Raw genomic sequence first — 72,089 nt, 5'->3', positions numbered from 1 at the left:
ATATAGATTTGCTGCTGAACAGTGAGCGACACACTCAAACTGTTTTTTTTTTAGATACCAAAGGCCCAAAACTGGATAGTACAGAGATTTGACCCGTGGAACTGCAAAACCACACTGGGATTTGTCGAGCCTACACCAGACTATTTTCAACAGATATATTTTTGTGTCACAACAGTCAGGAGACACTACTGTTTTTCTTTACGGAAAACATACCAAAACCTGAATAATAGAGATTTTTTACCGTGGGATGGCAAAACCACGGTTATTGTTTACTGGGGTATACCAGCCTTTTTTAAATATATAGATTTGTGGCTGAACAGTGAGCGACACGCTCAAACTGTTTTTTTTTTTATTCAAATGGCCCAAAAGTGGATAATACAGAGGTTTGAACCGTGGAAGTGCTAAACAACACTTCTGTTTCTCTAGCCTACACCTGACTATTTTCAACAGATATATTTTTGTGTCACAACAGTCAGGAGACACTACTGTTTTTCTTTACTCAAAATATACCAAAACCTGAATAATAGAGATTTTTAACCATGGGATGGCAAAACCGCAGTTATTGTTTACTGGGGTATACCACTCTTTTTTAAATATATAGATTTGTGGCTGAACAGTGAGCGACACACTCAAACTGTTTTTTTTTAGATACAAATGGCCCAAAAGTGGATAATACAGAGGTTTGAACCGTGGAAGTGCAAAACAACACTTCTGTTTCTCTAGCCTACACCTGACTATTTTCAACAGATATATTTTTGTGTCACAACAGTCAGGAGACACTAATGTTTTTCTTTACTCAAAATATATCAAAACCTGAATAATAGAGATTTTAACCATGGGATGGCAAAACCGCAGTTATTGTTTACTGGGGTATACCAGACTTTTTTAAATATATAGATTTGCGGCTGAACAGTGAGCGACACACTCAAACTGTTTTTTTTTTAGATACCAAAGGCCCAAAACTGGATAGTACAGAGATTTGACCCGTGGAACTGCAAAACCAAACTGGTATTTGTCGAGCCTACGCCAGACTATTTTCAACAGATATATTTTTGTGTCACAACAGTCAGGAGACACTACTGTTTTTCTTTACGGAAAATATTCCAAAACCAGAATAATAGAGATTTTTTACCGTGGCATGGCAATACCACAGTTATTGTTTACTGGGGTATACCAGACTTTTTAAAATATATAGATTTGCGGCTGAACAGTGAGCGACACACTCAAACAGTTTTTTTTTTTAGATACCAAAGTCCCAAAACTGGAAAGTACAGAGATTTGAACCGTGGAACTGCAAAACCACATTGGGATTTGTCAAGCCTACACAAGACTATTTTCAACAGATATATTTTTGTGTCACAACAGTCAGGAGACACTACTGTTTTTCTTCACGGAAAATATACCAAAAACTGAATAATAGAGATTTTTTACCGTGGGATGGCAAAACCACAGTTATTGTTTACTGGGGTATACCAGACTTTTTTAAAAATATAGATTTGCGGCTGAACAGTGAGCGACACACTCAAACTGTTTTTTTTTTAGATACAAATGGCCCAAAAGTAGATAATACAGAGGTTTGAACCGTGAAAGTGCACAACAACACTTCTATTTCCCTAGCCTACACCTGACTATTTTCAACAGATATATTTTTGTGTCACAACTGTCAGGAGACACTACTGTTTTTCTTTACGGAAAATATACCAAAACCTGAATAATAGAGATTTTTTACCATGGGATGGCAAAACCACAGTTATTGTTTACTGGGGTATACCAGACTTTTTTAAATATATAGATTTGCTGCTGAACAGTGAGCGACACACTCAAACTGTTTTTTTTTTAGATACCAAAGGCCCAAAACTGGATAGTACAGAGATTTGACCCGTGGAACTGCAAAACCACACTGGGATTTGTCGAGCCTACACCAGACTATTTTCAACAGATATATTTTTGTGTCACAACAGTCAGGAGACACTACTGTTTTTCTTTACGGAAAACATACCAAAACCTGAATAATAGAGATTTTTTACCGTGGGATGGCAAAACCACGGTTATTGTTTACTGGGGTATACCAGCCTTTTTTAAATATATAGATTTGTGGCTGAACAGTGAGCGACACGCTCAAACTGTTTTTTTTTTTATTCAAATGGCCCAAAAGTGGATAATACAGAGGTTTGAACCGTGGAAGTGCTAAACAACACTTCTGTTTCTCTAGCCTACACCTGACTATTTTCAACAGATATATTTTTGTGTCACAACAGTCAGGAGACACTACTGTTTTTCTTTACTCAAAATATACCAAAACCTGAATAATAGAGATTTTTAACCATGGGATGGCAAAACCGCAGTTATTGTTTACTGGGGTATACCACTCTTTTTTAAATATATAGATTTGTGGCTGAACAGTGAGCGACACACTCAAACTGTTTTTTTTTAGATACAAATGGCCCAAAAGTGGATAATACAGAGGTTTGAACCGTGGAAGTGCAAAACAACACTTCTGTTTCTCTAGCCTACACCTGACTATTTTCAACAGATATATTTTTGTGTCACAACAGTCAGGAGACACTAATGTTTTTCTTTACTCAAAATATATCAAAACCTGAATAATAGAGATTTTAACCATGGGATGGCAAAACCGCAGTTATTGTTTACTGGGGTATACCAGACTTTTTTAAATATATAGATTTGCGGCTGAACAGTGAGCGACACACTCAAACTGTTTTTTTTTTAGATACCAAAGGCCCAAAACTGGATAGTACAGAGATTTGACCCGTGGAACTGCAAAACCAAACTGGTATTTGTCGAGCCTACGCCAGACTATTTTCAACAGATATATTTTTGTGTCACAACAGTCAGGAGACACTACTGTTTTTCTTTACGGAAAATATTCCAAAACCAGAATAATAGAGATTTTTTACCGTGGCATGGCAATACCACAGTTATTGTTTACTGGGGTATACCAGACTTTTTAAAATATATAGATTTGCGGCTGAACAGTGAGCGACACACTCAAACAGTTTTTTTTTTTAGATACCAAAGTCCCAAAACTGGAAAGTACAGAGATTTGAACCGTGGAACTGCAAAACCACATTGGGATTTGTCAAGCCTACACAAGACTATTTTCAACAGATATATTTTTGTGTCACAACAGTCAGGAGACACTACTGTTTTTCTTCACGGAAAATATACCAAAAACTGAATAATAGAGATTTTTTACCGTGGGATGGCAAAACCACAGTTATTGTTTACTGGGGTATACCAGACTTTTTTAAAAATATAGATTTGCGGCTGAACAGTGAGCGACACACTCAAACTGTTTTTTTTTTAGATACAAATGGCCCAAAAGTAGATAATACAGAGGTTTGAACCGTGAAAGTGCACAACAACACTTCTATTTCCCTAGCCTACACCTGACTATTTTCAACAGATATATTTTTGTGTCACAACTGTCAGGAGACACTACTGTTTTTCTTTACGGAAAATATACCAAAACCTGAATAATAGAGATTTTTTACCATGGGATGGCAAAACCACAGTTATTGTTTACTGGGGTATACCAGACTTTTTTAAATATATAGATTTGCTGCTGAACAGTGAGCGACACACTCAAACTGATTTTTTTTTAGATTCCAAAGGCCCAAAACTGGATAGTACAGAGATTTCACCTGTGGAACTGCAAAACCACACTGGGATTTGTCGAGCCTACACCAGACTATTTTCAACAGATATATTTTTGTGTCACAACAGTCAGGAGACACTACTGTTTTTCTTTACGGAAAATATACCAAAACCTGAATAATAGAGATTTTTTACCGTGGGATGGCAAAACCACGGTTATTGTTTACTGGGGTATACCAGCCTTTTTTAAATATATAGATTTGTGGCTGAACAGTGAGCGACACGCTCAAACTGTTTTTTTTTAGATACAAATGGCCCAAAAGTGGATAATACAGAGGTTTGAACCGTGGAAGTGCTAAACAACACTTCTGTTTCTCTAGCCTACACCTGACTATTTTCAACAGATATATTTTTGTGTCACAAAAGTCAGGAGACACTACTGTTTTTCTTTACTCAAAATATACCAAAACCTGAATAATAGAGATTTTTAACCATGGGATGGCAAAACCGCAGTTATTGTTTACTGGGGTATACCACTCTTTTTTAAATATATAGATTTGTGGCTGAACAGTGAGCGACACACTCAAACTGTTTTTTTTTAGATACAAATGGCCCAAAAGTGGATAATACAGAGGTTTGAACCGTGGAAGTGCAAAACAACACTTCTGTTTCTCTAGCCTACACCTGACTATTTTCAACAGATATATTTTTGTGTCACAACAGTCAGGAGACACTAATGTTTTTCTTTACTCAAAATATATCAAAACCTGAATAATAGAGATTTTAACCATGGGATGGCAAAACCACAGTTATTGTTTACTGGGGTATACCAGACTTTTTAAATATATAGATTTGCGGCTGAACAGTGAGCGACACACTCAAACTGTTTTTTTTTTAGATACCAAAGGCCCAAAACTGGATAGTACAGAGATTTGACCCGTGGAACTGCAAAACCAAACTGGTATTTGTCGAGCCTACGCCAGACTATTTTCAACAGATATATTTTTGTGTCACAACAGTCAGGAGACACTACTGTTTTTCTTTACGGAAAATATTCCAAAACCAGAATAATAGAGATTTTTATCCGTGGCATGGCAATACCACAGTTATTGTTTACTGGGGTATACCAGACTTTTTAAAATATATAGATTTGCGGCTGAACAGTGAGCGACACACTCAAACAGTTTTTTTTTTTAGATACCAAAGTCCCAAAACTGGAAAGTACAGAGATTTGAACCGTGGAACTGCAAAACCACATTGGGATTTGTCAAGCCTACACAAGACTATTTTCAACAGATATATTTTTGTGTCACAACAGTCAGGAGACACTACTGTTTTTCTTCACGGAAAATATACCAAAAACTGAATAATAGAGATTTTTTACCGTGGGATGGCAAAACCACAGTTATTGTTTACTGGGGTATACCAGACTTTTTTAAATATAAAGATTTGCTGCTGAACAGTGAGCGACACACTCAAACTGTTTTTTTTTTAGATACAAATGGCCCAAAAGTGGATAATACAGAGGTTTGAACCGTGCAAGTGCAAAACAACACTTCTGTTTCTCTAGCCTACACCTGACTATTTTCAACAGATATATTTTTGTGTCACAACAGTCAGGAGACACTACAGTTTTTCTTTACGGAAAATATACCAAAACCAGAATAATAGAGATTTTTTAACGTGGCATGGCAATACCACAGCTTTTGTTTACTGGGGTATACCAGACTTTTTAAAATATATAGATTTGCGGCTGAACAGTGAGCGACACACTCAAACTGTTTTTTTTTTAGAAACCAAAGGCCCAAAACTGGATAGGACAGAGATTTGACCCGTGGAACTGCAAAACCACACTGGGATTTGTCAAGCCTACACAAGACTATTTTCAACAACTATATTTTTGTGTCACAACAGTCAGGAGACACTACTGTTTTTCTTTACGGAAAATATACCAAAACCTGAATAACGGAGATTTTTTACCATGGGATGGCAAAACCACAGTTATTGTTTACTCGGGTATACCAGACTTTTTTAAATATATAGATTTGCGGCTGAACAGTTAGCGACACACTCAAACTGTTTTTTTTTTAGATACCAAAGGCCCAAAACTGGATAGTACAGAGATTTGACCCGTGGAACTGCAAAACCACACTGGGATTTGTCAAGCCTACACCAAACTATTTTCAACAGATATATTTTTGTGTCACAACATTCAGGAGACTCTAATGTTTTTCTTTACGGAAAATATACCAAAACCTGAATGATTGAGATTTTTTACCGTGGGATGGCAAAACCACAGTTATTGTTTACTGGGGTATACCAGACTTTTTAAAATATATAGATTTGCGGCTGAACAGTAAGCGACACACTCAAACTTTTTTTTTTAGATAACAAAAGGCCCAAAACTAGATAGTACAGAGATTTGACCCGTGGAACTGCAAAACCACACTGGGATTTGTCGAGCCTACACCAGACTATTTTCAACAGATATATTTTTGTGTCAAAACAAACAGGAGACACTACTGTTTTTCTTTACGTAAAATATACCAAAACCTGAATAATAGAGGTTTTTTTACCGTGGGATGGCAAAACCACGGTTATTGTTTACTGGGGTATACCAGCCTTTTTTAAATATATAGATTTGTGGCTGAACAGTGAGCGACACGCTCAAACTGTTTTTTTTTAGATACAAATGGCCCAAAAGTGGATAATACAGAGGTTTGAACCGTGGAAGTGCTAAACAACACTTCTGTTTCTCTAGCCTACACTTGACTATTTTCAACAGATATATTATTTTGTCTCAACAGTCAGGAGACACTACTGTTTTTCTTTACTCAAAATATACCAAAACCTGAATAATAGAGATTTTTAACCATGGGATGGCAAAACCGCAGTTATTGTTTACTGGGGTATACCAGCCTTTTTTAAATATATAGATTTGTGGCTGAACAGTGAGCGACACACTGAAACTGTTTTTTTTTAGATACAAATGGCCCAAAAGTGGATAATACAGAGGTTTGAACCATGGAAGTGCAAAACAACACTTCTGTTTCTCTAGCCTACACCTGACTATTTTCAACAGATATATTTTTGTGTCACAACAGTCTGGAGACACTACTGTTTTTCTTTACTCAAAATATACCAAAACCTGAATAATAGAGATTTTAACCATGGGATGGCAAAACCGCAGTTATTGTTTACTGGGGTATACCAGACTTTTTTAAATATATAGATTTGCGGCTGAACAGTGAGCGACACACTCAAACTGTTTTTTTTTTAGATACCAAAGGCCCAAAACTGGACAGTACAGAGATTTGACCCGTGGAACTGCAAAACCAAACTGGGATTTGTCGAGCCTACGCCAGACTATTTTCAACAGATAGATTTTTGTGTCACAACAGTCAGGAGACACTACAGTTTTTCTTTACGGAAAATATACCAAAACCAGAATAATAGAGATTTTTTACCGTGGCATGGCAATACCACAGCTTTTGTTTACTGGGGTATACCAGACTTTTTAAAATATATAGATTTGCGGCTGAACAGTGAGCGACACACTCAAACTGTTTTTTTTTTTAGATACCAAAGGCCCAAAACTGGATACTACAGAGATTTGACCCGTGGAACTGCAAAACTACATTAGGATTTGTCAAGCCTACACAAGACTATTTTCAACAGATATATTTTTGTGTCACAACAGTCAGGAGACACTACTGTTTTTCTTTACGGAAAATATACCAAAACCTGAATAATAGAGATTTTTTACCATGGGATGGCAAAACCACAGTTATTGTTTACTCGGGTATACCAGACTTTTTTAAATATATAGATTTGCGGCTGAACAGTTAGCGACACACTCAAACTGTTTTTTTTTTAGATACCAAAGGCCCAAAACTGGATAGTACAGAGATTTGACCCGTGGAACTGCAAAACTACATTGGGATTTGTCAAGCCTACACAAGACTATTTTCAACAGATATATTTTTGTGTCACAACAGTCTGGAGATACTACTGTTTTTCTTTACGGAAAATATACCAAAACCTGAATAATAGAGATGTTTTACCGTGGGATGGCAAAACCACAGTTATTGTTTACTGGGGAATACCAGACTTTTTTAAATATATAGATTTGCGGCTGAACAGTGAGCGACACACTCAAACTGTATTTTTTTAGATACCAAATGGCCAAAAAGTGGATAATACAGAGGTTTGAACCGTGGAAGTGCAAAACAACACTTCTGTTTCTCTTGCCTACACCTGACTATTTTCAACAGATATATTTTTGTGTCACAACAGTCAGGAGACACTACTGTTTTTCTTAACTCAAAATATACCAAAACCTGAATAATAGAGATTTTTTACCATGGGATGGCAAAACCACAGTTATTGTTTGCTGGGGTATACGAGACTTTTTAAAATATATAGATTTGCGGATGAACAGTGAGCGACACACTCAAACTTTTTTTTTTAGATAACAAAGGCCTAAAACTGGATAGTACAGAGATTTGACCCGTGGAATTGCAAAACCACACTGGGATTTGTCGAGCCTACACCAGACTATTTTCAACAGATATATTTTTGTGTCAAAACAAACAGGAGACACTACTGTTTTTCTTTACGTAAAATATACCAAAACCTGAATAATAGAGATTTTTTAACCTTGGGATGGCAAAACCACAGTTATTGTTTACTGGGGTATGCCAGCCTTTTTTAAATATATAGATTTGCTGCTGAACAGTGAGCGACACACTCAAACTGTTTTTTTTTTAGATACCAAAGGCCCAAAACTGGATAGTACAGAGATTTGACCCGTGGAACTGCAAAACCAAACTGGGATTTGTCGAGCCTACGCCAGACTATTTTCAACAGATAGATTTTTGTGTCACAACAGTCAGGAGACACTACTGTTTTTCTTTACGGAAAATATACCAAAACCAGAATAATAGAGATTTTTTACCGTGGCATGGCAATACCACAGTTATTGTTTACTGGGGTATACCAGACTTTTTAAAATATATAGATTTGCGGCTGAACAGTGAGCGACACTCTCAAACAGTTTTTTTTTTTAGATACCAAAGTCCCAAAACTGGAAAGTACAGAGATTTGAACCGTGGAACTGCAAAACCACATTGGGATTTGTCAAGCCTACACAAGACTATTTTCAACAGATATATTTTTGTGTCACAACAGACAGGAGACACTACTGTTTTTCTTCACGGAAAATATACCAAAAACTGAATAATAGAGATTTTTTACCGTGGGATGGCAAAACCACAGTTATTGTTTACTGGGGTATACCAGACTTTTTTAAAAATATAGATTTGCGGCTGAACAGTGAGCGACACACTCAAACTGTTTTTTTTTTAGATACAAATGGCCCAAAAGTAGATAATACAGAGGTTTGAACCGTGGAAGTGCAAAACAACACTTCTATTTCTGTAGCCTACACCTGACTATTTTCAACAGATATATTTTTGTGTCACAACAGTCAGGAGACACTACTGTTTTTCTTTACGGAAAATATACCAAAACCTGAATAATAGAGATTTTTTACCATGGGATGGCAAAACCACAGTTATTGTTTACTGGGGTATACCAGACTTTTTTAAATATATAGATTTGCTGCTGAACAGTGAGCGACACACTCAAACTGATTTTTTTTTAGATTCCAAAGGCCCAAAACTGGATAGTACAGAGATTTCACCTGTGGAACTGCAAAACCACACTGGGATTTGTCGAGCCTACACCAGACTATTTTCAACAGATATATTTTTGTGTCACAACAGTCAGGAGACACTACTGTTTTTCTTTACGGAAAATATACCAAAACCTGAATAATAGAGATTTTTTACCGTGGGATGGCAAAACCACGGTTATTGTTTTCTTGGGTATACCAGACTTTTTTAAATATATAGATTTGCGGCTGAACAGTGAGCGACACACTCAAACTGTTTTTTTTTTAGATACAAATGGCCCAAAAGTGGATAATACAGAGGTTTGAACCGTGCAAGTGCAAAACAACACTTCTGTTTCTCTAGCCTACACCTGACTATTTTCAACAGATATATTTTTGTGTCACAACAGTCAGGAGACACTACAGTTTTTCTTTACGGAAAATATACCAAAACCAGAATAATAGAGATTTTTTAACGTGGCATGGCAATACCACAGCTTTTGTTTACTGGGGTATACCAGACTTTTTAAAATATATAGATTTGCGGCTGAACAGTGAGCGACACACTCAAACTGTTTTTTTTTTAGAAACCAAAGGCCCAAAACTGGATAGGACAGAGATTTGACCCGTGGAACTGCAAAACCACACTGGGATTTGTCAAGCCTACACAAGACTATTTTCAACAACTATATTTTTGTGTCACAACAGTCAGGAGACACTACTGTTTTTCTTTACGGAAAATATACCAAAACCTGAATAATAGAGATTTTTTACCATGGGATGGCAAAACCACAGTTATTGTTTACTCGGGTATACCAGACTTTTTTAAATATATAGATTTGCGGCTGAACAGTTAGCGACACACTCAAACTTTTTTTTTTAGATACCAAAGGCCCAAAACTGGATAGTACAGAGATTTGACCCGTGGAACTGCAAAACCACACTGGGATTTGTCAAGCCTACACCAAACTATTTTCAACAGATATATATTTGTGTCACAACATTCAGGAGACTCTAATGTTTTTCTTTACGGAAAATATACCAAAACCTGAATGATAGAGATTTTTTACCGTGGGATGGCAAAACCACAGTTATTGTTTACTGGGGTATACCAGACTTTTTTAAATATATAGATTTGCAGCTGAACAGTGAGCGACACACTCAAACTTTTTTTTTTTTAGATACCAAAGGCCCAAATCTGGATAGTACAGAGATTTGACCCGTGGAACTGCAAAACCACACTGGGATTTGTCGAGAATACATCAGACTATTTTCAACAGATATAGTTTTGTGTCACAACAGTCAGGAGACACTACGGTTTTTCTTTACGGAAAATATACCAAAACCTGAATAATAGAGATTTTTTACCATGGGATGGCAAAACCACAGTTATTGTTTACTGGGGAATACCAGACTTTTTGAAATATATAGATTTGCGGCTGAACAGTGAGCGACACACTCAAACTGTATTTTTTTAGATACCAAATGGCCAAAAACTGGATAATACAGAGGTTTGAACCGTGGAAGTGCAAAACAACACTTCTGTTTCTCTTGCCTACACCTGACTATTTTCAACAGATATATTTTTGTGTCACAACAGTCAGGAGACACTACTGTTTTTCTTAACTCAAAAAATACCAAAACCTGAATAATAGAGATTTTTTACCATGGGATGGCAAAACCACAGTTATTGTTTGCTGGGGTTTACGAGACTTTTTAAAATATATAGATTTGTGGATGAACAGTGAGCGACACACTCAAACTTTTTTTTTTAGATAACAAAGGCCCAAAACTGGATAGTACAGAGATTTGACCCGTGGAACTGCAAAACCACACTGGGATTTGTCGAGCCTACACCAGACTATTTTCAACAGATATATTTTTGTGTCAAAACAAACAGGAGACACTACTGTTTTTCTTTACGTAAAATATACCAAAACCTGAATAATAGAGATTTTTTAACCTTGGGATGGCAAAACCACAGTTATTGTTTACTGGGGTATGCCAGCCTTTTTTAAATATATAGATTTGCTGCTGAACAGTGAGCGACACACTCAAACTGTTTTTTTTTTAGATACCAAAGGCCCAAAACTGGATAGTACAGAGATTTGACCCGTGGAACTGCAAAACCACACTGGGATTTGTCGAGCCTACACCAGACTATTTTCAACAGATATATTTTTGTGTCACAACAGTCAGGAGACACTACTGTTTTTCTTTACGGAAAATATACCAAAACCTGAATAATAGAGATTTTTTACCGTGGGATGGCAAAACCACGGTTATTGTTTACTGGGGTATACCAGCCTTTTTTAAATATATAGATTTGTGGCTGAACAGTGAGCGACACGCTCAAACTGTTTTTTTTTAGATTCAAATGGCCCAAAAGTGGATAATACAGAGGTTTGAACCGTGGAAGTGCTAAACAACACTTCTGTTTCTCTAGCCTACACCTGACTATTTTCAACAGATATATTTTTGTGTCACAACAGTCAGGAGACACTACTGTTTTTCTTTACTCAAAATATACCAAAACCTGAATAATAGAGATTTTTAACCATGGGATTGCAAAACCGCAGTTATTGTTTACTGGGGTATACCACTCTTTTTTAAATATATAGATCTGTGGCTGAACAGTGAGCGACACACTCAAACTGTTTTTTTTTAGATACAAATGGCCCAAAAGTGGATAATACAGAGGTTTGAACCGTGGAAGTGCAAAACAACACTTCTGTTTCTCTAGCCTACACCTGACTATTTTCAACAGATATATTTTTGTGTCACAACAGTCAGGAGACACTAATGTTTTTCTTTACTCAAAATATATCAAAACCTGAATAATAGAGATTTTAACCATGGGATGGCAAAACCGCAGTTATTGTTTACTGGGGTATACCAGACTTTTTTAAATATATAGATTTGCGGCTGAACAGTGAGCGACACACTCAAACTGTTTTATTTTTAGATACCAAAGGTCCAAAACTGGATAGTACAGAGATTTGACCCGTGGAACTGCAAAACCAAACTGGTATTTGTCGAGCCTACGCCAGACTATTTTCAACAGATATATTTTTGTGTCACAACAGTCAGGAGACACTACTGTTTTTCTTTACGGAAAATATTCCAAAACCAGAATAATAGAGATTTTTACCGTGGCATGGCAATACCACAGTTATTGTTTACTGGGGTATACCAGACTTTTTAAAATATATAGATTTGCGGCTGAACAGTGAGCGACACACTCAAACAGTTTTTTTTTTTAGATACCAAAGTCCCAAAACTGGAAAGTACAGAGATTTGAACCGTGGAACTGCAAAACCACACTGGGATTTGTCGAGCCTACACCAGACTATTTTCAATAGATATACTTTTGTGTCACAACAGTCAGGAGACACTACTGTTTTTCTTTACGGAAAATATACCAAAACCTGAATAATAGAGATTTTTTACCGTGGGATGGCAAAACCATGGTTATTGTTTACTGGGGTATACCAGCCTTTTTTAAATATATAGATTTGTGGCTGAACAGTGAGCGACACGCTCAAACTGTTTTTTTTTTAGATACAAATGGCCCAAAAGTGGATAATACAGAGGTTTGAACCGTGGAAGTGCTAAACAACACTTCTGTTTCTCTAGCCTACACCTGACTATTTTCAACAGATATATTTTTGTGTCACAGCAGTCAGGAGACACTATTGTTTTTCTTTACTCAAAATATACCAAAACCTGAATAATAGAGATTTTTAACCATGGGATGGCAAAACCGCAGTTATTGTTTACTGGGGTATACCAGCCTTTTTTAAATATATAGATTTGTGGCTGAACAGTGAGCGACACACTCAAACTGTTTTTTTTTAGATACAAATGGCCCAAAAGTGGATAATACAGAGGTTTGAACCGTGGAAGTGCAAAACAACACTTCTGTTTCTCTAGCCTACACCTGACTATTTTCAACAGATATATTTTTGTGTCACAACAGTCAGGAGACACTACTGTTTTTCTTTACTCAAAATATATCAAAACCGGAATAATAGAGATTTTAACCATGGGATGGCAAAACCGCAGTTATTGTTTACTGGGGTATACCAGACTTTTTTAAATATATAGATTTGCGGCTGAACAGTGAGCGACACACTCAAACTGTTTTTTTTTTAGATACCAAAGGCCCAAAACTGGATAGCACAGAGATTTCACCCATGGAACTGCAAAACCAAACTGGGATTTGTCGAGCCTACGCCAGTCTATTTTCAACAGATATATTTTTGTGTCACAACAGTCAACAGACACTACTGTTTTTCTTCACGGAAAATATACCAAGACCAGAATAATAGAGATTTTTTACCATGGCATGGCAATACCACAGCTTTTGTTTACTGGGGTATACCAGACTTTTTAAAATATATAGATTTGCGGCTGAACAGTGAGCGACACACTCAAACTGTTTTTTTTTTAGATACAAATGGCCCAAAAGTAGATAATACAGAGGTTTGAACCGTGGAAGTGCAAAACAACACTTCTATTTCTGTAGCCTACACCTGACTATTTTCAACAGATATATTTTTGTGTCACAACAGTCAGGAGACACTACTGTTTTTCTTTACGGAAAATATACCAAAACCTGAATAATAGAGATTTTTTACCATGGGATGGCAAAACCACAGTTATTGTTTACTGGGGTATACCAGACTTTTTTAAATATATAGATTTGCTGCTGAACAGTGAGCGACACACTCAAACTGATTTTTTTTTAGATTCCAAAGGCCCAAAACTGGATAGTACAGAGATTTGACCCGTGGAACTGCAAAACCACACTGGGATTTGTCGAGCCTACACCAGACTATTTTCAACAGATATATTTTTGTGTCACAACAGTCAGGAGACACTACTGTTTTTCTTTACGGAAAATATACCAAAACCTGAATAATAGAGATTTTTTACCGTGTGATGGCAAAACCACGGTTATTGTTTTCTTGGGTATAGCAGACTTTTTTAAATATATAGTTTGGGCTGAACAGTGAGCGACACACTCAAACTGTTTTTTTTTTAGATACAAATGGCCCAAAAGTGGATAATAAAGAGGTTTGAACCGTGGAAGTGCAAAACAACACTCCTGTTTCTCTAGCCTACACCTGACTATTTTCAACAGATATATTTTTGTGTCACAACAGTCAGGAGACACTACAGTTTTTCTTTACTCAAAATATACCAAAACCAGAATAATAGAGATTTTTTACCGTGGCATGGCAATACCACAGCTTTTGTTTACTGGGGTAAACCAGACTTTTTAAAATATATAGATTTGCGGCTGAACAGTGAGCGACACACTCAAACTGTTTTTTTTTTAGAAACCAGAGGCCCAAAACTTTATAGTACAGAGATTTGACCCGTGGAACTGCAAAACCACACTGGGATTTGTCAAGCCTACACAAGACTATTTTCAACAACTATATTTTGTGTCACAACAGTCAGGAGACACTACTGTTTTTCTTCATGGAAAATATACCAAAACCTGAATAATAGAGATTTTTTACCGTGGGATGGCAAAACCACAGTTATTGTTTACTGGGGTATACCAGACTTTTTTAAATATATAGATTTGCCTCTGAACAGTAAGCGACACACTCAAACTGTTTTTTTTTTAGATACCAAAGGCCCAAAACTGGATAGTACAGAGATTTGACCCGTGGAACTGCAAAACCACTCTGGGATTTGTCAAGCCTACACCAGACTATTTTCAACAGATATATTTTTGTGTCACAACAGTCAGGAGACACTACTGTTTTTCTTTACAGAAAATATACCAAAACCTGAATAATAGAGATTTTTTACCATGAGATGGCAAAACCACAGTTATTGTTTACTCGGGTGTACCAGACTTTCTTAAATATATAGATTTGCGGCTGAACAGTTAGCGACACACTCAAACTGTTTTTTTTTTAGATACCAATGGCCCAAAACTGGATAGTACAGAGATTTGACCCGTGGAACTGCAAAACCACACTGGGATTTGTCGAGCCTACACCAAACTATTTTCAACAGATATATTTTTGTGTCACAACATTCAGGAGACTCTAATGTTTTTCTTTACGGAAAATATACCAAAACCTGAGTAATAGAGATTTTTTTACCGTGGGATGGCAAAACCACAGTTATTGTTTACTGGAGTATACCAGACCTTTTTAAATATATAGATTTGCAGCTGAACAGTGAGCGACACACTCAAACAGTTTTTTTTTAGATACAAATGACCCAAAAGTGGATAATACAGAGGTTTGAACCATGAAAGTGCAAAACAACACTTCTGTTTCTCTAGCCTACACCAGACTATTTTCAACAGGTATATTTTTGTGACACAACAGTCTTTAGACACTACTGTTTTTCTTTACGGAAAATATACCAAAACCTGAATAATAGAGATGTTTTACCGTGGGATGGCAAAACCACAGTTATTGTTTACTGGGGAATACCAGACTTTTTTAAATATATAGATTTGCGGCTGAACAGTGAGCGACACACTCAAACTGTTTTTTTTTAGATACCAAATGGCCCAAAAGTGGTTAATACCGAGGTTTGAACCGTGGAAGTGCAAAACAACACTTCTGTTTCTCTTGCCTACACCTGACTATTTTCAACAGATATATTTTTGTGTCACAACAGTCAGGAGACACTACTGTTTTTCTTAACTCAAAATATACCAAAACCTGAATAATAGAGATTTTTTACCATGGGATGGCAAAACCACAGTTATTGTTTGCTGGGGTATACGAGACTTTTTAAAATATATAGATTTGCAGATGAACAGTGAGCGACACACTCAAACTTTTTTTTTTAGATAACAAAGGCCCAAAGCTGGATAGTACAGAGATTTGACCCGTGGAACTGCAAAACCACACTGGGATTTGTCGAGCCTACACCAGACTATTTTCAACAGATATATTTTTGTGTCAAAACAAACAGGAGACACTACTGTTCTTCTTTACGTAAAATATACCAAAACCTGAATAATAGAGATTTTTTACCGTGGGATGGCAAAACCACAGTTATTGTTTACTGGGGTATGCCAGCCTATTTTAAATATATACATTTGCTGCTGAACAGTGAGCGACACACTCAAACTGTTTTTTTTTTAGATACCAAAGGCCCAAAACTGGATAGTACAGAGATCTGACCCGTGGAACTGCAAAACCACACTGGGATTTGTCGAGCCTACACCAGACTATTTTCAACAGATATATTTTTGTGTCACAACAGTCAGGAGACACTACTGTTTTTCTTTACGGAAAATATACCAAAACCTGAATAATAGAGATTTTTTACCGTGGGATGGCAAAACCACGGTTATTGTTTACTGGGGTATACCAGCCTTTTTTAAATATATAGATTTGTGGCTGAACAGTGAGCGACACGCTCAAACTGTTTTTTTTTAGATACAAATGGCCCAAAAGTGGATAATACAGAGGTTTGAACCGTGGTAGTGCTAAACAACACTTCTGTTTCTCTAGCCTACACCTGACTATTTTCAACAGATATATTTTTATGTCACAACAGTCAGGAGACACTATTGTTTTTCTTTACTCAAAATATACCAAAACCTGAATAATAGAGATTTTTAACCATGGGATGGCAAAACCGCATTTATTGTTTACTGGGGTATACCAGCCTTTTTTAAATATATAGATTTGTGGCTGAACAGTGAGCGACACACTCAAACTGTTTTTTTTTAGATACAAATGGCCCAAAAGTGGATAATACAGAGGTTTGAACCGTGGAAGTGCAAAACCACACTGGGATTTGTCAAGCCTACACAAGACTATTTTCAACAACTACATTTTTGTGTCACAACAGTCAGGAGACACTACTGTTTTTCTTCATGGAAAATATACCAAAACCTGAATAATAGAGATTTTTTACCGTGGGATGGCAAAACCACAGTTATTGTTTACTGGGGTATACCAGCCTTTTTTAAATATATAGATTTGCAGCTGAACAGTAAGCGACACACTCAAACTGTTTTTTTTTTAGATACCAAAGGCCCAAAACTGGATAATACAGAGATTTGACCCGTGGAACTGCAAAACCACACTGGGATTTGTCAAGCCTACACCAGATTATTTTCAACAGATATATTTTTGTGTCACAACAGTCAGGAGACACTACTGTTTTTCTTTACGGAAAATATACCAAAACCTGAATAATAGAGATTTTTTACCATGGGATGGCAAAACCACAGTTATTGTTTACTCGGGTATACCAGACTTTTTTAAATATATAGATTTGCGGCTGAACAGTTAGCGACACACTCAAACTGTTTTTTTTTTAGATACCAAAGGCCCAAAACTGGATAGTACAGAGATTTGACCCGTGGAACTGCAAAACCACACTGGGATTTGTCGAGCCTACACCAAACTATTTTCAACAGATATATTTTTGTGTCACAACAGTCAGGAGACACTACTGTTTTTCTTTACGGAAAATATACCAAAACCTGAATAATAGAGATTTTTTACCGTGGGATGGCAAAACCACGGTTATTGTTTACTGGGGTATACCAGCCTTTTTTAAATATATAGATTTGTGGCTGAACAGTGAGCGACACGCTCAAACTGTTTTTTTTTAGATACAAATGGCCCAAAAGTGGATAATACAGAGGTTTGAACCGTGGAAGTGCAAAACAACACTTCTGTTTCTCTAGCCTACACCTGACTATTTTCAACAGATATATTTTTGTGTCACAACAGTCAGGAGACACTACTGTTTTTCTTTACGGAAAATATACCAAAACCTGAATAATAGAGATTTTTTACTGTTGGATGGCAAAACCACTGTTATTGTTTTCTTGGGTATACCAGACTTTTTTAAATATATAGATTTGCGGCTGAACAGTGAGCGACACACTCAAACTGTTTTTTTTTTAGATACAAATGGCCCAAAAGTGGATAATACAGAGGTTTGAACCGTGCAAGTGCAAAACAACACTTCTGTTTCTCTAGCCTACACCTGACTATTTTCAACAGATATATTTTTGTGTCACAACAGTCAGGAGACACTACAGTTTTTCTTTACGGAAAATATACCAAAACCAGAATAATAGAGATTTTTTAACGTGGCATGGCAATACCACAGCTTTTGTTTACTGGGGTATACCAGACTTTTTAAAATATATAGATTTGCGGCTGAACAGTGAGCGACACACTCAAACTGTTTTTTTTTTAGAAACCAAAGGCCCAAAACTGGATAGTACAGAGATTTGACCCGTGGAACTGCAAAACCACACTGGGATTTGTCAAGCCTACACAAGACTATTTTCAACAACTATATTTTTGTGTCACAACAGTCAGGAGACACTACTGTTTTTCTTTACGGAAAATATACCAAAACCTGAATAATAGAGATTTTTTACCATGCGATGGCAAAACCACAGTTATTGTTTACTCGGGTATACCAGACTTTTTTAAATATATAGATTTGCGGCTGAACAGTTAGCGACACACTCAAACTTTTTTTTTTAGATACCAAAGGCCCAAAACTGGATAGTACAGAGATTTGACCCGTGGAACTGCAAAACCACACTGGGATTTGTCAAGCCTACACCAAACTATTTTCAACAGATATATATTTGTGTCACAACATTCAGGAGACTCTAATGTTTTTCTTTACGGAAAATATACCAAAACCTGAATGATAGAGATTTTTTACCGTGGGATGGCAAAACCACAGTTATTGTTTACTGGGGTATACCAGACTTTTTTAAATATATAGATTTGCAGCTGAACAGTGAGCGACACACTCAAACTTTTTTTTTTTTAGATACCAAAGGCCCAAAACTGGATAGTACAGAGATTTGACCCGTGGAACTGCAAATCCACACTGGGATTTGTCGAGCCTACATCAGACTATTTTCAACAGATATATTTTTGTGTCACAACAGTCAGGAGACACTACGGTTTTTCTTTACGGAAAATATACCAAAACCTGAGTAATAGAGATTTTTTTACCGTGGGATGACAAAACCACAGTTATTGTTTACTGGGGTATACAAGACCTTTTTAAATATATAGATTTGCGGCTGAACAGTGAGCGACACACTGAAACAGTTTTTTTTTATATACAAATGGCCCAAAAGTGGATAATACAGAGGTTTGAACCATGGAAGTGCAAAACAACACTTCTGTTTCTCTAGCCTACACCTGACTATTTTCAACAGATATATTTTTGTGTCACAACAGTCTGGAGACACTACTGTTTTTCTTTACGGAAAATATACCAAAACCTGAACAATAGAGATGTTTTACCGTGGGATGGTAAAATCACAGTTATTGTTTACTGGGGAATACCAGCCTTTTTTAAATATATAGATTTGCGGCTGAACAGTGAGCGACACACTCAAACAGTTTTTTTTTAGATACAAATGGCTCAAAAGTGGATAATACAGAGGTTTGAACCATGGAAGTGCAAAACAACACTTCTGTTTCTCTAGCCTACACCTGACTATTTTCAACAGGTATATTTTTGTGACACAACAGTCTTTAGACACTACTCTTTTTCTTTACGGAAAATATACCAAAACCTGAATAATAGAGATGTTTTTCCATGGGATGGCAAAACCACAGTTATTGTTTACTGGGGTATACGAGACTTTTTAAAATATATAGATTTGCGGCTGAACAGTGAGCGACAAACTCAAACTTTTTTTTTTAGATAACAAAGGCCCAAAACTGGATAGTACAGAGATTTGACCCGTGGAACTGCAAAACCACACTGGGATTTGTCGAGCATACACCAGACTATTTTCAACAGATATATTTTTGTGTCAAAACAAACAGGAGACACTACTGTTTTTCTTTACGTAAAATATACCAAAACCTGAATAATAGAGATTTTTTACCGTGGGATGGCAAAACCACAGTTATTGTTTACTGGGGTATGCCAGCCTTTTTTAAATATATAGATTTGCTGCTGAACAGTGAGCGACACACTCAAACTGTTTTTTTTTTAGATACCAAAGGCCCAAAACTGGATAGTACAGAGATTTGACCCGTGGAACTGCAAAACCACACTGGGATTTGTCGAGCCTACACCAGACTATTTTCAACAGATATATTTTTGTGTCACAACAGTCAGGAGACACTACTGTTTTTCTTTACGGAAAATATACCAAAACCTGAATAATAGACATTTTTTACCGTGGGATGGCAAAACCACGGTTACTGTTTACTGGGGTATACCAGCCTTTTTTAAATATATAGATTTGTGGCTGAACAGTGAGCGACACGCTCAAACTGTTTTTTTTTTAGATACAAATGGCCCAAAAGTGGATAATACAGAGGTTTGAACCGTGGAAGTGCTAAACAACACTTCTGTTTCTCTAGCCTACACCAGACTATTTTCAACAGATATATTATTGTGTCTCAACAGTCAGGAGACACTACTGATTTTCTTTACTCAAAATATACCAAAACCTGAATAATAGAGATTTTTTACCGTGGCATGGCAATACCACAGCTTTTGTTTACTGGGGTATACCAGACTTTTTAAAATATATAGATTTGCGGCTGAACAGTGAGCGACACACTCAAACTGTTTTTTTTTTTAGATACCAAAGGCCCAAAACTGGATACTACAGAGATTTGACCCGTGGAACTGCAAAACTACATTGGGATTTGTCAAGCCTACACAAGACTATTTTCAACAGATATATTTTTGTGTCACAACAGTCAGGAGACACTACTGTTTTTCTTTACGGAAAATATACCAAAACCTGAATAATAGAGATTTTTTACCATGGGATGGCAAAACCACAGTTATTGTTTACTCGGGTATACCAGACTTTTTTAAATATATAGATTTGCGGCTGAACAGTTTGCGACACACTCAAACTGTTTTTTTTTTAGATACCAAAGGCCCAAAACTGGATAGTACAGAGATTTGACCCGTGGCACTGCAAAACCACACTGGGATTTGTCGAGCCTACACCAAACTATTTTCAACAGATATATTTTTGTGTCACAACATTCAGGAGACACTACGGTTTTTCTTTATGGAAAATATACCAAAACCTGAGTAATAGAGATTTTTTTACCGTGGGATGGCAAAACCACAGTTATTGTTTACTGGGGTATACCAGACCTTTTTAAATATATAGATTTGCGGCTGAACAGTGAGCGACATACTCAAACAGTTTTTTTTAGATACAAATGGCCCAAAAGTGGATAATACAGAGGTTTGAACCATGGAAGTGCAAAACAACACTTCTGTTTCTCTAGCCTACACCTGACTATTTTCAACCGTTATATTTTTGTGTCACAACAGTCTGGAGACACTACTGTTTTTCTTTACGGAAAATATACCAAAACCTGAATAATAGAGATGTTTTACCGTGGGATGGCAAAACCACAGTTATTGTTTACTGGGGAATACCAGACTTTTTTAAATATATAGATTTGCGGCTGAACAGTGAGAGACACACTCAAACTGTATTTTTTTAGATACCAAATGGCCAAAAAGTGGATAATACAGAGGTTTGAACCGTGGAAGTGCAAAACAACACTTCTGTTTCTCTTGCCTACACCTGACTATTTTCAACAGATATATTTTTGTATCACAACAGTCAGGAGACACTACTGTTTTTCTTAACTCAAAATATACCAAAACCTGAATAATAGAGATTTTTTACCATGGGATGGCAAAACCACAGTTATTGTTTGCTGGGGTATTCGAGACTTTTTAAAATATATAGATTTGCAGATGAACAGTGAGCGACACACTCAAACTTTTTTTTTTAGATAACAAAGGCACAAAGCTGGATACTACAGAGATTTGACCCGTGGAACTGCAAAACCACAATGGGATTTGTCGAGCCTACACCAGACTATTTTCAACAGATATATTTTTGTGTCAAAACAAACAGGAGACACTACTGTTTTTCTTTACGGAAAATATACCAAAACCTGAATAATAGAGATTTTTTACCGTGGGATGGCAAAACCACAGTTATTGTTTACTGGGGTATGCCAGCCTATTTTAAATATATAGATTTGCTGCTGAACAGTGAGCGACACACTCAAACTTATTTTTTTTAGATACCAAAGGCCCAAAACTGGATAGTACAGAGATCTGACCCGTGGAACTGCAAAACCACACTGGGATTTGTCGAGCCTACACCAGACTATTTTCAATAGATATACTTTTGTGTCACAACAGTCAGGAGACACTACTATTTTTCTTTACGGAAAATATACCAAAACCTGAATAATAGAGATTTTTTACCGTGGGATGGCAAAACCATGGTTATTGTTTACTGGGGTATACCAGCCTTTTTTAAATATATAGATTTTGTGGCTGAACAGTGAGCGACACGCTCAAACTGTTTTTTTTTTAGATACAAATGGCCCAAAAGTGGATAATACAGAGGTTTGAACCGTGGAAGTGCTAAACAACACTTCTGTTTCTCTAGCCTACACCTGACTATTTTCAACAGATATATTTTTGTGTCACAACAGTCAGGAGACACTATTGTTTTTCTTTACTCAAAATATACCAAAACCTGAATAATAGAGATTTTTAACCATGGGATGGCAAAACCGCAGTTATTGTTTACTGGGGTATACCAGCCTTTTTTAAATATATAGATTTGTGGCTGAACAGTGAGCGACACACTCAAACTGTTTTTTTTTAGATACAAATGGCCCAAAAGTGGATAATACAGAGGTTTGAACCGTGGAAGTGCAAAACAACACTTCTGTTTCTCTAGCCTACACCTGACTATTTTCAACAGATATATTTTTGTGTCACAACAGTCAGGAGACACTACTGTTTTTCTTTACTCAAAATATATCAAAACCGGAATAATAGAGATTTTAACCATGGGATGGCAAAACCGCAGTTATTGTTTACTGGGGTATACCAGACTTTTTTAAATATATAGATTTGCGGCTGAACAGTGAGCGACACACTCAAACTGTTTTTTTTTTAGATACCAAAGGCCCAAAACTGGATAGCACAGAGATTTCACCCATGGAACTGCAAAACCAAACTGGGATTTGTCGAGCCTACGCCAGTCTATTTTCAACAGATATATTTTTGTGTCACAACAGTCAACAGACACTACTGTTTTTCTTCACGGAAAATATACCAAGACCAGAATAATAGAGATTTTTTACCATGGCATGGCAATACCACAGCTTTTGTTTACTGGGGTATACCAGACTTTTTAAAATATATAGATTTGCGGCTGAACAGTGAGCGACACACTCAAACTGTTTTTTTTTTAGATACAAATGGCCCAAAAGTAGATAATACAGAGGTTTGAACCGTGGAAGTGCAAAACAACACTTCTATTTCTGTAGCCTACACCTGACTATTTTCAACAGATATATTTTTGTGTCACAACAGTCAGGAGACACTACTGTTTTTCTTTACGGAAAATATACCAAAACCTGAATAATAGAGATTTTTTACCATGGGATGGCAAAACCACAGTTATTGTTTACTGGGGTATACCAGACTTTTTTAAATATATAGAATTGCTGCTGAACAGTGAGCGACACACTCAAACTGATTTTTTTTTAGATTCCAAAGGCCCAAAACTGGATAGTACAGAGATTTGACCCGTGGAACTGCAAAACCACACTGGGATTTGTCGAGCCTACACCAGACTATTTTCAACAGATATATTTTTGTGTCACAACAGTCAGGAGACACTACTGTTTTTCTTTACGGAAAATATACCAAAACCTGAATAATAGAGATTTTTTACCGTGGGATGGCAAAACCACGGTTATTGTTTTCTTGGGTATAGCAGACTTTTTTAAATATCTAGATTTGCGGCTGAACAGTGAGCGACACACTCAAACTGTTTTTTTTTTAGATACAAATGGCCCAAAAGTGGATAATAAAGAGATTTGAACCGTGGAAGTGCAAAACAACACTCCTGTTTCTCTAGCCTACACCTGACTATTTTCAACAGATATATTTTTGTGTCACAACAGTCAGAAGACACTACAGTTTTTCTTTACGGAAAATATACCAAAACCAGAATAATAGAGATTTTTTACCGTGGCATGGCAATACCACAGCTTTTGTTTACTGGGGTAAACCAGACTTTTTAAAATATATAGATTTGCGGCTGAACAGTGAGCGACACACTCAAACTGTTTTTTTTTTAGAAACCAGAGGCCCAAAACTTTATAGTACAGAGATTTGACCCGTGGAACTGCAAAACCACACTGGGATTTGTCAAGCCTACACAAGACTATTTTCAACAACTATATTTTGTGTCACAACAGTCAGGAGACACTACTGTTTTTCTTCATGGAAAATATACCAAAACCTGAATAATAGAGATTTTTTACCGTGGGATGGCAAAACCACAGTTATTGTTTACTGGGGTATACCAGACTTTTTTAAATATATAGATTTGCCTCTGAACAGTAAGCGACACACTCAAACTGTTTTTTTTTTAGATACCAAAGGCCCAAAACTGGATAGTACAGAGATTTGACCCGTGGAACTGCAAAACCACTCTGGGATTTGTCAAGCCTACACCAGACTATTTTCAACAGATATATTTTTGTGTCACAACAGTCAGGAGACACTACTGTTTTTCTTTACGGAAAATATACCAAAACCTGAATAATAGAGATTTTTTACCATGAGATGGCAAAACCACAGTTATTGTTTACTCGGGTGTACCAGACTTTCTTAAATATATAGATTTGCGGCTGAACAGTTAGCGACACACTCAAACTGTTTTTTTTTTAGATACCAAAGGCCCAAAACTGGATAATACAGAGATTTGACCCGTGGAACTGCAAAACCACACTGGGATTTGTCGAGCCTACACCAAACTATTTTCAACAGATATATTTTTGTGTCACAACATTCAGGAGACTCTAATGTTTTTCTTTACGGAAAATATACCAAAACCTGAGTAATAGAGATTTTTTTACCGTGGGATGGCAAAACCACAGTTATTGTTTACTGGAGTATACCAGACCTTTTTAAATATATAGATTTGCGGCTGAACAGTGAGCGACACACTCAAACAGTTTTTTTTTAGATACAAATGACCCAAAAGTGGATAATACAGAGGTTTGAACCATGGAAGTGCAAAACAACACTTCTGTTTCTCTAGCCTACACCTGACTATTTTCAACAGGTATATTTTTGTGACACAACAGTCTTTAGACACTACTGTTTTTCTTTACGGAAAATATACCAAAACCTGAATAATAGAGATGTTTTACCGTGGGATGGCAAAACCACAGTTATTGTTTACTGGGGAATACCAGACTTTTTTAAATATACAGATTTGCGGCTGAACAGTGAGCGACACACTCAAACTGTTTTTTTTTAGATACCAAATGGCCCAAAAGTGGTTAATACCGAGGTTTGAACCGTGGAAGTGCAAAACAACACTTCTGTTTCTCTTGCCTACACCTGACTATTTTCAACAGATATATTTTTGTGTCACAACAGTCAGGAGACACTACTGTTTTTCTTAACTCAAAATATACCAAAACCTGAATAATAGAGATTTTTTACCATGGGATGGCAAAACCACAGTTATTGTTTGCTGGGGTATACGAGACTTTTTAAAATATATAGATTTGCAGATGAACAGTGAGCGACACACTCAAACTTTTTTTTTTAGATAACAAAGGCCCAAAGCTGGATAGTACAGAGATTTGACCCGTGGAACTGCAAAACCACACTGGGATTTGTCGAGCCTACACCAGACTATTTTCAATAGATATATTTTTGTGTCAAAACAAACAGGAGACACTACTGTTTTTCTTTACGTAAAATATACCAAAACCTGAATAATAGAGATTTTTTACCGTGGGATGGCAAAACCACAGTTATTGTTTACTGGGGTATGCCAGCCTATTTTAAATATATACATTTGCTGCTGAACAGTGAGCGACACACTCAAACTGTTTTTTTTTTAGATACCAAAGGCCCAAAACTGGATAGTACAGAGATCTGACCCGTGGAAATGCAAAACCACACTGGGATTTGTCGAGCCTACACCAGACTATTTTCAACAGATATATTTTTGTGTCACAACAGTCAGGAGACACTACTGTTTTTCTTTACGGAAAATATACCAAAACCTGAATAATAGAGATTTTTTACCGTGGGATGGCAAAACCACGGTTATTGTTTACTGGGGTATACCAGCCTTTTTTAAATATATAGATTTGCAGCTGAACAGTAAGCGACACACTCAAACTGTTTTTTTTTAGATACCAAAGGCCCAAAACTGGATAGTACAGAGATTTGACCCGTGGAACTGCAAAACCACACTGGGATTTGTCAAGCCTACACCAGATTATTTTCAACAGATATATTTTTGTGTCACAACAGTCAGGAGACACTACTGTTTTTCTTTACGGAAAATATACCAAAACCTGAATAATAGAGATTTTTTACCATGGGATGGCAAAACCACAGTTATTGTTTACTCGGGTATACCAGACTTTTTTAAATATATAGATTTGCGGCTGAACAGTTAGCGACACACTCAAACTGTTTTTTTTTTAGATACCAATGGCCCAAAACTGGATAGTACAGAGATTTGACCCGTGGAACTGCAAAACCACACTGGGATTTGTCGAGCCTACACCAAACTATTTTCAACAGATATATTTTTGTGTCACAACAGTCAGGAGACACTACTGTTTTTCTTTACGGAAAATATACCAAAACCTGAATAATAGAGATTTTTTACCGTGGGATGGCAAAACCACGGTTATTGTTTACTGGGGTATACCAGCCTTTTTTAAATATATAGATTTGTGGCTGAACAGTGAGCGACACGCTCAAACTGTTTTTTTTTAGATACAAATGGCCCAAAAGTGGATAATACAGAGGTTTGAACCGTGGAAGTGCAAAACAACACTTCTGTTTCTCTAGCCTACACCTGACTATTTTCAACAGATATATTTTTGTGTCACAACAGTCAGGAGACACTACTGTTTTTCTTTACTCAAAATATATCAAAACCTGAATAATAGAGATTTTAACCATGGGATGGCAAAACCGCAGTTATTGTTTACTGGGGTATACCAGACTTTTTTAAATATATAGATTTGCGGCTGAACAGTGAGCGACACACTCAAACTGTTTTTTTTTTAGATACCAAAGGCCCAAAACTGGATAGTACAGAGATTTGACCCGTGGAACTGCAAAACCAAACTGGGATTTGTCGAGCCTACGCCAGTCTATTTTCAACAGATATATTTTTGTGTCACAACAGTCAGGAGACACTACTGTTTTTCTTTATGGAAAATATACCAAAACCAGAATAATAGAGATTTTTTACCGTGGCATGGCAATACCACAGCTTTTGTTTACTGGGGTATACCAGACTTTTTAAAATATATAGATTTGCGGCTGAACAGTGAGCGACACACTCAAACTGTTTTTTTTTTAGATACAAATGGCCCAAAAGTAGATAATACAGAGGTTTGAACCGTGGAAGTGCAAAACAACACTTCTATTTCTGTAGCCTACACCTGACTATTTTCAACAGATATATTTTTGTGTCACAACAGTCAGGAGACACTACTGTTTTTCTTTACGGAAAATATACCAAAACCTGAATAATAGAGATTTTTTACCATGGGATGGCAAAACCACAGTTATTGTTTACTGGGGTATATCAGACTTTTTTAAATATATAGATTCGCTGCTGAACAATGAGCGACACACTCAAACTGATTTTTTTTTAGATTCCAAAGGCCCAAAACTGGATAGTACAGAGATTTGACCCGTGGAACTGCAAAACCACACTGGGATTTGTCGAGCCTACACCAGACTATTTTCAACAGATATATTTTTGTTTCACAACAGTCAGGAGACACTACTGTTTTTCTTTACGGAAAATATACGAAAACCTGAATAATAGAGAATTTTTACCGTGGGATGGCAAAACCACGGTTATTGTTTTCTTGGGTATACCAGACTTTTTTAAATATATAGATTTGCGGCTGAACAGTGAGCGACACACTCAAACTGTTTTTTTTTTAGATACAAATGGCCCAAAAGTGGATAATAAAGAGATTTGAACCGTGGAAGTGCAAAACAACACTCCTGTTTCTCTAGCCTACACCTGACTATTTTCAACAGATATATTTTTGTGTCACAACAGTCAGAAGACACTACAGTTTTTCTTTACGGAAAATATACCAAAACCAGAATAATAGAGATTTTTTACCGTGGCATGGCAATACCACAGCTTTTGTTTACTGGGGTAAACCAGACTTTTTAAAATATATAGATTTGCGGCTGAACAGTGAGCGACACACTCAAACTGTTTTTTTTTTAGAAACCAGAGGCCCAAAACTTTATAGTACAGAGATTTGACCCGTGGAACTGCAAAACCACACTGGGATTTGTCAAGCCTACACAAGACTATTTTCAACAACTATATTTTGTGTCACAACAGTCAGGAGACACTACTGTTTTTCTTCATGGAAAATATACCAAAACCTGAATAATAGAGATTTTTTACCGTGGGATGGCAAAACCACAGTTATTGTTTACTGGGGTATACCAGAATTTTTTAAATATATAGATTTGCCTCTGAACAGTAAGCGACACACTCAAACTGTTTTTTTTTTAGATACCAAAGGCCCAAAACTGGATAGTACAGAGATTTGACCCGTGGAACTGCAAAACCACTCTGGGATTTGTCAAGCCTACACCAGACTATTTTCAACAGATATATTTTTGTGTCACAACAGTCAGGAGACACTACTGTTTTTCTTTACGGAAAATATACCAAAACCTGAATAATAGAGATTTTTTACCATGAGATGGCAAAACCACAGTTATTGTTTACTCGGGTGTACCAGACTTTCTTAAATATATAGATTTGCGGCTGAACAGTTAGCGACACACTCAAACTGTTTTTTTTTTAGATACCAAAGGCCCAAAACTGGATAATACAGAGATTTGACCCGTGGAACTGCAAAACCACACTGGGATTTGTCGAGCCTACACCAAACTATTTTCAACAGATATATTTTTGTGTCACAACATTCAGGAGACTCTAATGTTTTTCTTTACGGAAAATATACCAAAACCTGAGTAATAGAGATTTTTTTACCGTGGGATGGCAAAACCACAGTTATTGTTTACTGGAGTATACCAGACCTTTTTAAATATATAGATTTGCGGCTGAACAGTGAGCGACACACTCAAACAGTTTTTTTTTAGATACAAATGACCCAAAAGTGGATAATACAGAGGTTTGAACCATGGAAGTGCAAAACAACACTTCTGTTTCTCTAGCCTACACCTGACTATTTTCAACAGGTATATTTTTGTGACACAACAGTCTTTAGACACTACTGTTTTTCTTTACGGAAAATATACCAAAACCTGAATAATAGAGATGTTTTACCGTGGGATGGCAAAACCACAGTTATTGTTTACTGGGGAATACCAGACTTTTTTAAATATATAGATTTGCGGCTGAACAGTGAGCGACACACTCAAACTGTTTTTTTTTAGATACCAAATGGCCCAAAAGTGGTTAATACCGAGGTTTGAACCGTGGAAGTGCAAAACAACACTTCTGTTTCTCTTGCCTACACCTGACTATTTTCAACAGATATATTTTTGTGTCACAACAGTCAGGAGACACTACTGTTTTTCTTAACTCAAAATATACCAAAACCTGAATAATAGAGATTTTTTACCATGGGATGGCAAAACCACAGTTATTGTTTGCTGGGGTATACGAGACTTTTTAAAATATATAGATTTGCAGATGAACAGTGAGCGACACACTCAAACTTTTTTTTTTAGATAACAAAGGCCCAAAGCTGGATAGTACAGAGATTTGACCCGTGGAACTGCAAAACCACACTGGGATTTGTCGAGCCTACACCAGACTATTTTCAATAGATATATTTTTGTGTCAAAACAAACATTAGACACTACTGTTTTTCTTTACGTAAAATATACCAAAACCTGAATAATAGAGATTTTTTACCGTGGGATGGCAAAACCACAGTTATTGTTTACTGGGGTATGCCAGCCTATTTTAAATATATACATTTGCTGCTGAACAGTGAGCGACACACTCAAACTGTTTTTTTTTTGGATACCAAAGGCCCAAAACTGGATAGTACAGAGATCTGACCCGTGGAACTGCAAAACCACACTGGGATTTGTCGAGCCTACACCAGACTATTTTCAACAGATATATTTTTGTGTCACAACAGTCAGGAGACACTACTGTTTTTCTTTACGGAAAATATACCAAAACCTGAATAATAGAGATTTTTTACCGTGGGATGGCAAAACCACGGTTATTGTTTACTGGGGTATACCAGCCTTTTTTAAATATATAGATTTGCAGCTGAACAGTAAGCGACACACTCAAACTGTTTTTTTTTAGATACCAAAGGCCCAAAACTGGATAGTACAGAGATTTGACCCGTGGAACTGCAAAACCACACTGGGATTTGTCAAGCCTACACCAGATTATTTTCAACAGATATATTTTTGTGTCACAACAGTCAGGAGACACTACTGTTTTTCTTTACGGAAAATATACCAAAACCTGAATAATAGAGATTTTTTACCATGGGATGGCAAAACCACAGTTATTGTTTACTCGGGTATACCAGACTTTTTTAAATATATAGATTTGCGGCTGAACAGTTAGCGACACACTCAAACTGTTTTTTTTTTAGATACCAATGGCCCAAAACTGGATAGTACAGAGATTTGACCCGTGGAACTGCAAAACCACACTGGGATTTGTCGAGCCTACACCAAACTATTTTCAACAGATATATTTTTGTGTCACAACAGTCAGGAGACACTACTGTTTTTCTTTACGGAAAATATACCAAAACCTGAATAATAGAGATTTTTTACCGTGGGATGGCAAAACCACGGTTATTGTTTACTGGGGTATACCAGCCTTTTTTAAATATATAGATTTGTGGCTGAACAGTGAGCGACACGCTCAAACTGTTTTTTTTTAGATACAAATGGCCCAAAAGTGGATAATACAGAGGTTTGAACCGTGGAAGTGCAAAACAACACTTCTGTTTCTCTAGCCTACACCTGACTATTTTCAACAGATATATTTTTGTGTCACAACAGTCAGGAGACACTACTGTTTTTCTTTACTCAAAATATATCAAAACCTGAATAATAGAGATTTTAACCATGGGATGGCAAAACCGCAGTTATTGTTTACTGGGGTATACCAGACTTTTTTAAATATATAGATTTGCGGCTGAACAGTGAGCGACACACTCAAACTGTTTTTTTTTTAGATACCAAAGGCCCAAAACTGGATAGTACAGAGATTTGACCCGTGGAACTGCAAAACCAAACTGGGATTTGTCGAGCCTACGCCAGTCTATTTTCAACAGATATATTTTTGTGTCACAACAGTCAGGAGACACTACTGTTTTTCTTTATGGAAAATATACCAAAACCAGAATAATAGAGATTTTTTACCGTGGCATGGCAATACCACAGCTTTTGTTTACTGGGGTATACCAGACTTTTTAAAATATATAGATTTGCGGCTAAACAGTGAGCGACACACTCAAACTGTTTTTTTTTTAGATGCAAATGGCCCAAAAGTAGATAATACAGAGGTTTGAACCGTGGAAGTGCAAAACAACACTTCTATTTCTGTAGCCTACACCTGACTATTTTCAACAGATATATTTTTGTGTCACAACAGTCAGGAGACACTACTGTTTTTCTTTACGGAAAATATACCAAAACCTGAATAATAGAGATTTTTTACCATGGGATGGCAAAACCACAGTTATTGTTTACTGGGGTATATCAGACTTTTTTAAATATATAGATTTGCTGCTGAACAATGAGCGACACACTCAAACTGATTTTTTTTTAGATTCCAAAGGCCCAAAACTGGATAGTACAGAGATTTGACCCGTGGAACTGCAAACCCACACTGGGATTTGTCGAGCCTACACCAGACTATTTTCAACAGATATATTTTTGTTTCACAACAGTCAGGAGACACTACTGTTTTTCTTTACGGAAAATATACGAATACCTGAATAATAGAGAATTTTTACCGTGGGATGGCAAAACCACGGTTATTGTTTTCTTGGGTATACCAGACTTTTTTAAATATATAGATTTGCGGCTGAACAGTGAGCGACACACTCAAACTGTTTTTTTTTTAGATACAAATGGCCCAAAAGTGGATAATACAGAGGTTTGAACCGTGGAAGTGCAAAACAACACTCCTGTTTCTCTAGCCTACACCTGACTATTTTCAACAGATATATTTTTGTGTCACAACAGTCAGGAGACACTACAGTTTTTCTTTACGGAAAATATACCAAAACCAGAATAATAGAGATTTTTTACCGTGGCATGGCAATACCACAGCTTTTGTTTACTGGGGTATACCAGACTTTTTAAAATATATAGATTTGCGGCTGAACAGTGAGCGACACACTCAAACTGTTTTTTTTTTAGAAACCAAAGGCCCAAAACTTTATAGTACAGAGATTTGACCCGTGTAACTGCAAAACCACACTGGGATTTGTCAAGCCTACACAAGACTATTTTCAACAACTATATTTTTGTGTCACAACAGTCAGGAGACACTACTGTTTTTCTTCATGGAAAATATACCAAAACCTGAATAATAGAGATTTTTTACCGTGGGATGGCAAAACCACGGTTATTGTTTACTGGGGTATACCAGCCTTTTTTAAATATATAGATTTGCAGCTGAACAGTAAGCGACACACTCAAACTGTTTTTTTTTAGATACCAAAGGCCCAAAACTGGATAGTACAGAGATTTGACCCGTGGAACTGCAAAACCACACTGGGATTTGTCAAGCCTACACCAGATTATTTTCAACAGATATATTTTTGTGTCACAACAGTCAGGAGACACTACTGTTTTTCTTTACGGAAAATATACCAAAACCTGAATAATAGAGATTTTTTACCATGGGATGGCAAAACCACAGTTATTGTTTACTCGGGTATACCAGACTTTTTTAAATATATAGATTTGCGGCTGAACAGTTAGCGACACACTCAAACTGTTTTTTTTTTAGATACCAATGGCCCAAAACTGGATAGTACAGAGATTTGACCCGTGGAACTGCAAAACCACACTGGGATTTGTCGAGCCTACACCAAACTATTTTCAACAGATATATTTTTGTGTCACAACAGTCAGGAGACACTACTGTTTTTCTTTACGGAAAATATACCAAAACCTGAATAATAGAGATTTTTTACCGTGGGATGGCAAAACCACGGTTATTGTTTACTGGGGTATACCAGCCTTTTTTAAATATATAGATTTGTGGCTGAACAGTGAGCGACACGCTCAAACTGTTTTTTTTTAGATACAAATGGCCCAAAAGTGGATAATACAGAGGTTTGAACCGTGGAAGTGCAAAACAACACTTCTGTTTCTCTAGCCTACACCTGACTATTTTCAACAGATATATTTTTGTGTCACAACAGTCAGGAGACACTACTGTTTTTCTTTACTCAAAATATATCAAAACCTGAATAATAGAGATTTTAACCATGGGATGGCAAAACCGCAGTTATTGTTTACTGGGGTATACCAGACTTTTTTAAATATATAGATTTGCGGCTGAACAGTGAGCGACACACTCAAACTGTTTTTTTTTTAGATACCAAAGGCCCAAAACTGGATAGTACAGAGATTTGACCCGTGGAACTGCAAAACCAAACTGGGATTTGTCGAGCCTACGCCAGTCTATTTTCAACAGATATATTTTTGTGTCACAACAGTCAGGAGACACTACTGTTTTTCTTTATGGAAAATATACCAAAACCAGAATAATAGAGATTTTTTACCGTGGCATGGCAATACCACAGCTTTTGTTTACTGGGGTATACCAGACTTTTTAAAATATATAGATTTGCGGCTAAACAGTGAGCGACACACTCAAACTGTTTTTTTTTTAGATGCAAATGGCCCAAAAGTAGATAATACAGAGGTTTGAACCGTGGAAGTGCAAAACAACACTTCTATTTCTGTAGCCTACACCTGACTATTTTCAACAGATATATTTTTGTGTCACAACAGTCAGGAGACACTACTGTTTTTCTTTACGGAAAATATACCAAAACCTGAATAATAGAGATTTTTTACCATGGGATGGCAAAACCACAGTTATTGTTTACTGGGGTATATCAGACTTTTTTAAATATATAGATTTGCTGCTGAACAATGAGCGACACACTCAAACTGATTTTTTTTTAGATTCCAAAGGCCCAAAACTGGATAGTACAGAGATTTGACCCGTGGAACTGCAAACCCACACTGGGATTTGTCGAGCCTACACCAGACTATTTTCAACAGATATATTTTTGTTTCACAACAGTCAGGAGACACTACTGTTTTTCTTTACGGAAAATATACGAAAACCTGAATAATAGAGAATTTTTACCGTGGGATGGCAAAACCACGGTTATTGTTTTCTTGGGTATACCAGACTTTTTTAAATATATAGATTTGCGGCTGAACAGTGAGCGACACACTCAAACTGTTTTTTTTTTAGATACAAATGGCCCAAAAGTGGATAATACAGAGGTTTGAACCGTGGAAGTGCAAAACAACACTCCTGTTTCTCTAGCCTACACCTGACTATTTTCAACAGATATATTTTTGTGTCACAACAGTCAGGAGACACTACAGTTTTTCTTTACGGAAAATATACCAAAACCAGAATAATAGAGATTTTTTACCGTGGCATGGCAATACCACAGCTTTTGTTTACTGGGGTATACCAGACTTTTTAAAATATATAGATTTGCGGCTGAACAGTGAGCGACACACTCAAACTGTTTTTTTTTTAGAAACCAAAGGCCCAAAACTTTATAGTACAGAGATTTGACCCGTGGAACTGCAAAACCACACTGGGATTTGTCAAGCCTACACAAGACTATTTTCAACAACTATATTTTTGTGTCACAACAGTCAGGAGACACTACTGTTTTTCTTCATGGAAAATATACCAAAACCTGAATAATAGAGATTTTTTACCGTGGGATGGCAAAACCACGGTTATTGTTTACTGGGGTATACCAGCCTTTTTTAAATATATAGATTTGCAGCTGAACAGTAAGCGACACACTCAAACTGTTTTTTTTTAGATACCAAAGGCCCAAAACTGGATAGTACAGAGATTTGACCCGTGGAACTGCAAAACCACACTGGGATTTGTCAAGCCTACACCAGATTATTTTCAACAGATATATTTTTGTGTCACAACAGTCAGGAGACACTACTGTTTTTCTTTACGGAAAATATACCAAAACCTGAATAATAGAGATTTTTTACCATGGGATGGCAAAACCACAGTTATTGTTTACTCGGGTATACCAGACTTTTTTAAATATATAGATTTGCGGCTGAACAGTTAGCGACACACTCAAACTGTTTTTTTTTTAGATACCAATGGCCCAAAACTGGATAGTACAGAGATTTGACCCGTGGAACTGCAAAACCACACTGGGATTTGTCGAGCCTACACCAAACTATTTTCAACAGATATATTTTTGTGTCACAACAGTCAGGAGACACTACTGTTTTTCTTTACGGAAAATATACCAAAACCTGAATAATAGAGATTTTTTACCGTGGGATGGCAAAACCACGGTTATTGTTTACTGGGGTATACCAGCCTTTTTTAAATATATAGATTTGTGGCTGAACAGTGAGCGACACGCTCAAACTGTTTTTTTTTAGATACAAATGGCCCAAAAGTGGATAATACAGAGGTTTGAACCGTGGAAGTGCAAAACAACACTTCTGTTTCTCTAGCCTACACCTGACTATTTTCAACAGATATATTTTTTGTGTCACAACAGTCAGGAGACACTACTGTTTTTCTTTACTCAAAATATATCAAAACCTGAATAATAGAGATTTTAACCATGGGATGGCAAAACCGCAGTTATTGTTTACTGGGGTATACCAGACTTGTTTAAATATATAGATTTGCGGCTGAACAGTGAGCGACACACTCAAACTGTTTTTTTTTTAGATACCAAAGGCCCAAAACTGGATAGTACAGAGATTTGACCCGTGGAACTGCAAAACCAAACTGGGATTTGTCGAGCCTACGCCAGTCTATTTTCAACAGATATATTTTTGTGTCACAACAGTCAGGAGACACTACTGTTTTTCTTTATGGAAAATATACCAAAACCAGAATAATAGAGATTTTTTACCGTGGCATGGCAATACCACAGCTTTTGTTTTCCTGGGGTATACCAGACTTTTTAAAATATATAGATTTGCGGCTGAACAGTGAGCGACACACTCAAACTGTTTTTTTTTTAGATACAAATGGCCCAAAAGTAGATAATACAGAGGTTTGAACCGTGGAAGTGCAAAACAACACTTCTATTTCTGTAGCCTACACCTGACTATTTTCAACAGATATATTTTTGTGTCACAACAGTCAGGAGACACTACTGTTTTTCTTTACGGAAAATATACCAAAACCTGAATAATAGAGATTTTTTACCATGGGATGGCAAAACCACAGTTATTGTTTACTGGGGTATATCAGACTTTTTTAAATATATAGATTTGCTGCTGAACAATGAGCGACACACTCAAACTGATTTTTTTTTAGATTCCAAAGGCCCAAAACTGGATAGTACAGAGATTTGACCCGTGGAACTGCAAACCCACACTGGGATTTGTCGAGCCTACACCAGACTATTTTCAACAGATATATTTTTGTTTCACAACAGTCAGGAGACACTACTGTTTTTCTTTACGGAAAATATACGAAAACCTGAATAATAGAGAATTTTTACCGTGGGATGGCAAAACCACGGTTATTGTTTTCTTGGGTATACCAGACTTTTTTAAATATATAGATTTGCGGCTGAACAGTGAGCGACACACTCAAACTGTTTTTTTTTTAGATACAAATGGCCCAAAAGTGGATAATACAGAGGTTTGAACCGTGGAAGTGCAAAACAACACTCCTGTTTCTCTAGCCTACACCTGACTATTTTCAACAGATATATTTTTGTGTCACAACAGTCAGGAGACACTACAGTTTTTCTTTACGGAAAATATACCAAAACCAGAATAATAGAGATTTTTTACCGTGGCATGGCAATACCACAGCTTTTGTTTACTGGGGTATACCAGACTTTTTAAAATATATAGATTTGCGGCTGAACAGTGAGCGACACACTCAAACTGTTTTTTTTTTAGAAACCAAAGGCCCAAAACTTTATAGTACAGAGATTTGACCCGTGGAACTGCAAAACCACACTGGGATTTGTCAAGCCTACACAAGACTATTTTCAACAACTATATTTTTGTGTCACAACAGTCAGGAGACACTACTGTTTTTCTTCATGGAAAATATACCAAAACCTGAATAATAGAGATTTTTTACCGTGGGATGGCAAAACCACGGTTATTGTTTACTGGGGTATACCAGCCTTTTTTAAATATATAGATTTGCAGCTGAACAGTAAGCGACACACTCAAACTGTTTTTTTTTAGATACCAAAGGCCCAAAACTGGATAGTACAGAGATTTGACCCGTGGAACTGCAAAACCACACTGGGATTTGTCAAGCCTACACCAGATTATTTTCAACAGATATATTTTTGTGTCACAACAGTCAGGAGACACTACTGTTTTTCTTTACGGAAAATATACCAAAACCTGAATAATAGAGATTTTTTACCATGGGATGGCAAAACCACAGTTATTGTTTACTCGGGTATACCAGACTTTTTTAAATATATAGATTTGCGGCTGAACAGTTAGCGACACACTCAAACTGTTTTTTTTTTAGATACCAATGGCCCAAAACTGGATAGTACAGAGATTTGACCCGTGGAACTGCAAAACCACACTGGGATTTGTCGAGCCTACACCAAACTATTTTCAACAGATATATTTTTGTGTCACAACAGTCAGGAGACACTACTGTTTTTCTTTACGGAAAATATACCAAAACCTGAATAATAGAGATTTTTTACCGTGGGATGGCAAAACCACGGTTATTGTTTACTGGGGTATACCAGCCTTTTTTAAATATATAGATTTGTGGCTGAACAGTGAGCGACACGCTCAAACTGTTTTTTTTTAGATACAAATGGCCCAAAAGTGGATAATACAGAGGTTTGAACCGTGGAAGTGCAAAACAACACTTCTGTTTCTCTAGCCTACACCTGACTATTTTCAACAGATATATTTTTTGTGTCACAACAGTCAGGAGACACTACTGTTTTTCTTTACTCAAAATATATCAAAACCTGAATAATAGAGATTTTAACCATGGGATGGCAAAACCGCAGTTATTGTTTACTGGGGTATACCAGACTTTTTTAAATATATAGATTTGCGGCTGAACAGTGAGCGACACACTCAAACTGTTTTTTTTTTAGATACCAAAGGCCCAAAACTGGATAGTACAGAGATTTGACCCGTGGAACTGCAAAACCAAACTGGGATTTGTCGAGCCTACGCCAGTCTATTTTCAACAGATATATTTTTGTGTCACAACAGTCAGGAGACACTACTGTTTTTCTTTATGGAAAATATACCAAAACCAGAATAATAGAGATTTTTTACCGTGGCATGGCAATACCACAGCTTTTGTTTTCCTGGGGTATACCAGACTTTTTAAAATATATAGATTTGCGGCTGAACAGTGAGCGACACACTCAAACTGTTTTTTTTTTAGATACAAATGGCCCAAAAGTAGATAATACAGAGGTTTGAACCGTGGAAGTGCAAAACAACACTTCTATTTCTGTAGCCTACACCTGACTATTTTCAACAGATATATTTTTGTGTCACAACAGTCAGGAGACACTACTGTTTTTCTTTACGGAAAATATACCAAAACCTGAATAATAGAGATTTTTTACCATGGGATGGCAAAACCACAGTTATTGTTTACTGGGGTATATCAGACTTTTTTAAATATATAGATTTGCTGCTGAACAATGAGCGACACACTCAAACTGATTTTTTTTTAGATTCCAAAGGCCCAAAACTGGATAGTACAGAGATTTGACCCGTGGAACTGCAAACCCACACTGGGATTTGTCGAGCCTACACCAGACTATTTTCAACAGATATATTTTTGTTTCACAACAGTCAGGAGACACTACTGTTTTTCTTTACGGAAAATATACGAAAACCTGAATAATAGAGAATTTTTACCGTGGGATGGCAAAACCACGGTTATTGTTTTCTTGGGTATACCAGACTTTTTTAAATATATAGATTTGCGGCTGAACAGTGAGCGACACACTCAAACTGTTTTTTTTTTAGATACAAATGGCCCAAAAGTGGATAATACAGAGGTTTGAACCGTGGAAGTGCAAAACAACACTCCTGTTTCTCTAGCCTACACCTGACTATTTTCAACAGATATATTTTTGTGTCACAACAGTCAGGAGACACTACAGTTTTTCTTTACGGAAAATATACCAAAACCAGAATAATAGAGATTTTTTACCGTGGCATGGCAATACCACAGCTTTTGTTTACTGGGGTATACCAGACTTTTTAAAATATATAGATTTGCGGCTGAACAGTGAGCGACACACTCAAACTGTTTTTTTTTTAGAAACCAAAGGCCCAAAACTTTATAGTACAGAGATTTGACCCGTGGAACTGCAAAACCACACTGGGATTTGTCAAGCCTACACAAGACTATTTTCAACAACTATATTTTTGTGTCACAACAGTCAGGAGACACTACTGTTTTTCTTCATGGAAAATATACCAAAACCTGAATAATAGAGATTTTTTACCGTGGGATGGCAAAACCACAGTTATTGTTTACTGGGGTATACCAGACTTTTTTAAATATATAGATTTGCAGCTGAACAGTAAGCGACACACTCAAATTGTTTTTTTTTAGATACCAAAGGCCCAAAACTGGATAGTACAGAGATCTGACCCGTGGAACTGCAAAACCACACTGGGATTTGTCGAGCCTACACCAGACTATTTTCAACAGATATATTTTTGTGTCACAACAGTCAGGAGACACTACTGTTTTTCTTTACGGAAAATATACCAAAACCTGAATAATAGAGATTTTTTACCGTGGGATGGCAAAACCACGGTTATTGTTTACTGGGGTATACCAGCCTTTTTTAAATATATAGATTTGTGGCTGAACAGTGAGCGACACGCTCAAACTGTTTTTTTTTAGATACAAATGGCCCAAAAGTGGATAATACAGAGGTTTGAACCGTGGAAGTGCAAAACAACACTTCTGTTTCTCTAGCCTACACCTGACTATTTTCAACAGATATATTTTTGTGTCACAACAGTCAGGAGACACTACTGTTTTTCTTTACGGAAAATATACCAAAACCTGAGTAATAGAGATTTTTTTACCGTGGGATGGCAAAACCACAGTTATTGTTTACTGGAGTATACCAGACCTTTTTAAATATATAGATATGCGGCTGAACAGTGAGCGACACACTCAAACAGTTTTTTTTTAGATACAAATGACCCAAAAGTGGATAATACAGAGGTTTGAACCGTGGAAGTGCAAAACAACACTTCTGTTTCTCTAGCCTACACCTGACTATTTTCAACAGGTATATTTTTGTGACACAACAGTCTTTAGACACTACTGTTTTTCTTTACGGAAAATATACCAAAACCTATATAATAGAGATGTTTTACCGTGGGATGGCAAAACCACAGTTATTGTTTACTGGGGAATACCAGACTTTTTTAAATATATAGATTTGCGGCTGAACAGTGAGCGACACACTCAAACTGTTTTTTTTTAGATACCAAATGGCCCAAAAGTGGTTAATACCGAGGTTTGAACCGTGGAAGTGCAAAACAACACTTCTGTTTCTCTTGCCTACACCTGACTATTTTCAACAGATATATTTTTGTGTCACAACAGTCAGGAGACACTACTGTTTTTCTTAACTCAAAATATACCAAAACCTGAATAATAGAGATTTTTTACCATGGGATGGCAAAACCACAGTTATTGTTTGCTGGGGTATACGAGACTTTTTAAAATATATAGATTTGCAGATGAACAGTGAGCGACACACTCAAACTTTTTTTTTTAGATAACAAAGGCCCAAAGCTGGATAGTACAGAGATTTGACCCGTGGAACTGCAAAACCACACTGGGATTTGTCGAGCCTACACCAGACTATTTTCAACAGATATATTTTTGTGTCAAAACAAACAGGAGACACTACTGTTTTTCTTTACGTAAAATATACCAAAACCTGAATAATAGAGATTTTTTACCGTGGGATGGCAAAACCACAGTTATTGTTTACTGGGGTATGCCAGCCTATTTTAAATATATACATTTGCTGCTGAACAGTGAGCGACACACTCAAACTGTTTTTTTTTTAGATACCAAAGGCCCAAAACTGGATAGTACAGAGATCTGACCCGTGGAACTGCAAAACCACACTGGGATTTGTCGAGCCTACACCAGACTATTTTCAACAGATATATTTTTGTGTCACAACAGTCAGGAGACACTACTGTTTTTCTTTACGGAAAATATACCAAAACCTGAATAATAGAGATTTTTTACCGTGGGATGGCAAAACCACGGTTATTGTTTACTGGGGTATACCAGCCTTTTTTAAATATATAGATTTGTGGCTGAACAGTGAGCGACACGCTCAAACTGTTTTTTTTTAGATACAAATGGCCCAAAAGTGGATAATACAGAGGTTTGAACCGTGGAAGTGCTAAACAACACTTCTGTTTCTCTAGCCTACACCTGACTATTTTCAACAGATATATTTTTGTGTCACAACAGTCAGGAGACACTATTGTTTTTCTTTACTCAAAATATACCAAAACCTGAATAATAGAGATTTTTAACCATGGGATGGCAAAACCGCATTTATTGTTTACTGGGGTATACCAGCCTTTTTTAAATATATAGATTTGTGGCTGAACAGTGAGCGACACACTCAAACTGTTTTTTTTTAGATACAAATGGCCCAAAAGTGGATAATACAGAGGTTTGAACCGTGGAAGTGCAAAACCACACTGGGATTTGTCAAGCCTACACAAGACTATTTTCAACAACTATATTTTTGTGTCACAACAGTCAGGAGACACTACTGTTTTTCTTCATGGAAAATATACCAAAACCTGAATAATAGAGATTTTTTACCGTGGGATGGCAAAACCACAGTTATTGTTTACTGGGGTATACCAGCCTTTTTTAAATATATAGATTTGCAGCTGAACAGTAAGCGACACACTCAAACTGTTTTTTTTTAGATACCAAAGGCCCAAAACTGGATAGTACAGAGATTTGACCCGTGGAACTGCAAAACCACACTGGGATTTGTCAAGCCTACACCAGATTATTTTCAACAGATATATTTTTGTGTCACAACAGTCAGGAGACACTACTGTTTTTCTTTACGGAAAATATACCAAAACCTGAATAATAGAGATTTTTTACCATGGGATGGCAAAACCACAGTTATTGTTTACTCGGGTATACCAGACATTTTTAAATATATAGATTTGCGGCTGAACAGTTAGCGACACACTCAAACTGTTTTTTTTTTAGATACCAATGGCCCAAAACTGGATAGTACAGAGATTTGACCCGTGGAACTGCAAAACCACACTGGGATTTGTCGAGCCTACACCAAACTATTTTCAACAGATATATTTTTGTGTCACAACAGTCAGGAGACACTACTGTTTTTCTTTACGGAAAATATACCAAAACCTGAATAATAGAGATTTTTTACCGTGGGATGGCAAAACCACGGTTATTGTTTACTGGGGTATACCAGCCTTTTTTAAATATATAGATTTGTGGCTGAACAGTGAGCAACACGCTCAAACTGTTTTTTTTTAGATACAAATGGCCCAAAAGTGGATAATACAGAGGTTTGAACCGTGGAAGTGCAAAACAACACTTCTGTTTCTCTAGCCTACACCTGACTATTTTCAACAGATATATTTTTGTGTCACAACAGTCAGGAGACACTACTGTTTTTCTTTACTCAAAATATATCAAAACCGGAATAATAGAGATTTTAACCATGGGATGGCAAAACCGCAGTTATTGTTTACTGGAGTATACCAGACTTTTTTAAATATATAGATTTGCGGCTGAACAGTGAGCGACACACTCAAACTGTTTTTTTTTTAGATACCAAAGGCCCAAAACTGGATAGTACAGAGATTTGACCCATGGAACTGCAAAACCACACTGGGATTTGTCGAGCCTACGCCAGTCTATTTTCAACAGATATATTTTTGTGTCACAACAGTCAGGAGACACTACTGTTTTTCTTTACGGAAAATATACCAAAACCAGAATAATAGAGATTTTTTACCGTGGCATGGCAATACCACAGCTTTTGCTTACTGGGGTATACCAGACTTTTTAAAATATATAGATTTGCGGCTGAACAGTGAGCGACACACTCAAACTGGTTTTTTTTTAGATACAAATGGCCCAAAAGTAGATAATACAGAGGTTTGAACCGTGGAAGTGCAAAACAACACTTCTATTTCTGTAGCCTACACCTGACTATTTTCAACAGATATATTTTTGTGTCACAACAGTCAGGAGACACTACTGTTTTTCTTTACGGAAAATATACCAAAACCTGAATAATAGAGATTTTTTACCATGGGATGGCAAAACCACAGTTATTGTTTACTGGGGTATACCAGACTTTTTTAAATATATAGATTTGCTGCTGAACAGTGAGCAACACACTCAAACTGATTTTTTTTTAGATTCCAAAGGCCCAAAACTGGATAGTACAGAGATTTGACCCGTGGAACTGCAAAACCACACTGGGATTTGTCGAGCATACACCAGACTATTTTCAACAGATATATTTTTGTGTCACAACAGTCAGGAGACACTACTGTTTTTCTTTACGGAAAATATACGAAAACCTGAATAATAGAGAATTTTTACCGTGGGATGGCAAAACCACGGTTATTGTTTTCTTGGGTATACCAGACTTTTTTAAATATATAGATTTGCGGCTGAACAGTGAGCGACACACTCAAACTGTTTTTTTTTTAGATACAAATGGCCCAAAAGTGGATAATACAGAGGTTTGAACCGTGGAAGTGCAAAACAACACTCCTGTTTCTCTAGCCTACACCTGACTATTTTCAACAGATATATTTTTGTGTCACAACAGTCAGGAGACACTACAGTTTTTCTTTACGGAAAATATACCAAAACCAGAATAATAGAGATTTTTTACCGTGGCATGGCAATACCACAGCTTTTGTTTACTGGGGTATACCAGACTTTTTAAAATATATAGATTTGCGGCTGAACAGTGAGCGACACACTCAAACTGTTTTTTTTTTAGAAACCAAAGGCCCAAAACTTTATAGTACAGAGATTTGACCCGTGGAACTGCAAAACCACACTGGGATTTGTCAAGCCTACACAAGACTATTTTCAACAACTATATTTTTGTGTCACAACAGTCAGGAGACACTACTGTTTTTCTTCATGGAAAATATACCAAAACCTGAATAATAGAGATTTTTTACCGTGGGATGGCAAAACCACAGTTATTGTTTACTGGGGTATACCAGACTTTTTTAAATATATAGATTTGCAGCTGAACAGTAAGCGACACACTCAAACTGTTTTTTTTTTAGATACCAAAGGCCCAAAACTGGATAGTACAGAGATTTGACCCGTGGAACTGCAAAACCACACTGGAATTTGTCAAGCCTACACCAGATTATTTTCAACAGATATATTTTTGTGTCACAACAGTCAGGAGACACTACTGTTTTTCTTTACGGAAAATATACCAAAACCTGAATAATAGAGATTTTTTACCATGGGATGGCAAAACCACAGTTATTGTTTACTCGGGTATACCAGACTTTTTTAAATATATAGATTTGCGGCTGAACAGTTAGCGACACACTCAAACTGTTTTTTTTTTAGATACCAAAGGCCCAAAACTGGATAGTACAGAGATTTGACCCGTGGAACTGCAAAACCACACTGGGATTTGTCGAGCCTACACCAAACTATTTTCAACAGATATATTTTTGTGTCACAACATTCAGGAGACTCTAATGTTTTTCTTTACAGAAAATATACCAAAACCTGAATGATAGAGATTTTTTACCGTGGGATGGCAAAACCACAGTTATTGTTTACTGGGGTATACCAGACTTTTTTAAATATATAGATTTGCAGCTGAACAGTGAGCGACACACTCAAACTTTTTTTTTTTTAGATACCAAAGTCCCAAAACTGGATAGTACAGAGATTTGACCCGTGGAACTGCAAAACCACACTGGGATTTGTCGAGCCTACACCAGACTATTTTCAACAGATATATTTTTGTGTCACAACAGTCAGGAGACACTACAGTTTTTCTTTACGGAAAATATACCAAAACCTGAGTAATAGAGATTTTTTTACCGTGGGATGGCAAAACCACAGTTATTTTTTACTGGAGTATACCAGACCTTTTTAAATATATAGATTTGCGGCTGAAGAGTGAGCGACACACTCAAACAGTTTTTTTTTAGATACAAATGGCCCAAAAGTGGATAATACAGAGGTTTGAACCATGGAAGTGCAAAACAACACTTCTGTTTCTCTAGCCTACACCTGACTATTTTCAACAGGTATATTTTTGTGACACAACAGTCTTTAGACACTACTCTTTTTCTTTACGGAAAATATACCAAAACCTGAATAATAGAGATGTTTTACCGTGGGATGGCAAAACCACAGTTATTGTTTACTGGGGAATACCAGACTTTTTTAAATATATAGATTTGCGGCTGAACAGTGAGCGACACACTCAAACTGTTTTTTTTTAGATACCAAATGGCCCAAAAGTGGATAATACCGAGGTTTGAACCGTGGAAGTGCAAAACAACACTTCTGTTTCCCTAGCCTACACCTGACTATTTTCAACAGATATATTTTTGTGTCACAACAGTCAGGAGACACTACTGTTTTTCTTAACTCAAAATATACCAAAACCTGAATAATAGAGATTTTTTACCATGGGATGGCAAAACCACAGTTATTGTTACTGGGGTATACGAGACTTTTTAAAATATATAGATTTGCGGCTGAACAGTGAGCGACACACTCAAACTGTTTTTTTTAGATAACAAAGGCCCAAAACTGGATAGTACAGAGATTTGACCCGTGGAACTGCAAAACCACACTGGGATTTGTCGAGCCTACACCAGACTATTTTCAACAGATATATTTTTGTGTCACAACAGTCAGGAGACACTACTGTTTTTCTTTACGGAAAATATACCAAAACCAGAATAATAGAGATTTTTTACCGTGGCATGGCAATACCACAGCTTTTGTTTACTGGGGTATACCAGACTTTTTAAAATATATAGATTTGCGGCTGAACAGTGAGCGACACACTCAAACTGTTTTTTTTTTTAGATACCAAAGGCCCAAAACTGGATACTACAGAGATTTGACCCGTGGAACTGCAAAACTACATTGGGATTTGTCAAGCCTACACAAGACTATTTTCAACAGATATATTTTTGTGTCACAACAGTCAGGAGACACTACTGTTTTTCTTTACGGAAAATATACCAAAACCTGAATAATAGAGATTTTTTACCATGGTATGGCAAAACCACAGTTATTGTTTACTCGGGTATACCAGACTTTTTTAAATATATAGATTTGCGGCAGAACAGTTTGCGACACACTCAAACTGTTTTTTTTTTAGATACCAAAGGCCCAAAACTGGATAGTACAGAGATTTGACCCGTGGAACTGCAAAACCACACTGGGATTTGTCGAGCCTACACCAAACTATTTTCAACAGATATATTTTTGTGTCACAACATTCAGGAGACACTACGGTATTTCTTTACGGAAAATATACCAAAACCTGAGTAATAGAGATTTTTTTACCGTGGGATGGCAAAACCACAGTTATTGTTTACTGGGGTATACCAGACCTTTTTAAATATATAGATTTGCGGCTGAACAGTGAGCGACATACTCAAACAGTTTTTTTTTAGATACAAATGGCCCAAAAGTGGATAATACAGAGGTTTGAACCATGGAAGTGCAAAACAACACTTCTGTTTCTCTAGCTTACACCTGACTATTTTCAACAGATATATTTTTGTGTCACAACAGTCTGGAGACACTACTGTTTTTCTTTACGGAAAATATACCAAAACCTGAATAATAGAGATGTTTTACCGTGGGATGGCAAAACCACAGTTATTGTTTACTGGGTAATACCAGACTTTTTTAAATATATAGATTTGCGGCTGAACAGTGAGCGACACACTCAAACTGTATTTTTTAAGATACCAAATGGCCAAAAAGTGGATAATACAGAGGTTTGAACCGTGGAAGTGCAAAACAACACTTCTGTTTCTCATGCCTACACCTGACTATTTTCAACAGATATATTTTTGTGTCACAACAGTCAGGAGACACTACTGTTTTTCTTAACTCAAAATATACCAAAACCTGAATAATAGAGATTTTTTACCATGGGATGGCAAAACCACAGTTATTGTTTGCTGGGGTATACGAGACTTTTTAAAATATATAGATTTGCAGATGAACAGTGAGCGACACACTCAAACTTTTTTTTTTAGATAACAAAGGCCCAAAGCTGGATAGTACAGAGATTTGACCCGTGGAACTGCTAAACCACACTGGGATTTGTCGAGCCTACACCAGACTATTTTCAACAGATATATTTTTGTGTCAAAACAAACAGGAGACACTACTGTTTTTCTTTACGTAAAATATACCAAAACCTGAATAATAGAGATTTTTTACCGTGGGATGGCAAAACCACAGTTATTGTTTACTGGGGTATGCCAGCCTATTTTAAATATATAGATTTGCTGCTGAACAGTGAGCGACACACTCAAACAGTTTTTTTTTTAGATACCAAAGGCCCAAAACTGGATAGTACAGAGATCTGACCCGTGGAACTGCAAAACCACACTGGGATTTGTCGAGCCTACACCAGACTATTTTCAACAGATATATTTTTGTGTCACAACAGTCAGGAGACACTACTGTTTTTCTTTACGGAAAATATACCAAAACCTGAATAATAGAGATTTTTTACCGTGGGATGGCAAAACCACGGTTATTGTTTACTGGGGTATACCAGCCTTTTTTAAATATATAGATTTGTGGCTGAACAGTGAGCGACACGCTCAAACTGTTTTTTTTTAGATACAAATGGCCCAAAAGTGGATAATACAGAGGTTTGAACCGTGGAAGTGCTAAACAACACTTCTGTTTCTCTAGCCTACACCTGACTATTTTCAACAGATATATTTTTGTGTCACAACAGTCAGGAGACACTATTGTTTTTCTTTACTGAAAATATACCAAAACCTGAATAATAGAGATTTTTAACCATGGGATGGCAAAACCGCAGTTATTGTTTACTGGGGTATACCAGCCTTTTTTAAATATATAGATTTGTGGCTGAACAGTGAGCGACACACTCAAACTGGTTTTTTTTAGATACAAATGGCCCACAAGTGGATAATACAGAGGTTTGAACCGTGGAAGTGCAAAACAACACTTCTGTTTCTCTAGCCTACACCTGACTATTTTCAACAGATATATTTTTGTGTCACAACAGTCAGGAGACACTACTGTTTTTCTTTACTCAAAATATATCAAAACCTGAATAATAGAGATTTTAACCATGGGATGGCAAAACCGCAGTTATTGTTTACTGGGGTATACCAGACTTTTTTAAATATATAGATTTGCGGCTGAACAGTGAGCGACACACTCAAACTGTTTTTTTTTAGATACCAAATGGCCCACAAGTGGATAATACAGAGGTTTGAACCGTGGAAGTGCAAAACAACACTTCTGTTTCTCTAGCCTACACCTGACTATTTTCAACAGATATATTTTTGTGTCACAACAGTCAGGAGACACTACTGTTTTTCTTTACTCAAAATATATCAAAACCTGAATAATAGAGATTTTAACCATGGGATGGCAAAACCGCAGTTATTGTTTACTGGGGTATACCAGACTTTTTTAAATATATAGATTTGCGGCTGAACAGTGAGCGACACACTCAAACTGTTTTTTTTTTAGATACCAAAGGCCCAAAACTGGATAGTACAGAGATCTGACCCGTGGAACTGCAAAACCAAACTGGGATTTGTCGAGCCTACGCCAGTCTATTTTCAACAGATATATTTTTGTGTCACAACAGTCAGGAGACACTACTGTTTTTCTTTACGGAAAATATACCAAAACCAGAATAATAGAGATTTTTTACCGTGGCATGGCAATACCACAGCTTTTGTTTACTGGGGTATACCAGACTTTTTAAAATATATAGATTTGCGGCTGAACAGTGAGCGACACACTCAAACTGTTTTTTTTTTAGATACAAATGGCCCAAAAGTAGATAATACAGAGGTTTGAACCGTGGAAGTGCAAAACAACACTTCTATTTCTGTAGCCTACACCTGACTATGTTCAACAGATATATTTTTGTGTCACAACAGTCAGGAGACACTACTGTTTTTCTTTACGGAAAATATACCAAAACCTGAATAATAGAGATTTTTTACCATGGGATGGCAAAACCACAGTTATTGTTTACTGGGGTATACCAGACTTTTTTAAATATATAGATTTGCTGCTGAACAGTGAGCGACACACTCAAACTGATTTTTTTTTAGATTCCAAAGGCCCAAAACTGGATAGTACAGAGATTTGACCCGTGGAACTGCAAAACCACACTGGGATTTGTCGAGCCTACACCAGACTATTTTCAACAGATATATTTTTGTGTCACAACAGTCAGGAGACACTACTGTTTTTCTTAACTCAAAATATACCAAAACCTGAATAATAGAGATTTTTTACCATGGGATGGCAAAACCACAGTTATTGTTTGCTGGGGTATACGAGACTTTTTAAAATATATAGATTTGCAGATGAACAGTGAGCGACACACTCAAACTTTTTTTTTTAGATAACAAAGGCCCAAAGCTGGATAGTACAGAGATTTGACCCGTGGAACTGCTAAACCACACTGGGATTTGTCGAGCCTACACCAGACTATTTTCAACAGATATATTTTTGTGTCAAAACAAACAGGAGACTCTACTGTTTTTCTTTACGTAAAATATACCAAAACCTGAATAATAGAGATTTTTTACCGTGGGATGGCAAAACCACAGTTATTGTTTACTGGGGTATGCCAGCCTATTTTAAATATATAGATTTGCTGCTGAACAGTGAGCGACACACTCAAACAGTTTTTTTTTTAGATACCAAAGGCCCAAAACTGGATAGTACAGAGATCTGACCCGTGGAACTGCAAAACCACACTGGGATTTGTCGAGCCTACACCAGACTATTTTCAACAGATATATTTTTGTGTCACAACAGTCAGGAGACACTACTGTTTTTCTTTACGGAAAATATACCAAAACCTGAATAATAGAGATTTTTTACCGTGGGATGGCAAAACCACGGTTATTGTTTACTGGGGTATACCAGCCTTTTTTAAATATATAGATTTGTGGCTGAACAGTGAGCGACACGCTCAAACTGTTTTTTTTTAGATACAAATGGCCCAAAAGTGGATAATACAGAGGTTTGAACCGTGGAAGTGCTAAACAACACTTCTGTTTCTCTAGCCTACACCTGACTATTTTCAACAGATATATTTTTGTGTCACAACAGTCAGGAGACACTATTGTTTTTCTTTACTCAAAATATACCAAAACCTGAATAATAGAGATTTTTAACCATGGGATGGCAAAACCGCAGTTATTGTTTACTGGGGTATACCAGCCTTTTTTAAATATATAGATTTGTGGCTGAACAGTGAGCGACACACTCAAACTGGTTTTTTTTAGATACAAATGGCCCACAAGTGGATAATACAGAGGTTTGAACCGTGGAAGTGCAAAACAACACTTCTGTTTCTCTAGCCTACACCTGACTATTTTCAACAGATATATTTTTGTGTCACAACAGTCAGGAGACACTACTGTTTTTCTTTACTCAAAATATATCAAAACCTGAATAATAGAGATTTTAACCATGGGATGGCAAAACCGCAGTTATTGTTTACTGGGGTATACCAGACTTTTTTAAATATATAGATTTGCGGCTGAACAGTGAGCGACACACTCAAACTGTTTTTTTTTAGATACCAAATGGCCCACAAGTGGATAATACAGAGGTTTGAACCGTGGAAGTGCAAAACAACACTTCTGTTTCTCTAGCCTACACCTGACTATTTTCAACAGATATATTTTTGTGTCACAACAGTCAGGAGACACTACTGTTTTTCTTTACTCAAAATATATCAAAACCTGAATAATAGAGATTTTAACCATGGGATGGCAAAACCGCAGTTATTGTTTACTGGGGTATACCAGACTTTTTTAAATATATAGATTTGCGGCTGAACAGTGAGCGACACACTCAAACTGTTTTTTTTTTAGATACCAAAGGCCCAAAACTGGATAGTACAGAGATTTGACCCGTGGAACTGCAAAACCAAACTGGGATTTGTCGAGCCTACGCCAGTCTATTTTCAACAGATATATTTTTGTGTCACAACAGTCAGGAGACACTACTGTTTTTCTTTACGGAAAATATACCAAAACCAGAATAAAAGAGATTTTTTACCGTGGCATGGCAATACCACAGCTTTTGTTTACTGGGGTATACCAGACTTTTTAAAATATATAGATTTGCGGCTGAACAGTGAGCGACACACTCAAACTGTTTTTTTTTTAGATACAAATGGCCCAAAAGTAGATAATACAGAGGTTTGAACCGTGGAAGTGCAAAACAACACTTCTATTTCTGTAGCCTACACCTGACTATGTTCAACAGATATATTTTTGTGTCACAACAGTCAGGAGACACTACTGTTTTTCTTTACGGAAAATATACCAAAACCTGAATAATAGAGATTTTTTACCATGGGATGGCAAAACCACAGTTATTGTTTACTGGGGTATACCAGACTTTTTTAAATATATAGATTTGCTGCTGAACAGTGAGCGACACACTCAAACTGATTTTTTTTTAGATTCCAAAGGCCCAAAACTGGATAGTACAGAGATTTGACCCGTGGAACTGCAAAACCACACTGGGATTTGTCGAGCCTACACCAGACTATTTTCAACAGATATATTTTTGTGTCACAACAGTCAGGAGACACTACTGTTTTTCTTAACTCAAAATATACCAAAACCTGAATAATAGAGATTTTTTACCATGGGATGGCAAAACCACAGTTATTGTTTGCTGGGGTATACGAGACTTTTTAAAATATATAGATTTGCAGATGAACAGTGAGCGACACACTCAAACTTTTTTTTTTAGATAACAAAGGCCCAAAGCTGGATAGTACAGAGATTTGACCCGTGGAACTGCTGAACCACACTGGGATTTGTCGAGCCTACACCAGACTATTTTCAACAGATATATTTTTGTGTCAAAACAAACAGGAGACACTACTGTTTTTCTTTACGTAAAATATACCAAAACCTGAATAATAGAGATTTTTTACCGTGGGATGGCAAAACCACAGTTATTGTTTACTGGGGTATGCCAGCCTATTTTAAATATATAGATTTGCTGCTGAACAGTGAGCGACACACTCAAACAGTTTTTTTTTTAGATACCAAAGGCCCAAAACTGGATAGTACAGAGATCTGACCCGTGGAACTGCAAAACCACACTGGGATTTGTCGAGCCTACACCAGACTATTTTCAACAGATATATTTTTGTGTCACAACAGTCAGGAGACACTACTGTTTTTCTTTACGGAAAATATACCAAAACCTGAATAATAGAGATTTTTTACCGTGGGATGGCAAAACCACGGTTATTGTTTACTGGGGTATACCAGCCTTTTTTAAATATATAGATTTGTGGCTGAACAGTGAGCGACACGCTCAAACTGTTTTTTTTTAGATACAAATGGCCCAAAAGTGGATAATACAGAGGTTTGAACCGTGGAAGTGCTAAACAACACTTCTGTTTCTCTAGCCTACACCTGACTGTTTTCAACAGATATATTTTTGTGTCACAACAGTCAGGAGACACTATTGTTTTTCTTTACTCAAAATATACCAAAACCTGAATAATAGAGATTTTTAACCATGGGATGGCAAAACCGCAGTTATTGTTTACTGGGGTATACCAGCCTTTTTTAAATATATAGATTTGTGGCTGAACAGTGAGCGACACACTCAAACTGGTTTTTTTTAGATACAAATGGCCCACAAGTGGATAATACAGAGGTTTGAACCGTGGAAGTGCAAAACAACACTTCTGTTTCTCTAGCCTACACCTGACTATTTTCAACAGATATATTTTTGTGTCACAACAGTCAGGAGACACTACTGTTTTTCTTTACTCAAAACATATCAAAACCTGAATAATAGAGATTTTAACCATGGGATGGCAAAACCGCAGTTATTGTTTACTGGGGTATACCAGACTTTTTTAAATATATAGATTTGCGGCTGAACAGTGAGCGACACACTCAAACTGTTTTTTTTTAGATACCAAATGGCCCAAAAGTGGATAATACCGAGGTTTGAACCGTGGAAGTGCAAAACAACACTTCTGTTTCTCTAGCCTACACCTGACTATTTTCAACAGATATATTTTTGTGTCACAACAGTCAGGAGACACTACTGTTTTTCTTAACTCAAAATATACCAAAACCTGAATAATAGAGATTTTTTACCATGGGATGGCAAAACCACAGTTATTGTTTACTGGGGTATACGAGACTTTTTAAAATATATAGATTTGCGGCTGAACAGTGAGCGACACACTCAAACTGTTTTTTTTAGATAACAAAGGCCCAAAACTGGATAGTACAGAGATTTGACCCGTGGAACTGCAAATCCACACTGGGATTTGTCGAGCCTACACCAGACTATTTTCAATAGATATATTTTTGTGTCACAACAGTCAGGAGACACTACTGTTTTTCTTTACGGAAAATATACCAAAACCAGAATAATAGAGATTTTTTACCGTGGCATGGCAATACCACAGCTTTTGTTTACTGGGGTATACCAGACTTTTTAAATTATATAGATTTGCGGCTGAACAGTGAGCGACACACTCAAACTGTTTTTTTTTTTAGATACCAAAGGCCCAAAACTGGATACTACAGAGATTTGACCCGTGGAACTGCAAAACTACATTGGGATTTGTCAAGCCTACACAAGACTATTTTCAACAGATATATTTTTGTGTCACAACAGTCAGGAGACACTACTGTTTTTCTTTACGGAAAATATACCAAAACCTGAATAATAGAGATTTTTTACCATGGGATGGCAAAACCACAGTTATTGTTTACTCGGGTATACCAGACTTTTTAAATATATAGATTTGCGGCTGAACAGTTTGCGACACACTCAAACTGTTTTTTTTTTAGATACCAAAGGCCCAAAACTGGATAGTACAGAGATTTGACCCGTGGAACTGCAAAACCACACTGGGATTTGTCGAGCCTACACCAAACTATTTTCAACAGATATATTTTTGTGTCACAACATTCAGGAGACACTACGGTTTTTCTTTACGGAAAATATACCAAAACCTGAGTAATAGAGATTTTTTTACCGTGGGATGGCAAAACCACAGTTATTGTTTACTGGGGTATACCAGCCTTTTTTAAATATATAGATTTGTGGCTGAACAGTGAGCGACACGCTCAAACTGTTTTTTTTTAGATACAAATGGCCCAAAAGTGGATAATACAGAGGTTTGAACCGTGGAAGTGCTAAACAACACTTCTGTTTCTCTAGCCTACACCTGACTATTTTCAACAGATATATTTTTGTGTCACAACAGTCAGGAGACACTATTGTTTTTCTTTACTCAAAATATACCAAAACCTGAATAATAGAGATTTTTAACCATGGGATGGCAAAACCGCAGTTATTGTTTACTGGGGTATACCAGCCTTTTTTAAATATATAGATTTGTGGCTGAACAGTGAGCGACACACTCAAACTGGTTTTTTTTAGATACAAATGGCCCACAAGTGGATAATACAGAGGTTTGAACCGTGGAAGTGCAAAACAACACTTCTGTTTCTCTAGCCTACACCTGACTATTTTCAACAGATATATTTTTGTGTCACAACAGTCAGGAGACACTACTGTTTTTCTTTACTCAAAATATATCAAAACCTGAATAATAGAGATTTTAACCATGGGATGGCAAAACCGCAGTTATTGTTTACTGGGGTATACCAGACTTTTTTAAATATATAGATTTGCGGCTGAACAGTGAGCGACACACTCAAACTGTTTTTTTTTAGATACCAAATGGCCCACAAGTGGATAATACAGAGGTTTGAACCGTGGAAGTGCAAAACAACACTTCTGTTTCTCTAGCCTACACCTGACTATTTTCAACAGATATATTTTTGTGTCACAACAGTCAGGAGACACTACTGTTTTTCTTTACTCAAAATATATCAAAACCTGAATAATAGAGATTTTAACCATGGGATGGCAAAACCGCAGTTATTGTTTACTGGGGTATACCAGACTTTTTTAAATATATAGATTTGCGGCTGAACAGTGAGCGACACACTCAAACTGTTTTTTTTTTAGATACCAAAGGCCCAAAACTGGATAGTACAGAGATTTGACCCGTGGAACTGCAAAACCAAACTGGGATTTGTCGAGCCTACGCCAGTCTATTTTCAACAGATATATTTTTGTGTCACAACAGTCAGGAGACACTACTGTTTTTCTTTACGGAAAATATACCAAAACCAGAATAATAGAGATTTTTTACCGTGGCATGGCAATACCACAGCTTTTGTTTACTGGGGTATACCAGACTTTTTAAAATATATAGATTTGCGGCTGAACAGTGAGTGACACACTCAAACTGTTTTTTTTTTAGATACAAATGGCCCAAAAGTAGATAATACAGAGGTTTGAACCGTGGAAGTGCAAAACAACACTTCTATTTCTGTAGCCTACACCTGACTATGTTCAACAGATATATTTTTGTGTCACAACAGTCAGGAGACACTACTGTTTTTCTTTACGGAAAATATACCAAAACCTGAATAATAGAGATTTTTTACCATGGGATGGCAAAACCACAGTTATTGTTTACTGGGGTATACCAGACTTTTTTAAATATATAGATTTGCTGCTGAACAGTGAGCGACACACTCAAACTGATTTTTTTTTAGATTCCAAAGGCCCAAAACTGGATAGTACAGAGATTTGACCCGTGGAACTGCAAAACCACACTGGGATTTGTCGAGCCTACACCAGACTATTTTCAACAGATATATTTTTGTGTCACAACAGTCAGGAGACACTACTGTTTTTCTTAACTCAAAATATACCAAAACCTGAATAATAGAGATTTTTTACCATGGGATGGCAAAACCACAGTTATTGTTTGCTGGGGTATACGAGACTTTTTAAAATATATAGATTTGCAGATGAACAGTGAGCGACACACTCAAACTTTTTTTTTTAGATAACAAAGGCCCAAAGCTGGATAGTACAGAGATTTGACCCGTGGAACTGCTGAACCACACTGGGATTTGTCGAGCCTACACCAGACTATTTTCAACAGATATATTTTTGTGTCAAAACAAACAGGAGACACTACTGTTTTTCTTTACGTAAAATATACCAAAACCTGAATAATAGAGATTTTTTACCGTGGGATGGCAAAACCACAGTTATTGTTTACTGGGGTATGCCAGCCTATTTTAAATATATAGATTTGCTGCTGAACAGTGAGCGACACACTCAAACAGTTTTTTTTTTAGATACCAAAGGCCCAAAACTGGATAGTACAGAGATCTGACCCGTGGAACTGCAAAACCACACTGGGATTTGTCGAGCCTACACCAGACTATTTTCAACAGATATATTTTTGTGTCACAACAGTCAGGAGACACTACTGTTTTTCTTTACGGAAAATATACCAAAACCTGAATAATAGAGATTTTTTACCGTGGGATGGCAAAACCACGGTTATTGTTTACTGGGGTATACCAGCCTTTTTTAAATATATAGATTTGTGGCTGAACAGTGAGCGACACGCTCAAACTGTTTTTTTTTAGATACAAATGGCCCAAAAGTGGATAATACAGAGGTTTGAACCGTGGAAGTGCTAAACAACACTTCTGTTTCTCTAGCCTACACCTGACTGTTTTCAACAGATATATTTTTGTGTCACAACAGTCAGGAGACACTATTGTTTTTCTTTACTCAAAATATACCAAAACCTGAATAATAGAGATTTTTAACCATGGGATGGCAAAACCGCAGTTATTGTTTACTGGGGTATACCAGCCTTTTTTAAATATATAGATTTGTGGCTGAACAGTGAGCGACACACTCAAACTGGTTTTTTTTAGATACAAATGGCCCACAAGTGGATAATACAGAGGTTTGAACCGTGGAAGTGCAAAACAACACTTCTGTTTCTCTAGCCTACACCTGACTATTTTCAACAGATATATTTTTGTGTCACAACAGTCAGGAGACACTACTGTTTTTCTTTACTCAAAACATATCAAAACCTGAATAATAGAGATTTTAACCATGGGATGGCAAAACCGCAGTTATTGTTTACTGGGGTATACCAGACTTTTTTAAATATATAGATTTGCGGCTGAACAGTGAGCGACACACTCAAACTGTTTTTTTTTAGATACCAAATGGCCCAAAAGTGGATAATACCGAGGTTTGAACCGTGGAAGTGCAAAACAACACTTCTGTTTCTCTAGCCTACACCTGACTATTTTCAACAGATATATTTTTGTGTCACAACAGTCAGGAGACACTACTGTTTTTCTTAACTCAAAATATACCAAAACCTGAATAATAGAGATTTTTTACCATGGGATGGCAAAACCACAGTTATTGTTTACTGGGGTATACGAGACTTTTTAAAATATATAGATTTGCGGCTGAACAGTGAGCGACACACTCAAACTGTTTTTTTTAGATAACAAAGGCCCAAAACTGGATAGTACAGAGATTTGACCCGTGGAACTGCAAATCCACACTGGGATTTGTCGAGCCTACACCAGACTATTTTCAATAGATATATTTTTGTGTCACAACAGTCAGGAGACACTACTGTTTTTCTTTACGGAAAATATACCAAAACCAGAATAATAGAGATTTTTTACCGTGGCATGGCAATACCACAGCTTTTGTTTACTGGGGTATACCAGACTTTTTAAATTATATAGATTTGCGGCTGAACAGTGAGCGACACACTCAAACTGTTTTTTTTTTTAGATACCAAAGGCCCAAAACTGGATACTACAGAGATTTGACCCGTGGAACTGCAAAACTACATTGGGATTTGTCAAGCCTACACAAGACTATTTTCAACAGATATATTTTTGTGTCACAACAGTCAGGAGACACTACTGTTTTTCTTTACGGAAAATATACCAAAACCTGAATAATAGAGATTTTTTACCATGGGATGGCAAAACCACAGTTATTGTTTACTCGGGTATACCAGACTTTTTAAATATATAGATTTGCGGCTGAACAGTTTGCGACACACTCAAACTGTTTTTTTTTTAGATACCAAAGGCCCAAAACTGGATAGTACAGAGATTTGACCCGTGGAACTGCAAAACCACACTGGGATTTGTCGAGCCTACACCAAACTATTTTCAACAGATATATTTTTGTGTCACAACATTCAGGAGACACTACGGTTTTTCTTTACGGAAAATATACCAAAACCTGAGTAATAGAGATTTTTTTACCGTGGGATGGCAAAACCACAGTTATTGTTTACTGGGGTATACCAGACCTTTTTAAATATATAGATTTGCGGCTGAACAGTGAGCGACATACTCAAACAGTTTTTTTTTAGATACAAATGGCCCAAAAGTGGATAATACAGAGGTTTGAACCATGGAAGTGCAAAACAACACTTCTGTTTCTCTAGCCTACACCTGACTATTTTCAACAGATATATTTTTGTGTCACAACAGTCTGGAGACACTACTGTTTTTCTTTACGGAAAATATACCAAAACCTGAATAATAGAGATGTTTTACCGTGGGATGGCAAAACCACAGTTATTGTTTACTGGGGAATACCAGACTTTTTTAAATATATAGATTTGCGGCTGAACAGTGAGCGACACACTCAAACTGTATTTTTTTAGATACCAAATGGCCAAAAAGTGGATAATACAGAGGTTTGAACCGTGGAAGTGCAAAACAACACTTCTGTTTCTCATGCCTACACCTGACTATTTTCAACAGATATATTTTTGTGTCACAACAGTCAGGAGACACTACTGTTTTTCTTAACTCAAAATATACCAAAACCTGAATAATAGAGATTTTTTACCATGGGATGGCAAAACCACAGTTATTGTTTGCTGGGGTATACGAGACTTTTTAAAATATATAGATTTGCAGATGAACAGTGAGCGACACACTCAAACTTTTTTTTTTAGATAACAAAGGCCCAAAGCTGGATAGTACAGAGATTTGACCCGTGGAACTGCAAAACCACACTGGGATTTGTCGAGCCTACACCAGACTATTTTCAACAGATATATTTTTGTGTCAAAACAAACAGGAGACACTACTGTTTTTCTTTACGTAAAATATACCAAAACCTGAATAATAGAGATTTTTTACGGTGGGATGGCAAAACCACAGTTATTGTTTACTGGGGTATGCCAGCCTATTTTAAATATATAGATTTGCTGCTGAACAGTGAGCGACACGCTCAAACTGTTTTTTTTTTAGATACCAAAGGCCCAAAACTAGATAGTACAGAGATCTGACCCGTGGAACTGCAAAACCACACTGGGATTTGTCGAGCCTACACCAGACTATTTTCAACAGATATATTTTTGTGTCACAACAGTCAGGAGACACTACTGTTTTTCTTTACGGAAAATATACCAAAACCTGAATAATAGAGATTTTTTACCGTGGGATGGCAAAACCACGGTTATTGTTTACTGGGGTATACCAGCCTTTTTTAAATATATAGATTTGTGGCTGAACAGTGAGCGACACGCTCAAACTGTTTTTTTTTAGATACAAATAGCCCAAAAGTGGATAATACAGAGGTTTGAACCGTGGAAGTGCTAAACAACACTTCTGTTTCTCTAGCCTACACCTGACTATTTTCAACAGATATATTTTTGTGTCACAACAGTCAGGAGACACTATTGTTTTTCTTTACTCAAAATATACCAAAACCTGAATAATAGAGATTTTTAACCATGGGATGGCAAAACCGCAGTTATTGTTTACTGGGGTATACCAGCCTTTTTTAAATATATAGATTTGTGGCTGAACAGTGAGCGACACACTCAAACTGTTTTTTTTTAGATACAAATGGCCCAAAAGTGGATAATACAGAGGTTTGAACCGTGGAAGTGCAAAACAACACTTCTGTTTCTCTAGCCTACACCTGACTATTTTCAACAGATATATTTTTGTGTCACAACAGTCAGGAGACACTACTGTTTTCCTTTACTCAAAATATATCAAAACCTGAATAATAGAGATTTTAACCATGGGATGGCAAAACCGCAGTTATTGTTTACTGGGGTATACCAGACTTTTTTAAATATATAGATTTGCGGCTGAACAGTGAGCGACACACTCAAACTGTTTTTTTTTTAGATACCAAAGGCCCAAAACTGGATAGTACAGAGATTTGACCCGTGGGACTGCAAAACCAAACTGGGATTTGTCGAGCCTACGCCAGTCTATTTTCAACAGATATATTTTTGTGTCACAACAGTCAGGAGACACTACTGTTTTTCTTTACGGAAAATATACCAAAACCAGAATAATAGAGATTTTTTACCGTGGCATGGCAATACCACAGCTTTTGTTTACTGGGGTATACCAGACTTTTTAAAATATATAGATTTGCGGCTGAACAGTGAGCGACACACTCAAACTGTTTTTTTTTTAGATACAAATGGCCCAAAAGTAGATAATACAGAGGTTTGAACCGTGGAAGTGCAAAACAACACTTCTATTTCTGTAGCCTACACCTGACTATGTTCAACAGATATATTTTTGTGTCACAACAGTCAGGAGACACTACTGTTTTTCTTTACGGAAAATATACCAAAACCTGAATAATAGAGATTTTTTACCATGGGATGGCAAAACCACAGTTATTGTTTACTGGGGTATACCAGACTTTTTTAAATATATAGATTTGCTGCTGAACAGTGAGCGACACACTCAAACTGATTTTTTTTTAGATTCCAAAGGCCCAAAACTGGATAGTACAGAGATTTGACCCGTGGAACTGCAAAACCACACTGGGATTTGTCGAGCCTACACCAGACTATTTTCAACAGATATATTTTTGTGTCACAACAGTCAGGAGACACTACTGTTTTTCTTCACGGAAAATATACCAAAACCTGAATAATAGAGATTTTTTACCGTGGGATGGCAAAACCACAGTTATTGTTTACTGGGGTATACCAGACTTTTTTAAATATATAGATTTGCGGCTGAACAGTAAGCGACACACTGAAACTGTTTTTTTTTTAGATACCAAATGCCCAAAACTGGATAGTACAGAGATTTGACACGTGGAACTGCAAAACCACACTGGGATTTGTCGAGCCTACACCAAACTATTTTCAACAGATATATTTTTGTGTCACAACATTCAGGAGACTCTAATGTTTTTCTTTACGGAAAATATACCAAAACCTGAATGATAGAGATTTTTTACCGTGGGATGGCAAAACCACAGTTATTGTTTACTGGGGTATACCAGACTTTTTTAAATATATAGATTTGCAGCTGAACAGTGAGCGACACACTCAAACTTTTTTTTTTTTAGATACCAAAGGCCCAAAACTGGATAGTACAGAGATTTGACCCGTGGAACTGCAAAACCACACTAGGATTTGTCGAGCCTACACCAGACTATTTTCAACAGATATATTTTTGTGTCACAACAGTCAGGAGACACTACAGTTTTTCTTTACGGAAAATATACCAAAACCTGAGTAATAGAGATTTTTTTACTGTGGGATGGCAAAACCACAGTTATTGTTTACTGGAGTATACCAGACCTTTTTAAATATATAGATTTGCGGCTGAACAGTGAGCGACACACTCAAACAGTTTTTTTTTAGATACAAATGGCCCAAAAGTGGATAATACAGAGGTTTGAACCATGGAAGTGCAAAACAACACTTCTGTTTCTCTAGCCTACTCCTGACTATTTTCAACAGGTATATTTTTGTGACACAACAGTCTTTAGACACTACTGTTTTTCTTTACGGAAAATATACCAAAACCTGAATAATAGAGATGTTTTACCGTGGGATGGCAAAACCACAGCTATTGTTTACTGGGGAATACCAGACTTTTTTAAATATATAGATTTGCAGCTGAACAGTGAGCGACACACTCAAACTGTTTTTTTTTAGATACCAAATGGCCCAAAAGTGGATAATACCGAGGTTTGAACCGTGGAAGTGCAAAACAACACTTCTGTTTCTCTAGCCTACACCTGACTATTTTCAACAGATATATTTTTGTGTCACAACAGTCAGGAGACACTACTGTTTTTCTTAACTCAAAATATACCAAAACCTGAATAATAGAGATTTTTTACCATGGGATGGCAAAACCACAGTTATTGTTTGCTGGGGTATACGAGACTTTTTAAAATATATAGATTTGCAGATGAACAGTGAGCGACACACTCAAACTTTTTTTTTTAGATAACAAAGGCCCAAAGCTGGATAGTACAGAGATTTGACCCGTGGAACTGCAAAACCACACTGGGATTTGTCGAGCCTACACCAGACTATTTTCAACAGATATATTTTTGTGTCAAAACAAACAGGAGACACTACTGTTTTTCTTTACGTAAAATATACCAAAACCTGAATAATAGAGATTTTTTACGGTGGGATGGCAAAACCACAGTTATTGTTTACTGGGGTATGCCAGCCTATTTTAAATATATAGATTTGCTGCTGAACAGTGAGCGACACACTCAAACTGTTTTTTTTTTAGATACCAAAGGCCCAAAACTAGATAGTACAGAGATCTGACCCGTGGAACTGCAAAACCACACTGGGATTTGTCGAGCCTACACCAGACTATTTTCAACAGATATATTTTTGTGTCACAACAGTCAGGAGACACTACTGTTTTTCTTTACGGAAAATATACCAAAACCTGAATAATAGAGATTTTTTACCGTGGGATGGCAAAACCACGGTTATTGTTTACTGGGGTATACCAGCCTTTTTTAAATATATTGATTTGTGGCTGAACAGTGAGCGACACGCTCAAACTGTTTTTTTTTAGATACAAATAGCCCAAAAGTGGATAATACAGAGGTTTGAACCGTGGAAGTGCTAAACAACACTTCTGTTTCTCTAGCCTACACCTGACTATTTTCAACAGATATATTTTTGTGTCACAACAGTCAGGAGACACTATTGTTTTTCTTTACTCAAAATATACCAAAACCTGAATAATAGAGATTTTTAACCATGGGATGGCAAAACCGCAGTTATTGTTTACTGGGGTATACCAGCCTTTTTTAAATATATAGATTTGTGGCTGAACAGTGAGCGACACACTCAAACTGTTTTTTTTTAGATACAAATGGCCCAAAAGTGGATAATACAGAGGTTTGAACCGTGGAAGTGCAAAACAACACTTCTGTTTCTCTAGCCTACACCTGACTATTTTCAACAGATATATTTTTGTGTCACAACAGTCAGGAGACACTACTGTTTTTCTTTACTCAAAATATATCAAAACCTGAATAATAGAGATTTTAACCATGGGATGGCAAAACCGCAGTTATTGTTTACTGGGGTATACCAGACTTTTTTAAATATATAGATTTGCGGCTGAACAGTGAGCGACACACTCAAACTGTTTTTTTTTTAGATACCAAAGGCCCAAAACTGGATAGTACAGAGATTTGACCCGTGGAACTGCAAAACCAAACTGGGATTTGTCGAGCCTACGCCAGTCTATTTTCAACAGATATATTTTTGTGTCACAACAGTCAGGAGACACTACTGTTTTTCTTTACGGAAAATATACCAAAACCAGAATAATAGAGATTTTTTACCGTGGCATGGCAATACCACAGCTTTTGTTTACTGGGGTATACCAGACTTTTTAAAATATATAGATTTGCGGCTGAACAGTGAGCGACACACTCAAACTGTTTTTTTTTTAGATACAAATGGCCCAAAAGTAGATAATACAGAGGTTTGAACCGTGGAAGTGCAAAACAACACTTCTATTTCTGTAGCCTACACCTGACTATGTTCAACAGATATATTTTTGTGTCACAACAGTCAGGAGACACTACTGTTTTTCTTTACGGAAAATATACCAAAACCTGAATAATAGAGATTTTTTACCATGGGATGGCAAAACCACAGTTATTGTTTACTGGGGTATACCAGACTTTTTTAAATATATAGATTTGCTGCTGAACAGTGAGCGACACACTCAAACTGATTTTTTTTTAGATTCCAAAGGCCCAAAACTGGATAGTACAGAGATTTGACCCGTGGAACTGCAAAACCACACTGGGATTTGTCGAGCCTACACCAGACTATTTTCAACAGATATATTTTTGTGTCACAACAGTCAGGAGACACTACTGTTTTTCTTCACGGAAAATATACCAAAACCTGAATAATAGAGATTTTTTACCGTGGGATGGCAAAACCACAGTTATTGTTTACTGGGGTATACCAGACTTTTTTAAATATATAGATTTGCGGCTGAACAGTAAGCGACACACTGAAACTGTTTTTTTTTTAGATACCAAAGGCCCAAAACTGGATAGTACAGAGATTTGACACGTGGAACTGCAAAACCACACTGGGATTTGTCGAGCCTACACCAAACTATTTTCAACAGATATATTTTTGTGTCACAACATTCAGGAGACTCTAATGTTTTTCTTTACGGAAAATATACCAAAACCTGAATGATAGAGATTTTTTACCGTGGGATGGCAAAACCACAGTTATTGTTTACTGGGGTATACCAGACTTTTTTAAATATATAGATTTGCAGCTGAACAGTGAGCGACACACTCAAACTTTTTTTTTTTTAGATACCAAAGGCCCAAAACTGGATAGTACAGAGATTTGACCCGTGGAACTGCAAAACCACACTGGGATTTGTCGAGCCTACACCAGACTATTTTCAACAGATATATTTTTGTGTCACAACAGTCAGGAGACACTACAGTTTTTCTTTACGGAAAATATACCAAAACCTGAGTAATAGAGATTTTTTTACTGTGGGATGGCAAAACCACAGTTATTGTTTACTGGAGTATACCAGACCTTTTTAAATATATAGATTTGCGGCTGAACAGTGAGCGACACACTCAAACAGTTTTTTTTTAGATACAAATGGCCCAAAAGTGGATAATACAGAGGTTTGAACCATGGAAGTGCAAAACAACACTTCTGTTTCTCTAGCCTACTCCTGACTATTTTCAACAGGTATATTTTTGTGACACAACAGTCTTTAGACACTACTGTTTTTCTTTACGGAAAATATACCAAAACCTGAATAATAGAGATGTTTTACCGTGGGATGGCAAAACCACAGCTATTGTTTACTGGGGAATACCAGACTTTTTTAAATATATAGATTTGCAGCTGAACAGTGAGCGACACACTCAAACTGTTTTTTTTTAGATACCAAATGGCCCAAAAGTGGATAATACCGAGGTTTGAACCGTGGAAGTGCAAAACAACACTTCTGTTTCTCTAGCCTACACCTGACTATTTTCAACAGATATATTTTTGTGTCACAACAGTCAGGAGACACTACTGTTTTTCTTAACTCAAAATATACCAAAACCTGAATAATAGAGATTTTTTACCATGGGATGGCAAAACCACAGTTATTGTTTACTGGGGTATACGAGACTTTTTAAAATATATAGATTTGCGGCTGAACAGTGAGCGACACACGCAAACTGTTTTTTTTAGATAACAAAGGCCTAAAACTGGATAGTACAGAGATTTGACCCGTGGAACTGCAAAACCACACTGGGATTTGTCGAGCCTACACCAGACTATTTTCAACAGATATATTTTTGTGTCACAACAAACAGGAGACACTACTGTTTTTCTTTACGTAAAATATACCAAAACCTGAATAATAGAGATTTTTTACCGTGGGATGGCAAAACCACAGTTATTGTTTACTGGGGTATGCCAGTCTTTTTTAAATATATAGATTTGCGGCTGAACGGTGAGCGACACACTCAAACTGTTTTTTCTTTACATACCAAAGGCCCAAAACTGGATAGTACAGAGATTTGACCCGTGGAACTGCAAAACCACACTGGGATTTTTCGAGCCTACACCAGACTATTTTCAACAGATATATTTTTGTGTCACAACAGTCAGGAGAGACTACTGTTTTTCTTTACGGAAAATATACCAAAACCTGAATAATAGAGATTTTTTACTGTGGGATGGCAAAACCACGGTTATTGTTTACTGGGGTATACCAGCCTTTTTTAAATATATAGATTTGTGGCTGAACAGTGAACGACACACTCAAACTGTTTTTTTGTAGATACAAATGGCCCAAAAGTGGATAATACAGAGGTTTGAACCGTGGAAGTGCAAAACAACACTTCTGTTTCTCTAGCCTACACCTGACTATTTTCAACAGATATATTTTTGTGTCACAACAGTCAGGAGACACTACAGTTTTTCTTTACGGAAAATATACCAAAACCAGAATAATAGAGATTTTTTACCGTGGCATGGCAATACCACAGTTATTGTTTACCGGGGTATACCAGACTTTTTTAAATATATAGATTTGCGGCTGAACAGTAAGCGACACACTCAAACTGGTTTTTTTTTAGATACCAAAGGCCCAAAACTGGACAGTACAGAGATTTGACCCTTGGAACTACAAAACCACACTGGGATTTGTCAAGCCTACACCAGACTATTTTCAACAGATATATTTTTGTGTCACAACAGTCAGGAGACACTACTGTTTTTCTTTACGGAAAATATACCAAAACCGGAATAATAGAGATTTTTTACCATGGGATGGCAAAACCACAGTTATTGTTTACTCGGGTATACCAGACTTTTTTAAATATATAGATTTGCGGCTGAACAGTTAGCGACACACTCAAACTGTTTTTTTTTTAGTTATCAAAGGCCCAAAACTGAATAGTTCAGAGATTTGACCAGTGAAACTGCAAAACCACACTGGGATTTGTCGAGCCTACACCAGACTATTTTCAACAGATATATTTTTGTGTCACAACAGTCAGGAGACACTACTGTTTTTCTTTACGAAAAATATACCAAAACCTGAATAATAGAGATTTTTTACCTTGGGATGGCAAAACCACACTTATTTTTTACTGGGGTTTACCAGACTTTTTTAAATATACAGATTTGCGGCTGAACAGTGAGCGACCCACTCAATCTTTTTTTTTTAGATACAAATGGACCAAAAGTGGATGATACAGAGGTTTGTACCGTGGAAGCGCAAAACAACACTTCTGTTTCTCTAGCCTACACCTGACTATTTTCAACAGATATATTTTTGTGTCACAACAGTCAGGAGACACTACTGTTTTTCTTTACGGAAAATATACCAAAACCTGAATAATAGAGATTTTTTACCGTGGGATGGCAAAACCACAGTTATTGTTTACTGGGGTATACCAGACTTTTTTAAATATATAGATTTGCGGCTGAACAGTGAGCGACACACTCAAACTGTTTTTTTTTAGATACCAAAGGCCCAAAACTGGATAGTGCAGAGATTTGACCCGTGGAACTGCAAAACCACACTGGGATTTGTCGGGCCTACACCAGTCTATTTTCAACAGATATATTTTTGTGTCACAAAAAGTCAATAGACACTATTGCTTTTCTTTACGGAAAATATACCAAAACCTGAATAATAGAGATTTTTTACCATGGGATGGCAAAACCATAGCTTTTGTTTACTGGGGTATACCAGACTTTTTAAAATAAATATATTTGCGGCCGAACAGTGAGCGACACACTCAAACTGTTGTTTTTTTATATACAAATTGCCCAAAAGTGGATAATACAGAGGTCTGAACCGTGGAAGTGCAAAACAACACTTCTGTTTCTCTAGCCTACACCAGACTATTTTCAATAGATATATTTTTGTGTCATAACAGTCAGGAGACACTACTGTTTTTCTTTACGGAAAATATACCAAAACCTGAATAATAGAGATTTTTTACCGTGGGATGGCAAAACCACAGTTAATGTTTACTGGGGTATACCAGACTTTTTTAAATATATAGATTTGCGGCTGAACAGTGAGCGACACACTCAAACTGTTTTTTTTTAGATACCTAAGTCCCAAAACTGGATAGTACAGAGATTTGACCCGTGGAACTGCAAAACCACACTGGGATTTGTCGAGCCTACACCAGACTATTTTCAACAGATATATTTTTGTGTCATAACAGTCAGGAGTAGTGTTGAGCGATACCTTCCGATATCAGGAAATATCGTATCGGATTGGATCGGGCCGATACCCAAAAAGTATCGGATATCGCCGATTCCGATACCGGAAACCAATGCAAGTCAATGGGACACAAATATCGGAATGAAAATAAACCCTTTCTTTCCTTGTAGGTTAATTCTACATGAAGTAAAACAACTAAGAATAATGTAGAATGACATGAAAAGCCGGCAATTCATCAGCGGCATTCACCGGTACCCGACAATTTACAACAGAAAGAATAGAGCTTCACACATAGATTAGATAGATAGAAACATGTCAGTCACATATATATGAAGTACAGTGGCAGTGTTGCTTACTGTACTTGTCATTTAGTGTAAAGGATTTATTAAAAAAAATATTAGTGTTTTCGTGCACCGTCTCTTTAAAAAAGCCGGCCGGCAATTCAGCATCTGTACCCGACAATTTATAACAGACAGAATAGAGCTTCACACATAGATTAGATAGATAGAAACATGTCAGTCACATATATAAGAAGTACAGTGACAGTGTTGCTTACAGAACTTGTCATTTAGTGTAAAGGATTTATTTAAAAAAATAATAGTGTTTTCATGCACCGTCTCTTTAAGAAAGCCGGCCGGCAATTCAGCATCTGTACCCGACAATTTAGAATAGAAGGAATAGAGAATCACACATAGATTAGATAGATAGAAACATGTCAACCACATATATAAGAAGTACAGTGACAGTGTTGCTTACTGTACTTGTCATTTAGTGTAAAGGATTTATTAAAAAAAATATTAGTGTTTTCGTGCACCGTCTCTTTAAAAAAGCCGGCCGGCAATTCAGCATCTGTACCCGACAATTTATAACAGACAGAATAGAGCTTCACACATAGATTAGATAGATAGAAACATGTCAGTCACATATATAAGAAGTACAGTGACAGTGTTGCTTACAGAACTTGTCATTTAGTGTAAAGGATTTATTTAAAAAAATAATAGTGTTTTCATGCACCGTCTCTTTAAGAAAGCCGGCCGGCAATTCAGCATCTGTACCCGACAATTTAGAATAGAAGGAATAGAGAATCACACATAGATTAGATAGATAGAAACATGTCAGTCACATATATATGAAGTACAGTGACAGTGTTGATTACTGTACTTGTCATTTAGTGTTAAAATAAAGGATTTATTTAAAAAAAAATTGGCGTGGGGTTCCCCTTAATTTTAGGCTCTAGCGGAGGTTAAGCAGACAGCTGGGGCAAATGTTTGAAGCCTGGGAAGGGGGTAATACCCACGGAGCTTCCCAGGCTACTAATATCAGCCCCCAGCTGAATACCTAGCCTTTACTAGCTATTAAAATGGGGGACCCCCCCAAAAAAATGACGTGGGGTCCCCCCTAATTTAATAGCTAGCACAGGCTAGGCAGACAGCTGGGGGCTGATATTAATAGCCCAGGAAGGGTGCCATGAATATTGGCCCCCTCCCAGGCTAGAAACACCAGCCGTCAGCCGCCCCAGAAATGGCGCATCCATAGGATGCGCCAATTCTGGCACTTAGCCTCGCTCTTCCACGCTGCCCTGGTGCGGTGGCAGGGGGTAATAGGGTTGGGGTTGATGTCAGCTTATAATGCCAGCTGACATCAAGCCCAGGTTAGTAATGGAGAGGCGTCTATAAGACACCCCCATTACTAACCCCATAGTCAAAGTTAAAAGAAAACACAAACACCCAGAATAAAGTCCTTTAATTGAAATAAAGACACAATTCTTTATTGTTCTAAATTAAACCATACTTACCATCACGCCCATTCCAGCTGAAGCCAACGATCTCCTGCAATAAAAGAAAAATAATAAAGCAACCTCATCCTTACCTTTCGATGGTTCCCAGGACAGCTCCAGCTCTGCTACATCGAGATGACAGGCTGGACCGCAGCAGAAAGCTGCCATCCAGCCTGTCATCCCGCAGACACTGAGAAGCGCAGGCATGCTTGCGCTCCTCAGTGTCTCTCTGTGACGTCATCCAGATGAGCCGAGTTCATGTCCAATGAACTCAGCTCACCTCATGCACGTCACTGACAGCGTGGGAAAATTCTCCTGCACTCAGCGCTTCAGCGTGAGAATTCTCCCACGCTGTCAGTGACATACATGAGGTGAGGTCATGTCCAATGAACTCAGCTCACCTCATGCACGTCACTGACAGCGTGGGAAAATTCTCACGCTGAAGTGCTGAGTGCAGGAGAATTTTCCCACGCTGTCAGTGACGTACATGAAGTGAGCGGAGTTCATTGGACATGACCTCGGCTCATCTGGATGCCGTCACAGCCAGACACTGAGGAGTGGAAGTATGCCTGCGCTTCTCAGTGTCTGCGGGATGACAGGATGGATGGCAGCGTTCTGCTGCGGTCCAGCCTGTCATCTCGATGTAGCAGAGCTGAAGCTGTCCTGGGAACCATGGAAAGGTAAGGATGAGGTTGCTTTATTATTTTACTTTTATTGCAGGAGATCGTTGGCTTCAGCTGGAATGGGCGTGGTGGTAAGTATGGTTTAATTTAGAACAATAAAGAATTGTGTGTTTATTTCAATTAAAGGACTTTTTTCTGGGTGTTGTGTTTTTTTAAATACTTTACTAGAAATTCATGGTGGTCATGTCTAATATTGGCGTGACCCCATGAATTTTGGGCTTAGGGCCAGCTGATAATGCCAAGCTGGCCTTAACCCCTTTATTACCCAGTGAGCCACCGCACCAGGGCCCTGGATGAGTTGGGTACAGCGCCAGAAGATGGCGCTTCTATGAACGCGCCATTTTCTGGGGCGGCTGCGGACTGCAATTTGCAGCGGGGGTGGCCCAGAAAGCTTGGGTCTCCCTGCGCTGCGGATTCCAGCCCCCAGCTGCCTAGTTGTATCTGGCTGGGCACAAAAATAGGGCGAAGCCCCACGCATTTTTTTTTAAAATTATTTCATGAAATTCATGGAATAATTAAGAAAAAAAGGGCTTCCCTATATTGTTGTGTCCAACCAGGTACAAATAGGCAGCTGGTGGTTGGGGGCAGCCTGTTCCTGCCTGCTGTACCTGGCTGGACACAAATATAGGGCGAAGCCCCACGTCAATTTTTTTTAAAATAAGTCCTTTATTTTAACACTAAATGACATTTGAGGAGTTAATAAAGATGCAGTCCCTAAATTATT

This window comes from Phyllobates terribilis, unplaced genomic scaffold (genome assembly GCF_046119375.1).
Source record: "Phyllobates terribilis strain yellow unplaced genomic scaffold, ASM4611937v1 Scaffold_4__5_contigs__length_816908805, whole genome shotgun sequence".
In the NCBI taxonomy this organism is placed as follows: Eukaryota; Metazoa; Chordata; class Amphibia; order Anura; family Dendrobatidae; genus Phyllobates; species Phyllobates terribilis.
This window is presented reverse-complemented; position numbering follows the sequence as displayed.